Here is a 72,089-nt window from a genome sequence, read left to right on the forward strand (position 1 = left end):
CACGCCGCCCGGAGAGAACCCCCTTCTTCGTCAGGCGGCAGCCTTCCTCGACACCATCGATCCTCGCGAGTGCCTGGTCCTCGGCGGGGATTTCAACTGCACCCTCGAGGAGCGGGACCGCACGGGGACCGAGCATAGCCAGGCCGCTGCGGGCGTCCTCAGGGAGCTTCTCATCCATCGCTCCCTGGTGGACGTCTGGCGCAACCACCACTCGGACGACGATGCTGGTTTCACCTGTGTCCGAGTGGTGGGCCATAAATCTGTACACTCCCGGTTGGACCGCATTTACATCTCACGGCACCATCTCTCCCGGGCCCACGCCTCCAGCGTGCAGCCGGCCCCCTTCTCGGACCACCACCTGGTGGCCGTGAAGGCTTCCCTCTCGCTGGGGAAGCGGGGGTCGGCCTACTGGCACTTCAATAACAGCCTGCTGGAGGACGTGGGCTTCGTGGCGTCCTTCTGGGAGTTCTGGCTGGCCTGGCGCAAGCAACGGCGTGCCTTTCCCTCGGCACGGCGGTGGTGGGATCTGGGAAAGGTGCGCGCACGGCTCTTCTGCCGCGACTATACTCGGGGGGCCAGCCGGCGGCGGGATGCGCTGATAGGGCAGCTGGAACGGGAAGTTCTTGAGCTGGAGAGGCGTTTAGCCGCCAGCCCCAGCGATCTATCCCTCTGCGGCACGTACCAGGAGAAGAGGGATGAGCTCAGGGCCCTTGACGCCCTCCGGGCACAGGGGGCCTTGGTGAGGTCGCGAATCCAACTCCTCCGGGAGATGGACCGCGGCTCCCGCTTCTTCTACGCCCTGGAGAAAAAGAGGGGTGCCGAAAAACACATCCTCTGCCTTCTTGCGGAGGATGGCACCCCTCTTACGGATCCGGTGGAGATGCGCGAGAGGGCCCGCGCCTTCTACGCCACCCTTTTCTCCCCGGATCCGACCGACGCTGACGCCTGCAGGGTGCTCTGGGACCAACTGCCGTCGGTCAGCACGGGCGACCGGGACCGGCTAGAGCTCCCTCTCACTCTGGCCGAGCTCTCGGAAGCCCTCCGCCTCATGCCCACCAACAAATCCCCGGGCATGGACGGGCTGACTGTGGAGTTTTACCGCGTGTTTTGGGACGTCCTCGGCCCAGACCTGCTCAGCGTCTGGGCCGAGGCCTTGCAAAGCGGGGTCCTCCCCCTGTGATGCAGGCGTGCCGTCCTCACCCTGCTGCCCAAGAAGGGGGACCCCTGCGACCTCAGGAACTGGCGTCCCATCTCGCTCCTCAGCACGGACTACAAGATCATTGCTAAAGCCATCTCCCGTCGCTTGGGGTCCGTGCTGCAGGACGTGGTCCACCCCGACCAGACCTACACCGTCCCGGGCCGCACCATCCTCCATAATCTGTCCTTGGTCCGGGATCTCCTGGAGCTTGGGTGTAGGGACGGCCTGTCGTTCGCCCTCCTGTCCTTGGATCAGGAGAAGGCGTTCGACAGGGTGGACCACGGGTATCTCCTGGGTACCCTGCAGGCCTTCGGCTTCGGACCCCGCTTCGTCGGGTTTCTCCGGGTGCTGTACGCTGCCTCGGAGTGCATGGTCAAGCTGAACTGGACCCTGACCGCTCCGGTCAGCTTCGGACGGGGAGTACGACAAGGCTGCCCGCTCTCCGGACAGCTGTACGCTCTGGCCATCGAGCCCTTCCTCTGTCTCCTTCGTCGACGGTTGATGGGGTTGGTGCTTCCAGAGGCAGGGCTGCGGCTAGTCCTGTCGGCGTACGCCGACGACGTGCTCCTCGTGGTTCAGGACCCGGGAGACCTGGCGCGTCTGGAGGCTTGCCAAGCTATCTACTCGGCAGCCTCCTCCGCCCGGGTCAACTGGGTCAAGAGCTCTGGCCTGGTGGTCGGGACCGGATGGCAGACGAGCCGCCTCCCGCCCGCGCTTCAGGCCATCCGGTGGAGCGCGGGTCCGCTGCTCTATCTAGGCGTCTTTCTATCCGCCACGCATCCCTCTCCGCCGGAAAACTGGCAGGGTTTAGAGGGCAGGGTCGCTGAGCGGTTGCGGAGGTGGGCAGGGCTGCTCCAGTGTCTCTCCCTACGGGGGAGAGCACTGGTGCTGAACCAACTCGTCCTGTCCATGCTCTGGTACCGCCTCAGCACCCTGTCCCACCCCCGAAGTTCCTAGACCAGCTCCAGAGGTTAATCCTGGAGTTTTTCTAGCCCGGACTGCACTGGGTCCCTGCAGGGGTACTCCACCTTCCCCCGGAGGAAGGGGGACAGGGCCTGACTTGCATACACACTCAGGTCCATGTCTTCCGCCTCCGGGCCCCGCAGGGACTCCTCAATACCAACACCAACAGTGCAGATAGTCCGGCATGGAGTACGTTGGCGCACGCTTTCCTCCGCCGTTACCGAGGGCTCCGATACGACCGGCAGCTCCTTTATTTATCCTGGAGAGACTGTCCACGAGGCCTCTTGGAGCTGCCGGCCTTCTACCAGGACCTCCTCCGCACTTGGCGGCTGCTCACAGCCTCGAGGTCCTTAGGGGCCACAGCGGGGGAAGACCTCCTCGCGGAGCCCCTGCTACACAACCCCCACCTTTGTGTGCAGGCGGCGGAGTCTCCCGAGGTGCGCCGGAGGTTGGTCCTAGGTGGAATCACCAGGGTCGTAGACCTCCTGGACTACGACCGGGGGGAGTGGATGGAGGCCCCGGCGCTCGCCCAGCGCATGGGGCTCTCCAACCTACGCTCCCTATGTCGCGTACTCGAGGAAATGAAGGCCGGCCTGCCACCCACTGGTCATGTTTACCTCGGTCGGGTCCTGCGAGAGGGTGCACCCTGCCCCCTCTCACTCCTAGCCCTCTGGACCTCTCCATGGGCCCCCGGCTTCGCGATCCTGCCTGCTCCCCTCCCCACCACCACCTCAGCCTGCTGCATACCTTGCAGCCGGTCCCCTTCCGAACCGCGCCCAGACATCTTCTGTACGCGCTCGTACTTCACATGCTCCACTTCCCCACCTTCGTGTCCCGCCCCGACCACAAATGGTGGGACCTCTTGCCACCATCGGAGGGTGGGGAGTCCCGGTCGGCCAGCCTTTACTCCACCTTGGTTCTGCGACCCGCCGGGGATATCAGCTGGAGAATCCTCCATGGAGCGGTGAGCACGGGCGTGTACCTAGCGCGGTTCACCCCCATCCCAGACACCTGCACCTTCTGCGGCATGAGGGAGAACCTGGCGCACATCTACCTCGAGTGTGCCAGGCTGCAGCCCCTCTTCCGACTCCTCCAGAACCTCCTCTTGAGGTTCTGGATGCACTTTTCCCCGCACCTCCTCATCCTGTCACACCCAATCCGTGGCCCCACAAAGTCGCGGGACCTCCTCGTCAGCCTTCTCCTGGCCATGGCCAAAATGGCCATCTACAAAACCAGGGAGAGGAGGCTGGCAGAGGGGGCGGCCTGCGACTGTGGGGCCTACTTCCGTTCCTCCCTTCGCTCACGAATCTGAGCGGAGTTCCTCTGGGTGGAGCCCACCAACTCCCTGGACACCTTCGAGGAGCGATGGGTGCTGTCTGGGGTCCTCTGCTCGGTATCCCCTTCCGGCTCCCTTATTTTAAACCTTTGACCCTCACTCCCGTCCCTGTTTTTTTTTCCTTTGTTGTCCCCCGCATCTATTTGGTGACTGGGTGTTTTTAGTGTTCCCCCCCTTGCTGTTGGAGGGGCCTTTTATCCGTGGGCAGACTATGCCTGCCCACCTTCCCCCCCAGTATCTCCAATATGAGCAGGATGCCATACTGACTCACTACACAGTGAAACAGAAGGTGAAGTTGACCAATCTATTATTATTACTACTCTAAGAGTGTTACAGTAACATATAAACATGAAAGCTGGTCCCCAGAGATAGGAGATTATCTAAGAGTAGTGGCAATGAGTGGGCCAGATCCTTATCTCTTCCGAGGCACACCCCCTTACTCTAACAGCACAAGCTGACAAAACAACCGGGATTCCTTCAGCATGTGGGGAAGCCTAGCTGATGCAGAGTGGGTTGTGTTGGCTCTATACTGACCCCTCCTGGTATAGATGGTGCGATGGGAAGGGGCATGGCTGGATGCTCTGGGCTCTGTGGATCTTTTTTTTTTTTTGCCTGTCAGCCCCTTTCGAGCTGTTGACAATCAATGTAGGTTAGAGATGCTGTTCTAACATGCGCCGCGGAGTGAACTGACCTCAGATGAACTTATGATGTGGGGAGGATTAAGGTGGCTGTAAGCTACTTTCGTTTGCAAAGCTGGGGTCCTGGTGACACACAGAACAACCAGACCTGAGGAGGTGGTCTAGGTATCTCCATCTTCTTACTTCCTTTTCCTGGTCTGATGAAATTTTTCATGCCAGCCATTAGGTGTCATCAGCAGTCATACTAACACTGCATGGCATGAACATCTGTATTTTAGATGCTTTCATGAACAAATCTTGAGATGTTCATCCATCCATTGTTTGTTTGCCACTGCTGCCAAACTTCAGGGTAGCGGCATCTGTGCACCTGCTAACTGTCGAGCTGCTGCAAGCCCCTCTGTAAATGGGCTGTTACTCCCTAGAAGGGTTGAGCCTGGTAATCGCAGAACAGGCAGTTCTCACAGCCTTCCTCACATGTACAGGCAGCAGCAAATAGGCTTGGGGTTCTGCTGATGTGGGCAGGAAATGCAGACAGAGAGGCAGCTTTGGACAGGAGAAACTGCTTGGTAGGCAGTAGCAGAGAAGAGATGATGTTCACCAGTGTTTCCTGTAAACTGAGTTTTTGGGTGTCTGCCCAGGAGAGATTCAGCTGCTGCCAGCTGATTGGCAGAGCACCCACAGTCACAGCGGGCAACCTATGTTCCTATTGGTGGTGCACATCTGCACATGCCTTGGTGTATGTAACAAAATTTATTCCCCCCAAGGATTTAAAAAGTGAATATTGATGTTAACCAGATGCTGTAATTATAATGGGGAGGCCACTGAAAAAGATGAAGACGGTAGATGTATCTTTGGTAGAGTGAATTACTGTGTGTGCAGGTTTATCCTCCAGGACTGCATCCATCCCCGGATTCTTTCCATGAGACACCCTTAAAAAAAGTTCCAGGGGCAATAATTCTGAAAACTCTGTTTAACATTTCTCTCACCACAGTGAATAATAACAGCTTGCTTCTTCCTTTACCCCCAGCTGTGCTAACCCTTCACATCAGAGGCAAGCATGCCTTATTAAAATCCATGGCAAAACTGCCATTGACTTAAATAAGGCCAGGATTTCATATCTGGTGTCTTTGTACTTATGTCTTTTCCCTTCTCTGATTCATCCTGGTTTTGGATAATCATTACTGCAGTTTGTATTTCTTGGGTATTCTTGCCTGTCAAAGGTAGTTTTGAATCTCCTAGTCTTGCACTAGGTTAGCCATTTGTTTTGATGGAGAGTCTCACACAACACTTAATACTCCTCGTGATGTGTGAAAATGGATTTTCACTTAAGTTACAAAGATATAATTATACCTCTGCTGTAAAAATGCTAATTGGCTAGTGAAATAGCTCACTTTCCCTGACAAGTTAATTTCACATTTGTTTGCAGAGATGTTCTGCAGGTGAATGACTTACAGTTAATCTCCCTCCAACATACAACAAAGAGGTCCAGCAACTGGAATTCCTGACCTTTTGCTTCCCAATAAAAATAGGTGCAATTACATCAATTACCATTTTAAAATGGTGCTAAACTGCCAGACCTGCCAATTGATATAAACATGAGTTGGCAGGCGCCAATTAAATCAATTGTGTAATTAGAAATGCAGCTGTTATTGCTGTCAGTAATTGTATGCTAGGAACTATATGCATTGATGTGCACTCATTTCAATTTATCGAAATAATAATTCTGATTTAGATCACTTATTTAGCTTTAGTAACTTTTTTTATTTAGCTTTGTGGAATTCGCTTGCATTGTCATGGCCCTGCCATTCTAACTATAGACCATTAAACGTTAGATAGAACCTGGTAAGCTAAAGAACTTACTGCCTGTATGTGTTTTGGCTTGCAGGGAGATACATGAGCGTGCTGAATTTCCCATGGTGTTTGGTTGGTCTTGTTAGCAGGCAATACATAGACATGTATCCATGTGACACACTGAGAATTCTGAGAATGTTAGGTTGCCATGGTGTTCTATGTGGTATATGATGTGGTGTGGTACCGAGAGCCTTGAATGTACAATCTTTTTATTATTTAAAGTTAAATGCCTTCCACCCCAACTTCCATTCAAGTTAATGGGAAGACTTCCTTTGGCTTCTGTGAAAATGACCCTGAAATGATGCTCACAAGATGCCACAAGCATTCACCATGAAGGAGGAAGATGGCCTTGTGGTTAAGGTACTGATCTGGGGTTCTAGAAATCCATCTGTCAGCTTTTGCAGCCTACATCTCCTGGGTGCTAGCAGTCAGAGCATTGTGAGTACAGGACAGCTGGTGTCTTGGCACATCAATTTATGTATCCAGTACCGCTCATCCCTTTCCACCTTGGTTTGGGGTATGCCTAATGCAGGTGAACTCTTCTGGTAATTAAGCTGTTGAACTATAACAAGTTTCTATTAAGCATGTGCAAATAACTTGTCATATTTAGACAGATTTTCATGAGGCAGAAAAAAGGAATATGGAGTTCACAAATAATACCCGCAAAGACAAACTGTGGATCTTCAACACAAATGTGAAGAGCGTGCTCTTGTGTGGATGTGAGACATGGCATACTAAAAAGTCTTCAAATCACAAGGTACAGACATTCATAAAGAGATGCCTGAGGTACATCCTTCACATCAAATGGCAAGACTTTGTCACAAATGAGGAGATTTGGAACAGAGCAGAACAAGAACCAATTGACATGGAAAAAAGAGAAGTGGGGATAGCTAGGCCACACTCTCAGAAAAGCATCGTCCAGCGTAATCCATCAAGCTCTCACATGGAACCCACAAAGAAAACAAAAAGAGGAAGACCTTGGACAATGTCGAGAAGTCTACTGCTATTGAAGGATAACAACTGGGGTACTCCTGGAGCCAGCTAGAAATTTTGTCCCAAGGGAGAGTGAAGTGGAGGAGACTTGTAGATGGTGTACACTTAACGTAGAGTACAAGGATTAAGTAGTTGTAGTCGTAATAGTAGTAGTAGGGCAACTTGCTGCCAAATTTCAAGCCCCAGCTTCAGAAGATGGTGATGATGAAGCAGTTGTGCAATTTTTTTTTTAACTTGGGCAATGGCACAAAGGGAATTTGGGTGTCCAGCTGTCACTGGATGTGAAGTCAAAACAAAAAAGCAGTCAAGTAGCACTTTTAAGACTAACAAAATAATTTATTAGGTGAGCTTTTGTGGGACCGACCCACTTCTTCAGACCATGGCCATACCAGAACAGACTCAATGGTATGGCTAAGGTCTGAAGAAGTGGGTCTGTCCCACAAAAGCTCACCTAATAAATTATTTTGTTAGTCTTTAAAGTGCTACTTGACTGCTTTTTTGTTTTGATAGTATATGGATGTGAAATGAAGTTCTACCAAATTACCTCTCAGATCTCTTTTAACATGAGTTGAATGTCAAACTCTGTCATGCTTTGAAGACTCTCACAATTTATGACTAGTACGTGGGGAGATGAGGAGGCAGGCTCCTAAAGGGTTATCTTGTAGTGAGTTTCTGTCATTCTGTATGACACTTTGGGGTTTTAAAAAACATAGAAGTCAATATATGCACTGGGTCTATGATCATCTTCTAGCAAATTCTCTCAGTTAAGCCTAAACATGCAAGTTCAAGGAAAAACAAGCTGTGCATTGTTCAATAGCTGAAGCAGTAGGTACTCAGGGTTTGGATGCTGAGGTCTTTGATGAATTTGCTGGTGTATTGATCAAGACCCCGGCGATCACATATACCGTTCTTTGTGTGTGTCCACATGCACAATTTGCACGAGGTGGCGAGGAGCCTCACTTGGAAAAAGTGGGCTTATATCTGCTTGGGCAAAGAGACAACTAAAAAGTCTGCAGCTGAAAATTGCCATTGTGCACAAATCCACGTGAAGAAAAGAGTCCAGCGCAGAAATCCCACACTGTTCAGGAAGTTTTGTGGCTCCCCTCTGTCTGTGGAAGTAGCACATACATATCCTGACTTGAACATTTGAATATACCTCTACCAAGGACTTAAATGACTATGACCCATCAACTGCCAGAGTATAAGCAAAGTGCTGCCCCGTCACCACATTTTCCACAGTCACATGCTGTGTGAGGACAGGCTAAATGAAGTACAAGGTGGGGAGCACTGTGGTTGTGTTTTCTGAGGCTTCCCACGGACATTGGCATAATGATAGCCACGCGAATTTCAAAGTGCAGACTTTGAATTGCAGATTGTAAGTGCAGATGGGTCAGGGTAGATTAGATTGGAGTAAGGGAAATGTCGAACTGAGGCATTTATTTCTAAGCCTCCACCATCTTCACTGTAAATCTGCAACTCGAAGTCTGCACTTTGAAATTCGCGCAGCTGCCATTATGTTAATGAGGCGCTGAATATACACGTTAGTGCCTCATTAGCCTGCTTCGAATTGCCTCATTACCGTGCCACCTCCGACGGGATGTGGCATGTGTAGACGGAGCCTTCGGCTGCATCTACACTACAAAATAAATTCAAATTTATTTATCTTGATTTTCTAATTCTGGAATTTATAAGTTCAAATTCTCACTTCCCCCTGGCTGCCCACAAAGTCGAGTCATTGCTGCCACACACAAATTGGCTAACATTGACTGTTGCAGAAGTGCATTATGGGAAGCTATCCCACAGTTCCCTCATCCCCATAGCATTCTGGGTATGCTCACTGGTCTTGATGTCATCATCCCACATTACATTTTCCTCATTCCCCTCCTGATCCCTGAAAATAATGCAGAGACCCTCAAAATTAGAAGAAAGAGGATAGAAAAGTCTAGGAAAAAGGAATTTTTGTTCTCCCCCCACATTACATTGCCAGCACGGGTGTAGTAACTGTATTCTCAACTGGCTGTCCACTTGTCCCATGTCCCATCATTGCATTGCATGTGATCCCTGTAATGAATGCAGGGGCCTGGACTGCTTTTTAAAGTGAGAAGAAAGATGATAGAAAAGTATAGGAAAAAAAGAATTTTTCACCTTCCATGCCATTACATTGCCCACACAGGTGCAACAGCTGTATTCTCAACTGGCCATCCACCGAGTGTACCAACTCCCATCATTGCATGCATTTGATCCCTGAAAATAGTGCAGGGAGCCGGACTGTGTTTTAAAGTTAGAAGAAAGAGGATAGAAAAGTGCAGGAAAAAATAAGTTTTGCTTTTCCCCTGGCGGCAGCAAGCCCCAGTACGGGTGAAGTGTGTGTGTGGGGCGAGCGCAGTGGGAGGGCCAGTTGAAGTGGTCCTTCCCCATGGCAGCAGCCAAATCCCAAATTGCTTAGCTGCTGGGGGAGACAGCAAACCCCAGTATGGACCAAGGGGAGCGGATGGTCCAGTGAAGGGCCTGTTGAGGTGGTCCTTCCCTGGCGGCAGCAAACCCCTTACCCACTGGGGTAGACCTTTCCCTGGTGGCAGCGAGCCCTTTAGTTGCTAAGGGAGACTTTTCCCCAGCAGCAGCAAGCCCTGCTATGGGCCAAGGGAGGGGAGGTTCAGTGTAGGGACAGTTGAGGTGGTCCTTCCCTAGTGGCAGCAAGCCCCTTAGCTGTAGGGGCGATTTGCCCTCAGCAGCAGCAAAACCCCCATTATCTTACCCACTCAGGGAGGCTTCCCCATGGCAGCAGCAAAGCCCCCAGTATCTTAACCACCAGGGACTGACTTCCCCACAGCAGCAGCAAAGCCCATAATATCTTTCCCACCCTTGGAGCCCTAAACACACGACTGGCAGCATGGTCAGCACCGAAAGGCAGGTACAGCCTTTCATTGGGTTGAGTTGGGACCTACCCATGTGATGTGGCTGAGTGCGGAAAAGACCCAGACTGTGTGGCTTTTCTGGGGGAGGGAAGGGGGTTTGCACACAAATGTAAACTGCTTAGAAGTTTCTTGTTGTGTTATTCAAGAACAACCCCCAGCACAGCCTTGTTGACACATGGTATGGTGAGGCAGGGGCTGGCATGAGGCCGCACAGAAAAAAATTGCAAGTGTACGACAGAGCCACGAACTCCCTGCAGGGCCTATATGACTGGGGAGATGCACTCACAGAGCTAATAGCAAAGAAAGAAAGACAGACAGACAGACGGAGACAGACAGACAGACGGACATATCTCAGGCTGTTGTACTAACATGAGCCCACAGCTAAAGGCTCGTTGCTCCCACTTGGAAATTCAGCCTTGTCCTGTTACTGGGGAGCACAGGCCAGAGTGGAGCACTGAGAGGGGCATTGTGGGTTACATATTGGACACCTCTGGAGGCTAATAAATTCACTCTGAAGACGTGGCACTTCCACACTGGCCTTTAATTGAACTTCTGAATTCGAGCTCGTCGCTATGCCGTCAGGTAGCTGCAATTTTGTAATCGAGATTAGTGCACACAAAATTGAGCTAATGGTCTTTACAGTGAAGACAGTCACGTGGTAAAATCAAGCTTAACGGAATTAAATTCGATTTTTATCTCATGTAGACGCAGCCTTAGTATGGTAACCATCAACTGTTTAGAGCAGTAGCTGATTGGGGGCTGCTCCAGGAGAGCTGAGGTAAGGGGGCTGCTAGGACAGGGAGCCCGAAGCCAGAGGTGGATTTCTCACCTGTGTGTGGCTTCTGCTTGCTGCTGTTTCCTCTTCCTGGTCCATGTGGAGAGCAGCAAGTAGGAGGCCTGGGTCTGTCTGACATGTGCTGTGTGGATCAGATGGAATGGGTGTAGAGTGTGAAGTTACGCTACCTTTACGCTCCCTGAGCAGTGTTCCTGTAAGCTGAGCATTTGGGTGACCACGCAAGAGAGATTCAAGTGCTGCCCACCTGACTGGTAGAGCACCCACAAACCAGCAGCATGTGTTTGTAGTAGTGGTGCACATCCTCACGTGCCTTGGTGCACATAATAAACTGTATTTCACACACAGCTGGAAAAATCAGAGGGCACATTACCCTGACTAAGAAGGATGGAAGCACCCTAAAAGTGGGGGCACCACAGATACCTGAATTGTGGTCTCTCCTCTTGTGCCTCACTGTCCTCGTCTCTGTCCTTGTGCCCCTCTCCCTGAACAGCACCTTCACACTACCCCTTGCCCACTGAGACCCTATTCCCTGCTGAGCAGTACCCTTGTGAGCAGTAAAAAGGGGTGTAGCATGGCCCCCGATCATCATATTCTGCCTCTGTGACATGCGGGCCAGGAAGTGGCTGGTTTGGTCTTTGCATAAGTTAGAGTGGCTTTGGGGTTGTTCTGCAACTGGTAACAGCCTCAAGGGGCCAGAACAGCAACAAGGACTAGTTAGAGCACAGCCCTCTGTGCATACCCTGCCAGGACATGCTCCCTCTGTCCAGGGCTGCCATGGAGTCTGTTGCACAGGTAGGGCAGATTTACAGCCTTTTTGAATTGCCAAATTGTAGGCCAGACTAGACTCTGACTCACTTCATACAATCATATGCACAAACATCCTTTTTAAAAAGGCAGCTTGTTCCCTGCCCTTCAGATCTCAGACGTCTTGGCCAGGCAGGGCCTCCAGAGTGTTCTGGGGGATCTTTGATCTGGAAATTTTGGCCGTGGGCAGCCTAACTGATGTTTCAGTGTGTGGTCAACTTACACAGTAAAAGTAGAGATAAGCCAGAGGGAAAAGTTGTTTCCTGCTATTAAATTGGACATTAGCATGCTGTATTTCAGAAACTCTTTTTTCATTTATCTTCAGTTTTTAACTATTCTGTTAATGCTTTTGTTCACTGTCCTGGCCATCACGCACTGAGGTCTGTGAGCAAAGCAGAGTTTAAATGATTTACTTACCAACATCAAAGAGTAAAGAAAAAATATGCTTGGTGTTCTATTCCTGATTTTCGAATTCCGTGTCTGCACACTCCTGTCCTGAAAAGCCAGTCACGTGGCTGCCCTTTTGGAGGGAAGGCATTTCTGCATTAAACCGTGTATGGAGAAGACAGTTTATGGTAGAATTTCCTTACAAAAGCCAGTGAAATCCAGGATTTCCTAATACCAAAATCAAGGTTAACAAATTCCAGTTCTCCTGGTAACTTTTTACAAATGGTTTTCAAGGCACAAAGAAGCTTTTTGGCATTTACACTCTCCTCTAGCAACAATGCCCCAAAATAGGCCCTGGAGGTACTCTGTTGCACCCACTGGCCTTGACTGTGGGATGGAGCTGCACAATGATAAATAATGTGTGTCAATGCTTTATTGAGCTTTGATAATCTCTTAAGTAAGGCTGTAGACTCTCCACAGCAGAATCCATCTACGCATCCAGTACCAGCATATCTGAATTCCTGAGTCACTTTCCCTAGGGTATCTCCGTGCTGGTAACCATAGCTGAGGACTGGACTTTTGCCTGGACTCCTTGTGGATGTTGTGGAGCAGTCAGAGGAAAGGCAATGGACAGCAAAAGCATCCCCACTTTTAACCCCTGTGTGGCGGACAGCCATGTAGTGAGGTGCTCTGGCCTTCCCTTGACTTAGAGGCCGCTCCGAGACCCTGGTGGGTGGGCCCGGAGCCAGGACACCTGTGTCCCACCCCTCAGAGGGCGGTGCCTGGGGCCAGGGGCAGGGCTCGAGACTCATTAAAGGACTGGCCTCCAAGCAGGGCGGAGGGCTCTGACCAGGCTCCTGGGTGCCAGGACCGGAGGACCCACCACCGACCCGCTGGCTGGCGAGAGCTGCCCAGACCAGCCTAGGCAGCTGCAGCCCAGCCTGCTGTTGGGCCGGCACCCTGAATTCCCTGATCTACCGGGACCCTCGTGCCTGTGGCGGGCCCCCCTCCTCCAAGGCCCTGCCAGGGCCGGAGAGACTGTCTGTAGCCAGTTACCCTGAGGGCCCAGATGAACACAGTCCTGGAATCCTGCCTGATGCCTGCAGTGCTGGGGCCTACGACCGGCTGGAGCCCACGGTCCTGCCCCCATTGGACTACCTGAATGACATCGAGATGTCTGACTGGCCAGACCTACTGAGGGCTGCCTACCCACAAGAGACCCACCAGCCTGGACCTGCTGACCAAGCCAACTGGCACCCAGTGCTGATGGAGGTCGAGGTAGGAAGTGGCCTGGGAGATGCTTCGCCTGAGCCCATGGTGGTGTGTTGTGGCCTGGATCCCCACTAACAAGCTCAGGGTGCAAGTGATCATTAGGGCCCCAGGCCAGGATGCAGTGGAGTGGGAGGTCCTGCATCCCCCTAGCCTGCCTCCCTGGAGGGGCAGCCCCTAGCCTTTCCTGAGCCACCCCGTTTGGTGGCTAGCTGCTTACCTGCGGTCCTGCCCTGAACTGAGGGCTGGGCTTCCAAACTGTTTGTTTGTCTGCTGCCCTACCCTGAATGGAGGGCTCAGCCTCTAAACTGCTTGTCTGCCTGCTGGCCTGCCCTGAATTGAGGGCCGGGCTTCCTAACTGTGGGCTTGCCTCAAGCCGTCCCTTGAAGAGGATGAGGACCCAGGGGTGGACGGACGCAGAGGGGGCAAACTGTGGCAGCCCGCACCACCTAGAAGGAGTGACTGCTGCGGGCCGAGGTCACTACAAGCCATGATTGCCTGGGAGAGGGGAGACACCCCGAAAGGGATGGAGTGTATCAGTGAGGAGGGTGGGGGAGTATCCGTGGCCAACAGCACCTAACATTGGCGGAGCTTGTAACTTGCACCTGTAGTACAGAGAGGGAAAAGAGAAGGATGAGAGGGGATATGGTGGCAGCTTTCAAGTACCTAAAAGGGTGTTACAATGGGGATGGAGAAGAATTATTCTCCCTAGTCCCTGAAAATAGGACAAGAATCAATGGGGCTAAATTGCAGCAAGGGAGGATTAGATTGGACATTAGGAAAAATATCCTGTCAGGTGGTTAATTACTGGAATAAATGGCCAAGGGTGGTTGTAGAATTTCCGTCACTGGAGATATTTAAGAATAGTTTGGATAAATATCTAATAGGGATGACATAGGTGGTGCTGGGTGCTGCCGTGAGGGCAGGGTACTGGATCTGATAACCTCTTGAGGTCCCTTCCAGTTCTAGTATTCTGTGATTTCTTCCACACACTAAACTGCTGTGCATTTTGTCTGCGTGGACTCTACTGCCTCACACGAAAAGTTCAGAAGCATGATTTAATCTTTTCCTGTTTCAGGGTAGGGCAGATCAAAGTGCATTATGAAACTTTAGTGCACGGCAGGTTAGTGTGTGTAGATTCATAGCCAAGCTTGCTGCAAATCCTGTGTGTAGACAAGCTCTTAGAGCAGCTGCTGCGGCATGTAATTCTTGGATGGGATTTTCTCTGCATTGCAGCCCATTTGTGTTTTTTCCAGTACGGACCATGACTTTAAAGTCGCAATTGGTCTCTCCCATTGCATCAGTGTTTCCATTGAAAACTCCCATTTTGGGCGGTTATTGTAATTATAACAAGTTACATCTGTATGGTGGCTTTCATCCAGCAAGAGGCCAGTGGAGAAACAAAGGCAAAAAAGCAGGATCTTTGAGTTTTCTTTTGGGTCTTTGAAAAAATTGTAGTTAGAACTAACATAAAATTGTCACTGTCTCGTTTCATGGGGCTCCTCATATTGTTTCCCTTTAAATAGAATGAGCCACATAGAGATTGTGCAATAAGATTCAAATTTTGGAGATTGTCTTTAATTCAGGGATCATCCGAAAGATGGACAATTTGCATTCAGACACTTAGTATAGGTGATGCTAGTAGTGACACTACGCTGAAGAGTCCCTAACACTTGCCATTATAAGGCCCTGTGTCAGTTGTTTATAATTTTGCCAAACTTTGCCTCTTCAAGCTGGAATTTTCTGTGCCGGATGTCAGCCTTGTTTTTGGAAATTTTCAGCTAAATCTGTTTGGTTGCTCCCTAGAACAGGATTATAAACTGCTGGTGGGGGGAGGGTGGTCAAATGCAGATTTCATTTGCTGAGGAGAGGTTTGATATAGACTGCGTTATTTTCAGACTGTACCTGCAGTGAACACGCCCCACCCCCTGGAGCTCCTACATGTGATATCTCCATTCTGAGGCGAGCGGGACAACTCCTGGAACTGCAGTTGCCAGTGCTGGGAGGTAGTGTGATGCCAGACACCAGAACTTAGAGCAAGGGGTTTCACTAGTGCCCAGGCATCATGGAGAAGAAAGCTGCCTGATTTGAATGCAAAGGAGTGACTAGAGGGCAAGGGAGAGACTGGGGAGCGAACAGCTGGGAATACAGGGACAGAAGGGTCTCAAGCCATTAGGGAAAACTCTTCAGAACATGGAAGTGAACTCAGGATTCCAGAGTCTCAATATTCCTCTGAGGCTGGCAAATAGCTGGTGAGTTTTACATCTGTCATCTCCTTCATCCATGTTCCCTGTAAGCTGAGTGCTTGGGCCCAAGAGAGAGCCGGGTATCGCCCGGCTGGTTGGCAGAGCACCATCCACAGTGGGCAGCATGTGTTTCTGTGGGTGGTGCTCATCCGCACATGCCTTGGTGCACATAACAAAACTGAACTCAACTGTGGATGGAAAAAAATCAGAGGGAATGCTGGTCCTCATGGAGGATATCAGTCAACTACTATGAGACTTAGTCTGTTAACTGACTGGGTAGGGGCCTTCGCTATGGAACCGAAGGTTCCAACTGTGCGAGTTAATCATGTGAGGGTCTGCATGGCTATGAAGGCGGGGCGGTGCCAAGGGCTGACTGCGTTAGGCTTCACCCCTTCCATCCTTGGCCTTCCCCCTTCTGGATGTGGAGCCACGCTCTCCTTTCCCCATTCTTCCACCCCAGAGAAGGGCATTGAGTGATTTATCCACTTAAAAAGCAAATTAAGTCACACGCTTACAACATGCTTCACTTCAGCTGGTTGGACAGAAAGTTTTCTTTTTCTTGCACATTTTGCAGAATGCAATCTCCTTCTGCAGGTGCACTATCTGCGGTGTGGAAGGCGTGGAGCTGGCCTAAAGCACCTCAGAGCTTGGCCCAGAATCTTCACTGCCATTACATATGTGCACCAGCCCCAAACCTTCTCTGCTGAAATTCCTTTCAAAGGCAAGCAGCTATTTCTTTGTCTGTACAATGCCTGACAAATGTTTGCATTGCCAGGGCGCGCTGCCACTTTCTCAGAATTTTCTCTAACTTTCAGCCTTGGGACTGAAATTTTCTCAGCAAAATCTCTATTCAAAGGTGAATTGATTCATCGTGTAACATTTTTTTAATTTAAGTTTTTTCTCCAAACCCACATATGAATAAAATACACAAGAGGAACATTTTGTGACGTATACAGTGAAAGTTGCACTTTAATTTTAAGGGGTCACTTTTTCAGTGTTTCAGTATTTTACATGTAAGGTTGAAATTTGGCAGGCTCCATCACACTCCAGGACAGGCAGTGCTAGAAAACCTAGAGCAAAACTGGTTCGGCCATTTTTGAAAATGGTGCATAAAATAGTTTTCTTGCTGTGGAAAACAAAACACAACTTTTGTTTAGTGGTTATCGTGCCTCAGCAGTTTGAAGTAGAAACTTGGAATTTTCCAGAGAGATGTTCCTTTGACAGAAGAACCACTTTTCCGAGTCCTGAAGAGAATAGATTGTGTTTTGTTAAATATGCAAGAGTTTAAAAAGAAACCTTTGGCTGCTCACTGAGGTTTGTATTGGGATCTCTTAATGGTCTGTCAGTAATTTTGTCCTGTGTCCTTCTGTTGGGTTATTGTGGGTGAATAGAGAGGCACCAGGAACCCTCACTTGGTCAGTCAGTCTCCCTTGGTTTGTGTGGGTTGTTTTCACAGCAGTTGATTTAAAAAGAGGAGCATTGATAAAACCACAGACATTGTTGGGGGCAGGGGACCTAGGGGCAGTGCCCGAAGGCTTGGCTCTGAACACAACACATCAGCAAACCCTGGGCAGCTAGGGTAGCAGAGCCCTCGTGGTGATTGCCTGCTGCAGGCTGGGAAGGTGTCATTGCCAGGAGTGCCCTCATAATGGCACACTCATCTCCCAGAGATGACAACTCTTGGGTCACCTCAAGAGTAAAGTTTCCTGATAGCCCGAGAGAGCAAATTAAATGAGTGGCACACCCAGCTCCTGGCTGAAGCAGGATGGACGTGAAGTGCCTTGGGTTAGGATAGCACCAGAGAGGAAGCCGTGCTAGTCTATATACTATCAAAACAAAAAAGCAGTAAAGTAGCACTTTAAAGACTAACAGAATAATATATTAGGTGAGCTTTCATGGGACAGACCCTCTTCTTCAGACCATAGTTCTAGTCTAGCTATGGTCTGAAGAAGTGGGTCTGTCCCATGAAAGCTCACCTACTAAATTATAACAAAGAGGAAGCCGTGCTTAAATATTGAGTCTGTTCTGGTCTGCCTATGGTCTGAAGAAGTGGGTCTGTCCTACGAAAGCTCACCTAATAAACTATTTTGCTAGTCTTTAAAGTGCTACTTGACTGCTACTAAATTATTTTATTAGTCTTTAAAGTGCTACTTTACTGCTTTTTTGTTTAGGTTATGATGTTTCTGAAGCTGTTTTGCTCCTCAGTTACTGCCTGCCCGGACTCCTGCTCTTTTGTAGAGAGGGACAAAGCAAACTGCCCATGGGGTGAGAGAACTTCATACACTGCTGGGTCCCCCTCTGGCGGCACGTGTTGGCACTACTCAGCTTTGCTTCTGTGCGTCACGCAGAGCTGGCAGCCAAATGAGGCACCGAGCCAGCCAAGTCAGTGCTTTGGGGTCATGTGGCTGTCATGGTGTCTGGCTATGCATGGAGGAAGGAGAATCGAGGGGATTTAGGTGATAGGGACAATGATGCAGCCATGTTAAACTGTCCCAGCTTTGCTGGCTTCAGAGAGACTACAATCACCTCTGCAGGCTGAGGACCTGCCTGCAGGAAGGGACGTGTGGGGTCAGACAGACTACTCAAGCTCCCAGTCCAGGTGATATTTGTAGAGCAGTTGTCCGAGGTATAGTCAGAGAGTTTATATTGCAGCACGCTAGGGTCCTACACAGGTGAGGCTGACCTGTCTTGATTTACGCTTGTGTAGGAGTGGAGCAGCCAGAGGGACTAGTGTACGAGGCAACTGGCAGCTTGTTGGGCCTTTTTGAGGCCTGGGTAGGAGGCAGGTCATTGGCTGGCAGATGTGCAGGGGGCACAAATGGCTGTTGGGGTGTGGGATGGTGACTTGTTCTAGGAAAGCTAAAAGAAATACACTTTAAAAATCTACATTCAGTAAAAATGACTGGCCCTAATTTTCCATTGCCATATCCCCTGTGCCATTTGTACCAGCGCAAAAAATGCTTCAAACAGGGGAGGAACAGCCAGGGCAACAGTCAGCAAAGATAAAGAACAGGGAGTGGCAGGGGGCAGACTGACCCCCTCCTCCTTCTCCCCTTTACAACCACCCCAGCCCCCTAACCCAGCTTCTCCCCTGAGTCCCACGCACAATGCAGCCCACCCAAGCTGCCCTGAGCCCCACTCACCCAGCAGCCCCCAGCACCGCACACCCAGCTTCTCCCCCAAGCTCCACCAACACCCCTATAAACCCAGCTCCTCTCTCATGCCCCACTCACCCGGCCGCCCCCCGACACCTCCACAAACCCAGCTCCTTCTCCAAGCCCCACTGACCCAGCAGCCGCCCCGACACCCCTACAATCCCAGCTGGTGAGTTCCCAGGCTGCAAGCACCTGCAGCAGCTGCAACCAGGGCAGGGTCACCTTAGGGGGTGCAGTTAGCCAGCTTGGCAGCTCTGTGCAAGCTGCATATAGGTTTTTGAAATCCATTTGCAGCTCATTATGCTACCGGCTGCTACTGTTGCTGCTATTGCTGCTGCAGACAAAGGCAGCATTAGCTGGTGGCCCCGTTCAAACTCTCCCGCAGCCTCCTGCCCAGCTGGAGCTGCAGCCGCCTTTGTTTCTGCAGCAGCAGCAGCTGCTGACAGCATAACAAGCTCAAATGGCTCTTAAAAAGCCACATGCTGCTCTGACGGAGCTGCCCAGGTGTCTAACTGTGCCCCCTGATGTGTGCCTCCATTGTTATGGCTTGTAATAGGATGGGATTTCTGGGCACAGCTAGAGAAATCAATCCAGGGTACCCTTGCTTAAAATGTGGGCTACTTACAGCCCCAGGCTGGGATTTCCTTCTGACTAAGGTAAATCCAACCAGCCGCAACAGCACCTCTGCTAACCCTGGCCAGCCAGAAGCCACACAAGTAAACCTATAGACTTCTCAGCCTCTATACCATCCCAGACCAACAACCCCCAAATCCAGGTTAGGGGGCTCTTAAGCCTGTTTCACCCAACACCACACAGATTCTGCTGGGCCCAAGAAGGTCCAGCCCCAGTTCCTGGTTAATATAGACTTGGATCTTACACAAAACAACACACTCACCAGTCCTTTAGATCTAAATATCTAAAGATTCATTAATAAAAAGTCTGTTTTGGTCACATAGTTTCAGTTACTGGAGCATTGTAGATCTGGCTTGCTGGGGTCCACATGCTCGGACATGGATCCTTGGAGGCAAGCACAGGTACCAAAAGAAAAACATTCCAAGATGGACACTACTAAGTCCACATCTTCCTTTCTGTTGAGGGACCAAGCTCTTTCACAGAATCACAGAATCACAGGGCTGGAAGGGACCTCAGGAGGTCATCTAGTCCAGCCCCCTGCTTCAAGCAGGATCAACCCCCACTAAGTCATCCCAGCCAGGACTTTGTCCAGCCAGGACTTAAAAACCTCAAGGGATGGAGAATCCACCACCTCTCTAGGCAGCGCATTCCAATGCTTCACCACCTGCCTGGTGAAGTAGTTTTTCCTAATATCTAATCTACACCTTTGCCTCTTCAACTTCTGACCATTACTCCTTGTTCTGCCATCTGACACCTCTGAGAACAGTTTCTCACCCTTCTTTTTAGAGCTCCCCTTCAGGAAGTTGAAGGCTGCTATTAAATCACCTCTAAGTCTTCTCTTCTGTAAACTAAACAAGCCCAAATCCCTCAGCCTACCCTCATAGGTCTTGTGCTCCAGACCCTTAATCATTTTTGTTGCCCTTCGCTGAACCTGCTCCAGCAAATCCACATCCTTTTTATACTGGGGGCCCAAAACTGGGCTCAATATTCCAGATGTGGCCTCACCAGTGCAGAATAAAGAGGAATAACTACTTCTCTAGATCTGCTCGAAATGCTGCTCCTAATGCACCCTAGTATGCCGTTAGCCTTCTTGGCTACAAGGGCACACTGTTTACTCATATCCAGCCTTTCATCCACCATAACCCTGAGGTCCCTTTCCATCATACTGCTGCTGAGCCAGTCAGTCCCCAGCGTGTAACAATGTTTGGGATTCTTCCGCCCCAGCTGCAGCACTCTACACTTCTCCTTATTGAACCGCATCAGATTTCTTTTGGCCCAGTCCTCCAATTTATCCAGGTCCCTCTGGATTCTCTCTGTACCCTCCAACGTATCTACTTCTCCCCCTAGTTTTGTGTCATCTGCATACTTGCTGAGGGTGCAACCCAGTCCCTCATCCAGGCCATTAATAAAGATGTTGAATAACAGCGGCCCCAGAACCGAGCCTTGTGGCACTCCGCTTGAAACAGACTGCCATCCAGATAGTGAGCCATTGCCCACTACCTGTTGGGCCCGACCATCAAGCCAGCTTTCTATCCATCTTATAGTCCAAGGATCCAATCCATATTTCCTTAACTTATGGACAAGAATGTTGTGGGAGACCGTATCAAAAGCCTTGCTGAAGTCAAGGTATATCACATCCACTGACTTCCCCATGTCCACAGAACTTGTTACCTCATCATAGAAGCTAATCAGATTGGTCAGGCAGGACTTGCCCCTGGTGAATCCATGTTGGCTACTTTTGATCACTTTCCCCTCTTCCAAGTGCTCCAAAATGGATTCCTTGAGGATTCCCTCCATTATTTTCCCAGGGACTGAGGTAAGGCTGACGGGTCTATAGTTCCCTGGATTGTCCTTCTTTCCTTTTTTAAAGATGGGCACTATGTTTGCCTTCTTCCAGTCATCAGGTATCTCCCCTGATCTCCAAGAGTCTTCAAGCATAATGGCCAACGGTTCAGCAATGACCTCTGCCAATTCCCTCAGTACCCTGGGGTGCATTAAATCCAGACTCATGGACTTGTGCACATCTAGTTTTTCTAGATAGCTCAGAACTTGTTACTTCACCACAGATGGCTGCCCTCCACCTTCCCATACTGCATTGTCTTGGACCGTCGTGGGGAAGTTGACTTTGTCCGTGAAGACTGAGGCAAAAAAAGCATTGAGCACTGCAGCTTTTCCTGCATCAGCTGTTACTCCCTCATCCAGTAATGGCCCCACACCTTCTCTGATAACCTGTTGATTGTTCACATGTCTGTAGAAACCCTTCTTGTTACTCCTCACATCCCTTGCCAGCTGCAGTTCCAATTGTGCTTTCGCTTTCCTGATTACTGCCTGGCATTTTCCAGCCATATGTTTATACTCCTTAGTCAACTGTCCACGTTTCCATTTCTTATATGCATCCTTTTTGAATTTAAGCTGACTAAGGATTTCCCTGTTAAGCCAAGCTGGTTGCCTACCATGTTTGCATTTCTTGTTACGCAGCAGGATTGTTTGTTCCTGTGCCTTTAGGAAGGCTTCTTTAAAATACTTCCAGTTCTCTTCAACTCTTTTCCCCTTCGTCTTTGTTTCCCAAGGGATCCTGCTCATCTGGTCTCTTAGGGAGTCAAAGTCTGCTCTTCTGAAATCAAGGGTCTGTATGTTACTGCTCACCCTTCTTCCTTTCATCCGGATCCTGAAATCTACGATCTCATGGTCGCTGCAGCCCAGGTTCCCTCCCACTTCTATTTCTTCTACCAGTTCTTCCCTGTTTGTGAGCAGCAGGTCAAGTTGTGCACAGCCCCTGGTCAGTTCCTTCAGCACTTGTACCAAGAAGTTATCCCCAACATTCTCCAAAAACTTCCTGGATTGTCTGTGTGCTGATGTATTGGTCTCCCAACAAATGTCCGGATGATTAAAGTCTCCCATGAGAACCAGGGCCTGTGATTTGGAAGCTTCACTAAGCTGCCTGAAGAAAGCCTCATCTATCTCCTCTCCCTGATCTGGCGGTCTATAACAGACACCAACTACAACATCACCTCTGTTACTTCCACCTCTAAGCTTAATCCAAAGACACTCAACTGGATTTTCTCTTTCCTCATACTGGAGCTCTGAGCAATCATACTGCTCCCTCACATGGAGCGCAACTCCTCCTCCTTTTCTCCCCCGTCTGTCCTTCCTAAACAATCTCCCTTTCTTCTCTCCATTGTCCCTTGAGGGTCAAAAGTCACCTGACCCAGGTGAACCACCGTGGCAAACTGCCATTGGATGAATCCCAGGAGACAGTCTCAAATTCTAAAATGTGTATTGTGCTTTGTCTCAGTCAAGTACCCTGGCTGGGGTGGCCATCACGCCTCCCAATGTGTACATCACGCCTCCCAATGTGTACTCACGCCTCCTGAGGCCCCTTCCAGCCCTATGATTCTATGATTATTTTAATTCTTGGCTTTTAGTATCTGACAAATTTTCGTTACAGGAAAAAGTGAATATTGTAAATAAAACTGGATGAAAGTTTTCATTTGAAAAATATGATTTTGGTGAAAACAAGTGAAGCGGGTCTTTGCCCACAAAAGCTTATGCTCCAAAGTATCTATTAGTCTATAAGGTGCCACAGGACTTCCTGGTGTTCTAGAAGATCATGGGTTTTCTTGCATCTCTGAAGGTAGATTTTACACCAAAATTAAAATATTAATCTGTTTCATTTTGAATTAAAATGATCACTTTTTAAGGCTATAATGGTCAAAATTTTAATGACTCAGGTCCCCTTCCCTTTTAGGCCTGGAATGCAATAAAATCATGTCCAGGGATTGTTTGCTTTTTCCACTGCAATATTTCTTAAATTGGAGAAGTTCTGAAAACCTAGAGCAGTGGGGTCCAAAAGAAATTTCAAAATCTCAACACCCCCCCCCAGGCGCTGACCCCCTCCTCCTGAGATTACTCACCAGAACCACACTGCACTGCATGAGCTGCAGCTGGAGTTGTCTGTGCGTGAGAGCAAGCCACATAGCACACGCGACACAGACATAGGAGCCCATGGCTCAGAGCCACAGGAGGAGCTGCCTTCGCTGCTGCTGTCACATGCTTGATCCACCAATAAGTGCACAGAGCGGGGACCTAGAGTGTCAGAAGGGAAAAAGAAAGTGCCAACCTTCCCATTAGTCATTGTCTACACTACAGCCTCAGAAGGAAAGGGTCTGAGGTCACACTTGATCACAAACTAAATGACTCAACAGCATAATACTGCTGCAACTTCCCCCCACCCCCAAAAACACAGCAAGTAATTTATCCACTCTACGCTACTTATGAGGCCTCAGCTGGAGTGTTGTCCAGTTCTGGACTTCATGTTTCAGCGAAGATATGAAGAAATTGGAGAAAGAACATAGAGAATGAAAAATGAGTAAAAGTCTAGAAAAAGTGACCTATGAGGGAAAATTGAAAATATTGGGTTTTTTCTTCTGGAAAAGGGAAGTCTGAGATGGGACATGAAAGGTAGTTACAAGAGAGAGGGAGAAAGATTCTTCCCCTAATCTTTGAGGATGGGAAAAGAAAGTAATGGGCTTAATTTGCAGCAAAGGCAGTTTGGATTCAACACATAGAAGAAACAGCCTAACTGCCAGGGTGGGTAAGCAGTAGTTAATTTACATTGCCCAGGGAGGTTGTGGAATCTCCATCACTGGAGATTTTTAAGAGCAGTTGAGACAAACTTCTGTTGAGGAAGGTCTTCCTGTACTTGGTTCCACCAAGAGTGCAAGGGACTAGACTTGATAACCTCTGAAAGTCCCATCCAGTCCTATGATTCTGTGATAACGTCGGTCACCCAGGGAACGAATAAATCACCCTCCTGAACTATATAAGTTAGACTAACATAAGCACATGTGTAGATAGAGCTATTTAAGTGGGAGAAAACAGATGTATGTGCGGGAAGAATCAGGCCTATTGAACTTAATCATTTTGAGGCTTTACAGTTATTAACAGCATTTCTGTTGTTAGGCATTGTAGTAAGTACAGGCCTAGTGTGACGCCTTAGGCCTGAACTAAAGTAATGGTCAAGACTTTGCTAACAGAAAGCAAAGTGCAGCTGTGAGCTAAAGGAATGCATTGCTCACAGAAGTTGGCAAGAAGAGGGTTGCATATATGTTGCATAAACATATCTACCTAGCATATTGAAGTATGAACATGGTACCAGAACACCCTACCCTGGAACATTCCACAGGTAAGAAAGAACAGGCCGACCCATCCCAATGACAGGGGCAAAAAGGTAATATGATGGATAGAGTTGTTTTGTTCGAACCAACATGTACAAGGTGAGAGGCGACACCTGACTACGTAGAAGGATTGTACCTCAATACGTCAGGAGTGATGTGTAAATTGTTTGTACCTGTGTATAAGAATGTACCCCTGGGATGGGGTATGGGTCCGGCCGAGGGGGCAGTGGAAAGTCCTGCCACTGACTGAGCTGAGTCCATTGATCCTGGGTGCATATTTGTAGTATGCCCTGACTTAGACTAAGAAGTCTACAGGGAACTACTATTGTGTCCAATACGGCAATAAACCTGGCCGATGTGCCTTCACACCTTACTAGACTCTGTGGTCATTGGGGGTTCTGTTCGGGTCTGCTGTGTTGGCTATCTGCAGAGCTGGGGCAGTGCACAGAGGGAACACACACGCAGCTGAGTGATACCAACATTGGAGACAGCAGAGCACCATGCCGGTAGCATCTGACAACAGGCATGTCTCTCTGTAACCAGGCACCGCAGATGCTCACAAAGGAAAATAGCAAAGTTGAACTTTCCTGATTCTTGGGAAAAGCATAGGGTTTGTGTGGTGCAAGGAATGGGTGAAGGTTTAAGCTGATATATAGTTCATCTGACTGAGTTCATTCAACCCTACCCTAAAGCCAAGTTTGACCCCTGTACCTTGCAATGTAAAACACTGGAGGGTGTATTAGTGCAGGCTGGAAGAAATACCTGGTGAGATAAATGTCAGTGTTTGAGCACTGGCTGGCTGAATATACCACACTTAGGTTGCACATCTACATTAGCACATGAATGTGTCTAAGTATAACAGCCCCCAGCTCTGTGGGCACTATTCCAAGTCTCAGTTTGCCTGCTGAGATGCTATACACATCAGGACTGATCATTTTCTGATTCCCATCTGTGCTGTGCATGGCACAATGGCATCGATCCATTGGTGTAGAGAACACTCCTAGATATTTGTATAAGAAATACAGAGTGCATGTAGCCATTTTGCTTTGTTTATACATAGATCACCTTCAGTGATAACTTCTGTTTGTCTTCTGGTTATGAAATGTCATATTCTCAGCTGGGGACCACATGGAGCGTTGTGCGTGATCTGGTTTCAAGAATGGATTTGCTGGCCTGTAACTTATTGCCTGAAGAGTTTACTTTGTTTAATAGTCATTTCAGTTCCTTTTTGCAGGAGAGGCATTATTTGCCTGCTCTGCTCAGGAATACTGATCAAGAATTATCTCTTTGTCCCTTCTTAACACACACAGGACAAGTCAAATGCCTGGAAAGGTCCCACATCAAATTAGCATAGTATTTTACATTTCTACAGAATGTGATTGGTACTTGTGATAAAACATGGGCCTGGTGCAAATATAAATGGGTGATAATTGCTCTGTTAAACCTGATTTTTGGCTTTTGGGATTTGGATATCATTAGAGTTGTCAGTCTCTTTGGGTATTCAGGATCCTTCTTATCTCAGGTTTTCAAAGTTAGGGGCAAAATTAATGTCTTCTGTGTGTGTTGCTGATTTCTTCATCTGCCAAGTGGATCTCTGTTACCTTGTCTGCTCTTGTTCCGCTGACAGAGTGGAAACTCCTCTCTAGGGAATGAGTACAAAATTGTTAGCGTTTTGTCATAAACTATGTTTGCTTTCATTAAAAGATAAAAACAGATCATTTCCTGCCTCCTTCTCAACAATAAAACAATTTCTTCTGAGGCTGAACAGCAACTCATACCCTGTGTCTACACGTGCCCCTTCCTTTCCAAAGGGGCATGTTAATGAGCCTGTTTGAAGGATACTAATGAGGCACTGCAATGAATATGCAGCGCCTCATTAGCACAATGGCGACTGCGGCGATTCGAAAGTGCAGCTTTTCAAATTGTGCGCCACCTGTGGAGAAGGGACCTTCCAAAAGGATCCCCCCCCAGTTTTTGAAAGCCCTTCTTCTGATCACCAGACAGGAAGAAGGGCTTTCGAAAACTGGGGGGTGTCCTTTCAGAAGGTCCCGTCTCCATGGGTGGTGCACAATTCGAAAAGCCGCACTTTCGAATCGCTGCGGCTGCCATTATGCTAATGAGGCACTGCATATTCATTGCAGTGCCTCATTAGCATCTTTTGAACAGGCTCATTAACATGCCCCTTTTGAAAAGAAGGGGCACGTGTAGACCCAGCCATACTGAATGCCCAGGGACTTCCTGCTTGCACAATGCTTTATGGCAGTGGATCTCAACATCTTCTCTTCCGTGACTCCATGTAACAAGAAGGGGTTCTGGGATTCTTTCTCCCCCATTTATCTATAAGAAAACCAAAGATATACATGACCCCCAAGCTTCATGGTGGGTGAAGAAATCCAGGAGCATCCCAACCTCAATCCTTTTTTTATAGTTAGATGGGAGCAGAAAGGTTAGAGACATTTTCCTCTAAGGCTATGTCTACACGTGCACCCAACTTCGAAATAGCTTATTTCGATGTTGCGACATCGAAATAGTCTATTTCGATGAATAACGTCTACACGTCCTCCAGGGCTGGCAACGTCGATGTTCAACTTCGACGTTGCTCAGCCCAACATCGAAATAGGCACAGCGAGGGAACGTCTACACGGCAAAGTAGCACACATCGAAATAAGGGAGCCAGGCACAGCTGCAGACAGGGTCACGGGGCGGACTCAACAGCAAGTCGCTCCCTTAAAGGGCCCCTCCCAGACACACTTTCATTAAACAGTGCAAGATACACAGAGCCAACAACTAGTTGCAGACCCTGTATATGCAGCACGGACCCCCAGCTGCAGCAGCAGCAGCCAGAAGCCCTGGGCTAAGGGCTGCTGCCCACGGTGACCACAGAGCCCCGCAAGGGCTGGAGAGAGAGTATCTCTCAACCCCCCAGCTGATGGCCGCCATGGAGGACCCCGCTATTTCGATGTTGCGGGACGCGGATCGTCTACACGTCCCTACTTCGATGTTGAACGTCGAAGTAGGGCGCTATTCCCATCCCCTCATGGGGTTAGCGACTTCGACGTCTCGCCGCCTAACGTCGATTTCAACTTCGAAATAGCGCCCAACACGTGTAGACATGACGGGCGCTATTTCGAAGTTACTGCCGCTACTTCGAAGTAGCGTGCACGTGTAGACGCAGCCTAAGAGAAGACAATGGTATTGAAGAGGCTGAGAACCATTCCACTGCTCTAATGCACATGTATCATAGAATATATTTAAAAGGCCCTTTGTGGGTTGAGGGACCAGAATACCCTGTGTGGTTCCACTGATGCAGAAGATGACATGCTGCAGTGGCCCTCTAGTCTTGCATTTCTGGAGCTGTTTTGGTATGGTTCTTGGCCAAGTTTACAAACAGAAATTAGTCTGGTTTCCTCCTAGGCTCTAATAAGCATCCGTCTGTCTACACCACAGTCTTTGATTCTGGGAGATGCTGGTAGCCAGACTAACTCTGAGCTATGGAAAACTAATTGTGTTGATCTTGAGTAGCCTTCTCCATCACCATGTGTAACACGCTAGACATGTCATGTCTCCGGCCTAACCATTAGCGAGGGAATAAGAATCCACTAGTTGACTGATTTACTACTTTTGTGCAAGTAGTGGAGGTCTGTGCTTTGTTGCTGGAATCCCCAGAGGCAATACCTGCTGACAAATTGTGGGTAGGGGATTATTACCCAGACATACAACTTATGTCATTTAACTGCCTCCTGCACAAGAGAGCACTGGAATTAAAGCCGAGTGTCTGGATTTGTTTTATACAGGAAATTTTTTGCAGCATTCTAGAGAAAAGCAAAAAAATTTTGAGGACTAAATAAGATGGTCCAGTGGCTATAGAAGAGCAACTTTGAAAATTAAGGACATTTACTCTATTGTTTTTCAACCCATGTGTTATGAGATGGCATATGTGTACATACCCATGTTCCCTTTAAGCTGAGCTCTTGGGTGGCCAACCAGGAGAGATTCAAGTCTCACCCAGCTGCTTAGCAGAGCGCCCACAGTCACCCATAGTGAGCAGCATGTGTTTGTATTGGTGGTGCACATCCAGACATGCCTTGGTGCACACAGAATTGATTCTGGCATGGATGAAAGATATTAAGGGGAATACACACACACACACACACTGAAAGAATGATAAAAATCACAAAGTCAAGCACCCAAAAGAAGTGCCAGAACTAAGGTTGCCCATGCAATCTTAATTCACCCCCTTGTGTCTCTGCATTATGACTGTTGTTAATTGCATGATCATGTATTTTTTCCATTATTTTTGAAGCCTTCATGATCTTTTAATGTAGGTTTCAAATGTTGTAGGCCTCTGTCATAGTAACAATGCTCATGTTTCTTCTACTTTTAAGACTTCCATGGTTGCATCCAAATGCTCCCTTAGTTTAATTTTTCACAATCTCCTCATTGTTGGCTCAATCTAATTCTTGACCTTCCCCCCCCCCACCCCTCCACTCTCTGATTTGCTCACCTTGATTACCTTTTTCTGATTTGTCCTCCTTGCTTACTGTTTTTGGTTCTCTGTGCCTTAAATATTGAGCTGTTCTGGTCTGGCTACGGTCTGAAGAAGTGGGTCTGTCCCACGAAAGCTCACCTAATAAACTATTTTGCTAGTCTTTAAAGTGCTACTCGACTGCTTTTTGTTTCAAAAGTTTCAGTGTTTAGTGAGTATTGTGCAGCTACATGTTTCCATGAATATTCATGCGAGAAGTGTTTTCTGTAATCATTTTGAAAGCTGACAGGCTGAGATTAATCCAATCAGGCAGAAGTGGTAGAATCAGGTAATATATATGACCTGTTGGAAATAGCACCTTATGAAAAGTTAATGCTTAAAGCAAGAGCTCCAGTTGCAGTAAATCGTGAGGGTTGCAGCCCAGTCATTCAGTAAGTTCAAATAAATATTCATGAAGGATTTGTCTATTTGTGGATAAATTCCTGAACAGGAAATGGGATCATTGGCAGTCTAATTGTTCACTGGCCCTGCTCTGTCAACCCTATCTTGTTTCTATGCATTAGTGAGAAACTCTTGTGCATTAAACACTTCAATTCCCAGTTGAATGTCCAACTAAACAGCCTTGTAGGTTGATGGATGACAGGAGTACATCCAAGCATCCCACTGAAATCAACAGAACACCAAAGTGTTACTTGGTAGCATGTGGCTTTGTAGCAAGATTTAAGGAGTTACTCGTGCTGTAGGTTAACAGATAATTTTTTAAAAATGTGGCTACCAAAAGAGCAGGTCTTAGAACTCAACGCTGTAGTTCAGAAGCGAGAGAAGACAAAAGTTCAACCATTGTTAAGAGTTTGTTTACCTGGCAAGCAAACACATGAAGGCTGCGTCTACACGTGCACGCTACTTCGAAGTAGCGGCACCAACTTCGAAATAGCGCCCGTCGCGTCTACACGCGTCGGGCGCTATTTCGAAGTTAACTTCGACGTTAGGCGGCGAGACGTCGAAGTCGCTAACCTCATGAGGAGATAGGAATAGCGCCCTACTTCGACGTTCAACGTCGAAGTAGGGACTGTGTAGACGATCCGCGTCCCGCAACGTCGAAATTGCTGGGTCCTCCATGGCGGCCATCAGCTGGGGGGTTGAGAGATGCTCTCTCTCCAGCCCCTGCGGGGCTCTATGGTCACCGTGGGCAGCAGCCCTTAGCCCAGGGCTTCTGGCTGCTTCTGCGGCAGCTGGGGATCTATGCTGCAGGCACAGGGTCTGCAACCAGTTGTCAGCTCTGTGTATCTTGTGTTGTTTAGTGCAACTGTGTCTGGGAGGGGCCCTTTAACGGAGCGGCTGGCTGTTGAGTCCGCCCTGTGACCCTGTCTGCAGCTGTGCCTGGCATCCCTATTTTGATGTGTGCTACTTTGACGTGTAGACGTTCCCTCGCTGCGCCTATTTCGATGTTGGGCTGAGCAACGTCGAAGTTGAACATCGACGTTGCCGGCCCTGGAGGACGTGTAGACGTTATTCATCGAAATAGACTATTTCGATGTCGCAACATTGAAATAAGCTATTTCGATGTTGGCTGCACGTGTAGACGTAGCCGAAGAGTCATAATTGCCGTTAGATAACTATTTTGGAATGGTGGAGAAGAAAGTGGATGTTTATTTGGCCAATGGATCTAATTTGTCAAGGGCCAATGGATCAAAATGGAGATATTCTGGAGATTCCTCTGTGACTTATAAGTTGGCAGGGGGAATCTAGTCCTGCCTCTTCCAGAGGCCCCTCCCTTCTGGGGGTCTGGAGCCAATCCCCCCACATTTTCCAGAGCCCAATGAAGTCTGTTGCCAGTCCTGGGCATGTGGTTTGTGAAAGAGAGAAAGTTGCTTCACTATTAGCAGACAGGCAACATTAATTCCCTGCAGAACTAATATAACATTATGGAGCATCAGTGAAAGATTGTCCCACGCACCTGTATGCTTCAGACTGCAGAGGAGTTGGAGAATTTCATTCATTAGCCTCAGAGGGCTTGCAAGAACAGTTGCAATTTGGACAGAGCTTTTGGAGACTTGGACATTGTCTACTGGAAACTAGAATCAGCCCTCTCTCCTGACTGCTTCACATAGATTACCAAGTAGTAGCAGACTCTTCATATCCACTTGGACTGCTCTGGAGGTAAGCAGATTCTATCACTTTCCAAGTAAGATTAGTGCCCTGTGCTTTTTCACTTCATCTTCGTGCTTAGTAACATTCTAAGTTAAACACCATCTTTTTTGCTTGGAATCAGTTCTTTCTAGCAGAGTTGAATCATTCACCTGGGATATCACCCAGAAGATTACTCACAAAACTGCTAGTACCTATGGCTTTTTCGATGATCTCCTTAGTACTTATGACACCAAGAAAGGGCAAAAATTCTTTTGCAGTGGGGATTTTACCACAAAAAGTCTTAGGCAACTGTTACAAAACTTTGCCTCTGAACGCAAGTGCAGCTTGGATGTTTGATCGTTTTTTGAATTATGTGTCATCCCTTCCCTCCCTCTTCCTGTGCAAAGATGACAGAACATAAAGTTAGTTCTAGCTCAGTGGGAATCTATATTTAATGCCATCCTGTATTGACGGGCTGAAGTATATTCAAAATGTATAGGTTAATACAGATTAGCTTGAGTGTTCCAGGCACTGATGTTCATAACGAGGCAAATCTAATTCAGCTAGCACAGTGCAGTTCTATTAGTGCAACTAGTCAAGCATTAAATAACTGCCAGCCCCAGCTTGCGGCTAAAATACGTCTAGAAACCAAGCAGAGATTCAAAACGTACAAAACCAGCATTAACTTCATCTCACCTGTTCCTCTCTCTTCTGTTACATGCATCTGCAGGTCACATGAGAAAATGCAACACACCTCCAACTCTCAATATGTAAAACTAAGGTCTGAGGGAGCTTTACATCTAGTATGGGGAATATTTAGGGCTACCCGCCCACCCCCCCATTGAAATCACCAGGACTGTGCGTCTAAATCATAAATGCTCCTCTTAAATTGGAGAATTAAAATAGTGCAGATTTGTTCATATTAGTGCCACATTGCACCCTCTGGTGCCATTCAATGCTCTGAGCATGCTTGCAGACCAGTGAGGCTTTAATAGATATCACAGCAAAGTAATTTGTATATTAACACTTGACCAACTGCACAGGGAGCATGCGGCAAAGATTTCTATCTCAGACTCTGTTCAGATTATGGTATGGGCCTTGTAGGATGGTTAGTGAATTAGATAGCTAGATCCTGAACTCTTTATAGTGGACAAAATCACATTGCAATGTGATGGGTAGGACCAGGAAAGAAGAGGAGCCCCTGATAGCCGGCAACCAGACAGCAATTGAGACTTAAGCAGTTCTAAAGTTGTGCCATGTGTCTTCTATATTTCAGATGTCCCCTGTCCTCATATGAGAAAGTTCCCAGAGATGTGCTTTCAGGATCTGTTCTTTTGCCTCCATGGAGGGCACCTCAGTCTCTTATTTGATAGTAACACAGAGTAAGCCGTGCTAGTCTATACACTATCAAAACAAAAAGCAGTCAAGTAGCACTTTAAAGACTAGCAAAATAGTTTATTAGGTGAGCTTTCGTGGGACAGACCCTCTTCTTCAGACCATAGCCAGACCAGAACAGACTCAATATTTAAGACACAGAGAACCAAAAACAGTAAGCAAGGAGGGCAAATCAGAAAAAGATAATCAAGGTGAGCAAATCAGAGAGTGGAGGGGTGGGGGGGGAAGATCAAGAATTAGACTGAGTCAAGTATGTAGACGAGCCCCTATAGTGACTCAGAAAGTTCCCATCACAATTTAAATCATGTGTTAATGTTCTGAATTTGAATATAAATGTCAGTTCGTCCACCTCTCTTTCTAAAAAGGAGCGATAATTTCTCTTCAGTAACACACATACCTTGAGGTCATTGACAGAATGCCCCATTCCATTAAAATGTTGACTAACTGGTTTGTGGATCTGGAGTGTTTTGATGTCTGTTTTGTGCCCATTGACCCTTTGTGTAAGGGAGTTAGAAGTCTGTCCAATATACAAAGCATCTGGGCATTGTTGGCACATGATGGCATATATGACGTTGGTAGAGAAGCATGAGAAAGTGCCCGTGATTCTGTGAGTAACCTGATTAGGTCCAGTGATGGTATTTCCAGAGAAGATATGTGGACAAAGCTGGCAGCGGGCTTTGTTGCAGGGAAAGGTTCCAGGACTGGTGTTCCTGGGGTATAGGCTGTGGCTGTTAGTGAGGATTCTCATGAGGTTGGGAAGTTGTCTGTAGGAGAGAACAGGCATGTCACCCAGGGCCTTCTGGAGTGCAGCATCCTGATTAAGAATAGGTTGTAGGTCTTTAATAATTCGTTGCAGTGGTCTGAGTTGGGGGCCGTAGGTGATGACCAGTGGTGTTCTGTTCTTGGCTTTTTTGGGCCGATCTTGGAGTAGCCGGTTTCTGGGTATGCGTCTGGCCCCATCGATTTGTTCTTTTACTTCTCCTGGTGGGTAATTCAGGTTTATGAATATTTGGTAAAGTTCTTGTAGTTTTTGGTGTCTGTCAGTTGGATCAGAGTAAATGCGATTGTACCTAAGAGCTTGACTGTAAACAATGGATCTAGTCACGTGTGCAGGATGGAAGCTAGAAGGGTGTAGATAAGTATAGCGATCAGTAGGTTTTCGGTACAGTGTGGTACTGATCAGGCCATCCTTGATCAGTACTGTAGTGTCCAGGAAATGTATCTCTTGCATGTTGTAATCGAGGCATAAGTTGATGGTGGGGTGTAGATTGTTAAAGTCTCTGTGGAATTCTTCTAGAGCCTCTGTACCATGGGTCCAAATCATAAAGATGTCATCAATGTATCTTAAGTAGAGGAGTGGTAATAGGGGACGAGAGCTGAGGAATCGTTGTTCCAGGTCAGCCATAAATATATTAGCATATTGTGGGGCCATGGGGGTGCCCATAGCAGTTCCACTAATCTGGAGGTATAAATTGTCCCCAGAACGGAAATGATTGTGTGTGAGAACAAAGTTACAGAGGTCAGACACCAGATTGGCTGTGGTGGCATCAGGGATGGTGTTCCTGATTGCTTGTAATCTGTCTTTATGTGGAATATTAGTGTACAGAGCCTCTACATCCATTGTGGCAAGGATGGCATTATCAGGAACTTTTCTGATGTTTTGTAATTTCCTCAGGAAGTCGGTGGTATCTTGGATATAGCTGGGAGCGTTGGTGGCATAGGGTTTGAGGAGGGAGTCCACGTAACTGGATAGTCCAGTGGTAAGGGTGCCAATAAATTTTCTTCATTACTTCATTCCTCAGGATACTTCAACCGCAATAACAGTAGCTTGACCATCAACACTGTTAACCTTTCAAACTACCAACTCAGCCCAGCAGAGGAGTCTCTCTTATCCCGGGGTCTTTCCTTCTGCCCTACTTCCCCCATGAACTTAATACAATTCTGTGGTGACCTTGAAGCCTTCTTTCACTGCCTCCGTCTAAAGGAATTTTTCTAGCACTCCTATGAACAACAGTCTGACTCTCTCGACTCCCCCCCACCAACAACAAAAGAAGAAGAACTCTATGTGGACTCCCCCTGAGGGTCGTAGTGAAAGTCTGGACTTCTACGTACAGTGCTTCCGCAACCGTGCTCAGTCTGACATTATACACAAACAATGCCAAATGAGACACAATCTCAACTATGCTGAACACTATGCTGTCCAGAGTCTCAAAAATAACCAAGACATCATAATCAAACCAGCTGACAAAGGGGTGCTGTTGTCATCATGAATAAGCCAGACTATGAACAGGAGGCAGCCAGACAACTCTCCAACACCACATTTTACGGACCTCTCTCTGCTGATCCCACTTTGGAATTCCAAAGGAAATTACAACAACTACTGAAGGAACTCCCTGCTGCTACTCGGAACCTCATTAACTCAGACACACCATCTGAGCTGCAGCCTGGATTATTCTATTTACTTCCCAAAATCCACACATGTGAAAACCCTGGACGCCCTATCATTTCAGGTATTGGCACCCTTACCACCGGACTATCCAGTTACGTGGACTCCCTCCTCAAACCCTATGCCACCAACGCTCCCATCTATATCCGAGAAACCACCGACTTCCTGAGGAAATTACAAAACATCAGAAAAATTCCTAACAATGCCATCCTTGCCACAATGGATGTAGAGGCTCTGTACACTAATATTCCACATAAAGACGGATTACAAGCAATCAGAAACACCATCCCTGATGCCACCACAGCCAATCTGGTGTCTGACCTCTGTAACTTTGTTCTCACATACAATCATTTCCGTTCTGGGGACAATTTATACCTCCAGATTAGTGGAACTGCTATGGGCACCGCCATGGCCCCACAATATGTTAATATATTTATGGCTGACCTGGAACAACAATTGCTCAGCTCTCGTCCCCTATTACCACTCCTCTACTTAAGATACATTGATGACATCTTTATGATTTGGACCCATGGTACAGAGGCTCTAGAAGAATTCCACAGAGACTTTAACAATCTACACCCCACCATCAACTTATGCCTCGATTACAACATGCAAGAGATACATTTCCTGGACACTACAGTACTAATCAAGGATGGCCTGATCAGTACCACACTGTACCGAAAACCTACTGATCGCTATACTTATCTACACCCTTCTAGTTTCCATCCTGCACATGTGACTAGATCCATTGTTTACAGTCAAGCTCTTAGGTACAATCGCATTTGCTCTGATCCAACTGACAGAGACCAAAAACTACAAGAACTTTACCAAATATTCATAAACCTGAATTACCCACCAGGAGAAGTAAAAACAAATCGATGGGGCCAGACGCATACCCAGAAACCGGCTACTCCAAGATCGGCCCAAAAAAGCCAAGAACAGAACACCACTGGTCATCACCTACGGCCCCCAACTCAGACCACTGCAACGAATTATTAAAGACCTACAACCTATTCTTAATCAGGATGCTGCACTCCAGAAGGCCCTGGGTGACATGCCTGTTCTCTCCTACCGACAACCTCCCAACCTCATGAGGATCCTTACTAACAGCCACAGCCTACACCCCAGGAACACCAGTCCTGGAACCTTTCCCTGCAACAAAGCCCGCTGCCAGCTTTGTCCACATATCTTCTCTGGAAATACCATCACTGGACCTAACCAGGTTACTCACAGAATCACGGGCACTTTCTCATGCTTCTCTACCAATGTCATATATGCCATCATGTGCCAACAATGCCCAGATGCTTTGTATATTGGACAGACTTCTAACTCCCTTACACAAAGGGTCAATGGGCACAAAACAGACATCAAAACACTCCAGATCCACAAACCAATTAGTCAACATTTTAATGGAATGGGGCATTCTGTCAATGACCTCAAGGTATGTGTGTTACTGAAGAGAAATTATCGCTCCTTTTTAGAAAGAGAGGTGGATGAATTGACATTTATATTCAAATTCAGAACATTAACACATGGTTTAAATCATGATGGGAACTTTCTGAGTCACTATAGGGGCTCGTCTACATACTTGACTCAATCTAATTCTTGATCTTTCCCCCCACCCCTCCACTCTCTGATTTGCTCACCTTGATTATCTTTTTCTGATTTGCCCTCCTTGCTTACTGTTTTTGGTTCTCTGTGTCTTAAATATTGAGTCTGTTCTGGTCTGGCTATGGTCTGAAGAAGGGGGTCTGTCCCACAAAAGCTCACCTAATAAACTATTTTGCTAGTCTTTAAAGTGCTACTTGACTGCTTTTTGTTTTCTTATTTCATATTTTACCCTTCCAAGCTGGAACCTATTGTTTCCTCTCCTCTGGGTGGCTTATTCCTATATGGGGTAGTCATTGTGAAAATTGAGCCTACCAATTTTCCCTAATGGCGAGTTTAACTGTGAAAAGGGAAGGAAAGTTCATAAAATGTCACTGTGGCCAATATTAAGTGTAGATATTGAAGTACAGTATGGAAAAATTCCCTTAGAATCTACAACCACTTCCATGGAAGTTGTGGGAAAAGATCTGCCAAGAAATGCTGGTTATGTTAGACCTCAGTGCTGTGGAGGAATCCTCTAGTGCAGTATTTCTCACACTGGGGATCCCAACCCAAAAGGGTATGTCAAGGTGAGTGTAGGAGGGTTGCTTGTAGGATCACCATAAGTTTGGGTTTTCCTGGCCATAACCTCTTCTTCAGTCCTCTGATCTCCTTGGAAATAAGAAAACACAGTCAGCACTGGTGCTGATCCTATACTTGTTTTGGTTATAATAATGATGATAATTAGACCGAACTGGACATTTCCCAGAAGTAAGTTGTATAAGAAGGGCCTACTACAAAGGTTAACCCTATATCAAGTTATTTAGCAGCTTCCTTGGTTATGTCTGGAATGGATTTCAGGCCAGCCAGTGAAGCAAAAGGTTCTGGAGTTTAGACATCTGTATGAGGCATTTAATTGTACACCAAGAAAATGAATGTATATAATTCTTTATTTTTTATTTTTATTTGTTTTTACTGTCAATTAACTTAAATTTCAAAACAACGTGTCAAATCCAAAAAATCAGAATGCTTTGATCTAGAAAAATGCTGAAAGTGTCTGTGTGGATGGCTTTTATGAATTTTGAAAAAAAAAATTGTTTAAGCAGGAAATTTGTCACAACCATTCTTCTGCCAACAGACTGTTTCAGTTTCAGCATATCAGCCTTTTTCAATGAGAAAACCTTTAATTAAGAAAAGCGCCCTTGGCTCTGGACCCCAGGGTTAGCACTTAGAGGCTGGGACGCTCCAACTGGTGCGGACACAGAGGCTGCAGAGGCTAGCAAGTTCTTTCAAAGGATTTTTTGAAAGAAGGGGGCTCTTTTGAAAGAGCCCATGGAGTGTCTACATACGAAGAGTGTTATTTCGAAAGTAAATCAAAAGAATGTGGTGGTCCTTTTGAAATCACTCTTTGTTTCCCATTTCAGGAAGAGCACCCCCTTTCGAAAGCTTCTTTAGAAAGAAAACATGTAGGTGCTCTGCAGGGCCCTTCTTTTGAAAGAAAAGTCTTCATTTTCAATCCCTGGACTGTTTTTTTGAAAGTGTGGGGGCTGTATGGATGCTTTCTTTCCAAAGAGCAGATCACTCTTTTGATCTGCTGTTTTGTGTGTGGATGCGCTCTTTCAAAATAAGCTCTTTTAGATGTAGCCAGACACTGTCAGCTCAGCTGTGATCTCCAAGGTCACCTGTGGCCACTTGCTTACTACAATCCAATTCAAAGGCCAGAACACTCACTTCAGACACTGCCAATCTCTCCTCTTGGAGCTGCTCCACTTTGTATAAATGTTCAGTGAGACAGAAACAAAAATTGACTCCATCACCTGGTGAGTAGGAGCCTCAGGCACTGATTGGTTCAGTTCAAGGACATGAGCTGGGATCTCTCGCTTTCGAAAGGACTGTCCCAGCTACTGGTTATTCTAGGGTCTCCGTCTCCCTTGTCTTTTTTCCCATTTCAAAAGGCCTCCTTTTCCTTCTGCACTGGAATGAAAACAAAGTTCAAAATTTAGCAACATTTTGCAAAACAGATTTGTAGTTTTCCAGCCAGATGCAGTGACTGTCCCTCATGCACTTTGTGGATCATGGAATAAAACAAATCTGTAGTCTTTGGCGGCCATTTCCGATGCCTCTTTTCCTTGTGGGCCATAGATTACCATGAAAGAATGGATAGCAGCTAGCAAGGGGCACCCTGCCCTCTCACAGCACGATTCTTTCTGGGTGAAATCACAAAATACTTTTTTTAATCCAACAGGAAGCATCGGGTGACGATACATCCTGTTTTGATCAGGACCAATGTTCCTTGGAAGCTGTGTGTTTGTGCAATTGCTCAGGAGCACCCACATCAAGCGTTTTTTGTTTCTGCTGATGGTGCCCATTCCTACATGTTTCAGTGAACATAAAAAATGTTATTCTGCACATGGATGGAAAAGATTAGAGGGAACATTGGCCAGGACACTCTCTTTTTAAAGTCCTCTCCTGGCTGTCCTGAATTTTTTGGCCCATCTCCTCTTGCCAACTTGCTGAAAAAGTGAGGTGTGGGGGAAATGCTGTGGCCAGCCCTTGCAAGATCAGCCCTCTGCAGGTGTGGAGGTGGGCTTGGGTGGATGGCCATCAGGACTCTGGAGAGCAGCGATGCTAGTCCCTGCAGCGGGGCTTGGGCTAATGGCTCACACCAGCCCCGCTCCATCAGCAGGGCTTGGTCCAGCCCCAAACAAGGGAACTATAGTCACCGTAAAGGGCTGAAGCACCTCAGCAGGGCGAAAGGAAACAAGTTAGGTAAAGATTCAATAAGAATGGACTAAAATGTTTAAAACGCACAACAAAGACTATCAGGTAAGAGTAACAGAGGCTGCTGTTGCCTTCTGGCTGTGCTGCATCACCCTTCAGGTAAATGTTTGTCTGCTCAGGGTTATGTCCCCACCACAGGCACTTCAATGGCCCAGGAGAGGCAGTGGTGTGGTCCTAGTTTCAAGAACAGCTTAGGCATTGGGCCCAGACCGTCAAAGGTATTTAGGGAGCCTGGCTCCTGTTGAATTAAAGGCCTAAATACCTTTGAGGATCTGGGGCTTTGAAGCCTAATTCTGGTGGGACCTAAACTCCTAAATGCCAGAGTCACTTTGAAAAATGAGATTTAGTTCATGTCTACGCTAGACATTAAAGTTGATTATAGACACATGATTCTATCTATGATAATTGTGTAGCTAGAATTGTCTTATCCACAGTTCACTTACTGGGCCATCTATACCAGTGGTTCCCAACCTTTTCAGTAACACAGCACACTTCAATGAGACACACAATTCCACGGCACACCCACTTTGTTCAGATGAACTGATTGCTCATAAATGTCACATGTACTGAGGTTTACTATGGTTACAGTCTTACTAGAGAGGTTTGCAGCACAGTTGTGCATACAACAAGCTAAATATTGGTGTTTCGAATTCACAGAATCCGCCATCTTAGGCAGTGAGCACAGACATTTTCAAGATCTGTTCAATGCCATGCTAGGGATGTTGAGTAACTGAGTAATCAGTGAAAGCAGCTCCCCTCCCCACCAGCCTGTTGGAGCCAGGACACATCATTTAAACTGCCTCCCAGCTCCAAGAGGCTGCTGTCCTCCTTCCTTCTTTCTTGCCCCAGCATGGAGCTGGGGCAGGCTTTCTGCTAGCTCTTTCAGGCAGGGAAACAGAATTTCTGCTGCCTTCCAATGCAAACAAAGGCCTTTGGGGTCAGCATTTCCCCTCACGGTGGCTCTGCAAAGAGCTGTCATGGAGGGGTAGGGAAATTGATGAACTCCGTGTAAGCTGGGACTCAGGTAGCTTTACTGTTTGAGCCCCAGCTGGTGCGGGATCATCAGTTCCTGCCCCCCAAGTGACTCTTCAAAGAGCCACAGCAAGGGGAAATTGACAAAATTTCATACCACACTGGGACAGTTCTCATGGCAAGCTAGCGTGCCATGGCACAGTGGTTGAAAACCTCTGGTCTGCACTGAGGGAGGCTGATGCAAGGAAATTTTCCCATTGATCTCCCTTACTCCTTGTGATATTGAGGTGTACAGGGGTCAACTGCTGACCCGAGATAGTTAGATGTTATGCATTCCTACAAGGCATGTGAAACTGAACTCCAGAAGGTCGAGCGTGACTAGGTCAATCTTCTGCATGGTGTAGACATACCCTTAGCCTCCAAAATGATTTCAGCTCTTTTTACAGCATTGTCAGCTCTAAAAGACAATTCCTTATTGCTCCCTTTGATACTGTCTGAAAGAAGTGTCGAACAAGGGGATCTTTTCCTCTAATAATCTCTCAAGCAAAAGGGAAAGGGAACAGGGAAGATGTTAAAATGAAAGCTTTATGTAATACTTCAACTGCATCAACTCTGTTCCCTCCTTTTCTGTATTTTTACTAAAAGGCTAAAAGGATTTTTAATGATGTGTTTGTCATGATACTAAGCAGACTAAGGTCTTTCTATAGCAAATTCCAAATCTTGTTTGTTGGACAGTAACTGGATTATGTTCCTGTCTGGACCATGTGTGCCCTCTAAATGAGCACACCAGTCAATAGGGCTGAGAGCTATTTGAGTCCTGCGTAGATTGAGCTTTGCATGAAGCTTCAATGACTTCATCAGAACTTTGTGGAGGAAGAAGATACTGTTAGCAAGGATGTTGTTCAGGGGTCGGAATCCTTGGCTCTCTGGTCACTTGTGGAGATATGAGTTATCGGAGCATCCTGCAGATTTTCCTTTGAATTTTTCTGCAGACATTAGTTGGGTATAAAAACAAAGTGAATGCAACTGCATATCTGGCTTTTGTTGTTCTTCCACTAAAGAAAGGACTAATTGATTTGACTTTATAAATAAAATTTGACAAACATTGAGAGACAAATTCTACCTGTGGATACAGGCATGTAGCTTCAAATCAAGTCAGCCACATGCATGCCTCTGATTGCACAATTTTCCCTTTAGGGATTTTGTCTATACATGTTCACAGAATCACAGAATACTAGAACTGGGAGGGACCTCGAGAGGTCATCGAGTCCAGTCCCCTGCTCTCATGGAAGGAACAAGCATCATCTAAACCATCCCTGAGAGATTTGGAAAAATCAACCCTTGTGGAGGCATGCAAAAGAACTGAAGGGGATTTTTTCCAGGAGAACAGGGATATATCCTCCTGTTGTCAGTAGTGGAGGGTGAAAAGAGGTGGTGAGTTTCACAATCCAGAATTACCGTGTCAGCTACTGCATTTTCCTCTAGCAGTGAAAGTAAATGGCTGTAATTTCCTCTAAACAGGAGCTGTGACTTGTGCAGCGCTGTTGGCAAGTGAACACTGGCTGTAGGAGATTTACATGTTCATACTTCTGTTAGCACAATTTGAACTGGAATGATCAAAACTATGAAATAGCATCTGTCCAGTTTAAATATATTATTCAAAATCTCGTTGAGTTGATTATGAATTTGCATAGATTTATTTCTATTGCTTGTTTTCCCAGCTTAGGCTAAAATATGTCTGTGCACAATTTTCTTTGGAAATTCTTGGGGGTAGGTCAGGACTGTGAAACAACATCCTCAAAACCTTTTATTTTGGTTTGGTGTGATCTCACTAGTTAACATATCACACTTAAGCCGTGTCTACACGTGCACACTACTTCGAAGTAGCGGCACTAACTTCGAAATAGCGCCCGTCACGGCTACACGCGCCGGGCGCTATTTTGAAGTTAACTTCGACATTAGGCGGCGAGATGTCGAAGTCGCTAACCCCATGAAGGGATAGGAATAGCGCCCTACTTCGACGTTCAACTTCGAAGTAGGGACCGTGTAGTCGTTGTGCGTCCCGCAACGTCGAAATTGCCGGGTCCTCCATGGTGGCCATCAGCTGAGGGGTTGAGAGACGCTCTCTCCAGCCCCTCAGCTCAATGGTGGCCGCATGGAGCGGCCCCTTAAAGGTCCCCTCCCTCTCCCTTCCTGTGCAGAAAGCTGAGGGAACATGCAGGCGGCAGCCCACACACGCGGCCAGCCTACACATCCCTCAGCCACCCACCCAGCTGCGATGGCTGCCCGGCAGCACCCCCAGCGCCCCCAGGGGACCCCCCCCAAGGGAAGCCAGGGCAGCCAGCCCAGCCAGAAGGGCAGCCAGGCTGGCAAGCGGCAGCGGGGCCCCTCCTGGACGGAGGCCGAGCTGCGGGACCTGCTGGGGCTCTGGAGCGAGGAGGAGGTGCTCCAGGTAATGGGGAGCAAGAGGCGGAACGCGGATGCGTTCGCTCGGCTGGCCAACGGCCTGGCTGCCTGGGGTCACCCTGCCCGCACTCCTGATCACGTCAGGAGTAAGGTGAAGGAGCTGCGGCAGGGTTACTCCTGGGCTCGGGATGCTGCCAGACGATCTGGGGCCGCCCCCGTCACTTGCCCCTTTTACAGGGAGCTCAGGGACATCCTGAGCCCCCGGCACACCTCCTCCCCTCCGGCCAGCCTTGACACCTCGGCCGACGAGCCCCAGCAGGCCCTGCAGCCGGAGTCCGCCCCGGAGCCCACCCCCGGGCCATCGCGGCAGGAGGAGGAGGAGGGGTCTCCTCCTCCGCAGAATCCGGGCTGCAGATCCTCCTCCTGCCATCCCGGAGCAGCAGCCTGGCCTCCGCCCCCCGGGGATCTCTGGACCATGGGAGCGGACCGACAGGTAGGTACCCCCCTCTGGTGTACACCCCTGGGCTTGAGGGGCGGGGGGTAATAGATATGTGTCCAGGGCCCCCCACATGCTCACATGGCCATGGCCCCAAAGACAGCAGGGCCATGGCCCTCACAGCACTGCATCAGCCCCTGCCCCCCCCCCCCCGACCCCGCACGACAGTGCCATGCCCTATCCCCGGGGCAGGGGGGAGCGGAACCTCGAGGGGCCCCCGGGAGGAGGGGGTGGGACACCCCGCAGCAGCAGCATGTGATGGAGTGGGGGGAGTGCAAAAGGGAGACTCAGGCTACATACGATCCACAAGAGCCGAATAGCTCCCAGGGGCAAAGGATGATCGTGGGGCTACAGCTGGCAGGTGACACCTCTGCCCTGAACAAAGAGGAGGGAGGAGCCAAACTGGCTTGGAATTGGGGGGCGAGGGCGGGGGCCACAGGTAGAGGCTAGGGGAAGGGAGATCTGGAAGGCAGCCAGCCTGAGGAGGGGGAAAGCTGCATCCCAGAGGGGCCCCCCTTGGGGTCTTCTCCCCAGGACGGGTTGGAAGGACTGTCTCTTCCGACAGCTGGTGCTGTCACTCCTGGGAGAAACTGGGCATCTGTGGCCTAAGAAACCTCTCCTGCTGTCAGACCCTGCGGGGTGAAGTGAGAGTCGCTCCCACCAGGGGACGGGGTGCAGGGCAGGGGGACCCCTGAACCCCATCCATCACAGCAGCATCTCCTGGGGACGGGGATGGGGAACCTGCAGCACAGGGCTGGGGGGACAAAGGCCACGGCTCGGAGCCCACACTAACGCCTGTCTCCATTCTTCTTCCCCCCCTCCTCTCCTGTGTCCCGCACCTGCACCATCAGAAGGACCGGAAGAGAGTGCCGGCAAGGCCTCAGTGGTCCAGGAGAGCCCTCCGGGATCATCGCTCCAGGCCAGCCCCTCGGCCGAGGACCGACCGGCCCCACGGCGGGCTAGACGATGGACCCCGCACCACCACCACCCGACGGCGACGGACCCCCAGCTGCTGGCCATCCACCGACGGCAGCTGGAGGTCATGGAGCAGCAGCTGCAGCTGCAGGAGCGGGCGCTGGCCTGGCGCCAGGAGGCATGAGGGGCCTACATGGAGACTTTTAACTGCCTGGTGGACTACCTGGCCCCCCATGCCGCGCCGGCCGCCGCAGCGCCCGCCCTGCCTGCTCCACCAGCCCCCCCACCAGCTGCTCCGCCCGTCGCCATCCCGTCCGCCATCGCCCCACCACCCACCGCCGAGGGACCCCTGGAGCCACCTGAGACTCACTGGGCATCATATCTTCCGGTCCGGCCCACCCCCCAGCCAGCCCCGGACAGGGCTGCGACCGCGGCGGGGCTCCCGGCCGACCACGCCCAGTGCCGGGCTATAGGGGCGAGGGGCCCGGGACGTGGCCCCCGCCCTTGTATATAGTTTAAAGTTATTATTTGGTGCCCCCCGTTTGCCCCGTCCCCCCCATGTAAATAGTTCTCCCCTTTATCCTCCCTGGTTTTCTTTTTATTCATGAGGACACTTGCTTCTTAGTATTGTTTTATTTTTGTACATATTAGTTTGTTTCCACATGTTTGTATATAGTTTGTTCTTGTTTCATATATTTACAGTTAAAAAAAAAAGTTCTGAAAGAAAAAGAAGTTTAAGTTCAGCCACAAGTTCGTGCTGTCATTTGTCCAGGAAAAGTGGGAGCGGGGTGCGGTGGGGTGCTCCATGGTGTGGGCGTTGGGGCAGGAGGGTGGTGGAGGAAGGGGCGGGCAGTGGGGGCCTGGGAAGAGTTCACCCCGCGGCCTCATCATTGAAGTGAGCCCGCAGGGCATCCCGGACCCGGGTCCCTTCGGGGTCCACCTGCCGACTGGGGGCAGCAGGTGGCTGGACGTCTGCCCTGCTGGCCTCCGCAGCCCAGTCCTGGAAAAAGGTCTCCCCCTTGCTCTCGACCAAATTGTGCAGGGCGCAGCAGGCACCCACAATCTGGGGGATGTTGTTGGGGCCCGCATCCAGGCGGGTCAGGAGACATCTCCAGCGTCCCTTCAGGCGGCCAAATGAGCGCTCCACCACCTGGCGCGCGTGGTTCAGGTGCTCGTTGAAGCGCTCCTGGCTAGCGGAGAGATGGCCCGTGTACGGGTGCATGAGCCACGGCCGGAGGGGGTATGCCGCATCTGCGATGACACAGAAGGGCATGGTGGTGTCCCCCAGAGGGATCCTGAAAGAAAAAGAAGTTTAAGTTCAGCCACAAGTTCGTGCTGTCATTTGTCCAGGAAAAGTGGGAGCGGGGTGCGGTGGGGTGCTCCATGGTGTGGGCGTTGGGGCAGGAGGGTGGTGGAGGAAGGGGCGGGCAGTGGGGGCCTGGGAAGAGTTCACCCCGCGGCCTCATCATTGAAGTGAGCCCGCAGGGCATCCCGGACCCGGGTCCCTTCGGGGTCCACCTGCCGACTGGGGGCAGCAGGTGGCTGGACGTCTGCCCTGCTGGCCTCCGCAGCCCAGTCCTGGAAAAAGGTCTCCCCCTTGCTCTCGACCAAATTGTGCAGGGCGCAGCAGGCACCCACAATCTGGGGGATGTTGTTGGGGCCCGCATCCAGGCGGGTCAGGAGACATCTCCAGCGTCCCTTCAGGCGGCCAAATGAGCGCTCCACCACCTGGCGCGCGTGGTTCAGGTGCTCGTTGAAGCGCTCCTGGCTAGCGGAGAGATGGCCCGTGTACGGGTGCATGAGCCACGGCCGGAGGGGGTATGCCGCATCTGCGATGACACAGAAGGGCATGGTGGTGTCCCCCAGAGGGATCCTCCGCTGGGGGATGTAGGTCCCCGCCTCCAGCCGGCGGCACAGGCCTGAGTTCCAGAAAACCTGGGCGTCGTGGGTGCTGCCAGGCCAGCCCACATAAATGTCCTGGAAATGTCCCCGGCTGTCCACCAAGGCCTGGAGGACGACAGAATGGTAGCCCTTGCGATTCAGGTATCGTCCTCCACTGTGATGCGGGGAGTGGATGGGGATGTGAGTCCCATCCAGAGCCCCGAAGCAGTTGGGGAAGCCCAGGGTGGCAAAGGCCGCGATGGTGGCATCTGGGTCCCCCAGCCTCACGAGCCTGTGCAGGAGCATGGCGTTGATGGCACGCACAATCTGCAGAGAAAGCACATGGGACAGCACCAATGAGGGGTGAGCAGGGTGTGCGTGGCCCTGCCCTGCCCTCCCCTGCCCTCCCCCGCCCTGGCCTCCCCTCCCCTGCCCTGCCCTCCTCTGCCCTCCCCCGCCCTGGCCTCCCCTCCCCTGCCCTGCCCTCCTCTGCCCGGGCCCCCCTCCCCTCCCTTGCCCTCCTCTGCCCTCCCCTGCCCTGGCCTCCCCTCCCCTCCCCTGCCCTCCTCTGCGCGGGCCCCCCTCCCCTGCCCTGCCTTCCCCCCGTGGGTTCTCTTACCTCCATGAGGACAGCCCCGACGGTGGCCTTGCCGACACCAAACTGCTGGCCCACGGATCGGTAGCTGTCGGGAGTGGCCAGCTTCCAGACAGCGATGCTGACCCGTTTCTGCACTGTGAGGGCACGCCGCATGGCCGTGTCCTGGTGCCTGAGTGCGGGTGTGAGCCACTGGCACAGCTCCATAAACGTCTGCCGGCTCATCCTGAAGTTCCTGAGCCAGCGGTCGTCGTCCCACTCCCCAAGCACCAGCCGCTCCCACCAGTCGGTGCTGGTGGGGTAGCTCCACAGCCGCCGGCGTGTGAGGCGGGGGTGGGGGCGGGGTGCTGCAGGGTTAGGGGTTGAGCCCTGCTGCCCTGGGGGCAGCTCCTCCTCCGGTGTAGCAAGGAGGTGCTCAGCTGCCTCCCGCATGGCATGGAGCAGGGCTTGCCCTGCTCCTGCCTGGAGGGCTGGGTGGACCTCTGGCTGCTGCTGCTGCTGCTGGGGGTCCATGACTGCGGCGCCCGGGGTCTGTGTGCCTATGGCTCCTCAGACCTCGTGCTGTGCAGGCTGAGTGTGTCTGGGAGGGGCCCTTTAAGGGAGCGGCTAGCTGTTGCCCCGGAAGCGCTAGTCCGCCCTGTGACCCTGTCTGCAGCTGTGCCTGGCATCCCTATTTCGATGTGTGCTACTTTGGCATGTAGACGTTCCCTCGCTGCGCCTATTTTGTTGTTGGGCTGCGCAACGTCGAAGTTGAACATCGACGTTGCCGGCCCTGGAGGACGCGTAGACGCTATTCATCGAAATAGCCTATTTTGATGTTGCTACATCAAAATTAGCTATTTCGATGTAGCGTGCACGTGTAGATGTAGCCTTACTGGACTACCCACTGTGTCTGAAATCTTCCATCTTTCACCTAGGTCTTTGAGGCTGCGTCTACACGTGCACGCTACTTCGAAGTAGCGGCAGTAACTTCGAAATAGCGCCCGTCACGTCTACACGTGTTGGGCGCTATTTCGAAGTTGAAATCGACGTTAGGCGGCGAGACGTCGAAGTCGCTAACCCCATGAGCGGATGGGAATAGCGCCCTACTTCGACGTTCAACATCGAAGTAGGGACGTGTAGACGATCCGCGTCCCGCAACATCGAAATAGCGGGGTCCTCCATGGCGGCCATCAGCTGGGGGGTTGAGAGATACTCTCTCTCCAGCCCTTGCGGGGCTCTGTGGTCACCGTGGGCAGCAGCCCTTAGCCCAGGGCTTCTGGCTGCTGCTGCTGCAGCTGGGGGTCCGTGCTGCATATACAGGGTCTGCAACTAGTTGTTGGCTCTGTGTATCTTGCACTGTTTAATGAAAGTGTGTCTGGGAGGGGCCCTTTAAGGGAGCGACTTGCTGTTGAGTCCGCCCCGTGACCCTGTCTGCAGCTGTGCCTGGCTCCCTTATTTCGATGTGTGCTACTTTGGCGTGTAGACGTTCCCTCGCTGTGCCTATTTCGATGTTGGGCTGAGCAACGTCGAAGTTGAACATCGACGTTGCCAGCCCTGGAGGACGTGTAGACGTTATTCATCGAAATAGCCTATTTCGATGTCGCAACATCGAAATAAGCTATTTCGAAGTTGGGTGCACGTGTAGACGTAGCCTGAGAGTCCAGTTGGCTTCCATCTCTTCAGGGCATCCCTCAGTGGATGTTTTTTTCTGCTGTCTTTTTACTACCAGTCATAGGTGCTAGAACTAGAGGTGCTTAACCATGTGAAGTGGTCTTCCTTATATTTGGGGTGTTACAGTGTCCCTTAATGGCTCTCAGCACCCTCCACTAGAACAGCACACCCACTGCTGGTCTCAACATTTCTAAAGGTCCTTATTAATGTCTACCCTTCTGTATCTGATCTGAGACATCCATAGCTCTAAGTCAGAGGTGGACAATAAGCACCCCATGGACTGGATGTAGTTCATCAGGGTTAGCCCTTCTTGGGCCTACACATGCTTTCTTTACCTGCATGTCTGCATGTAAGGCTGCTTGTAGCTCCTGTTGACTGCAGATCACTGTTCCTAGTCAATGAGAGCCAAGGGAAACAGCATGGACTGGGACACCATTTTCCACAGCTCCCCTTGGCTGGGAATGGCAATCTGCAGCCAGTGGGAGCTGTGAGAAGCCATATCTGCAGATGAGCAGGTAAATAAAGTGTGTGGTGGCCCACCAGGAGCTAACCCTGGAAAACCGTATCTGGCCCATAGAGCGCTTATTGCCCACCCCAATCTAAGCCTTACCCTATCCTGGTTAATGGGTTATCCCTTAGAATCAGTGGCAACAACTTCTCTGGCAGTACTAACTGGGACTACTGAATTCTTAGTCATAGGCACTTCTTCAAGGAAAATTTCTTGGTTTCAGGATCTTCTAATGGAACCTCCTTTTATAATCTATATAAAGACGCAGTTTCTCTCAGAAAATACCCTAAATTTATGCCAAAAACACTGTCAGCTTTCCAGCTGAATTAAACCATCAAACCTATAACTATCCCAAAGCCCCACCCTTCCAAACCTGAAAAGAGCTCCACACCGTAGAGCAGCAGTTCCCAAACTTTTTCCAGTTGTAGAACACTTGGACATTACAGTGCTCTCTGTGGAACACTCTTATCTTTTTTACATCATCATACTGACTATGAGGAACATTATTAACAGAAAATATATTTCATAATAATATAAATTGAATTATTGCATGGTAAACACAACTCAACAAATAATAATGAAACCAGACATTAACAAAACAAATATAGCTTACTGCTGGTCTAAGGCTTCTAAGCTATTACAAGACACAAGTGATGACCTAACAAAATAAGCTCTTGCTGCCTGTTAACAAACACCAATGTTAAGAAAAATTGGTTACTGTATGGTCAGTTCAAGGAAACTGTAAAATCAAGAACAATCCATCCCAAAATTTATTTTTTCCCTGAGAATGGGCAAGAGACCACTATTACTCAATTTCAATGGCAGAACACTTTGCCATAGCTCTCAGAACACCAGTGTTCTGCCAGAACATAGTCTGGGAACTGCTTCCTTAGATATTTGCAGTTACCTGGACTCTATGAAGTCCTTCAGAGGCTCTTCAAGACTCATTGTTGCCTATACCAAGAGAACAAAAAGTCAGCCACCCACAGCTCAGCACAATTCATATTGGATTTTTGACTGCATTAAGCTATGCCATGACATGGCTAAAGTCTCTCCTCCACCAAGGATAACAACTCACTCCATCAGGGTTCAGTGCGCTTCATGAGCTTTCCTGAGCCAAAGGTCCTGTAGGGGTTATCTGCAAAGCATCAATGTACCTGTCTCACCTTACTGTTTATGAATATTACACCATTACTCAAGCCTCCTGAGATGATGCCAACTTTGGCAAGTCAGTGTTAGTCTTTTTTGAAATCACCTAAAGCCCTACCTGCAAGGAGTCTGCTGGTGAGTCACCTTCTGTGGAATGTGTGTGTGACTGAACACTTGAAGTAGAAAAAAATGGTTTCTTGCCTGTACAATGACTGTTGTTCATTGAGATGTGTTATGCACATGTACGTTCCATGAGCCCTTCCTCCTTCCCTACTACTTTGGGCATTTAGGTTGACATTGGTGAGAAGGAACCAAAAGGCAGGCAATAGCTCATTGCTTGTATGCCCTTGGATTGGTGCACAAGGAGATCTGGGGCAAATATACTGTCCCAGATCTCCTTGTGCACCAAACTTTTGCTGGTACTTCTGACAAAAGTCTCTGACGTGAGGGCAGTGGAACCATATGTACCTATAGTGGCATGTGTGCACGCGCAGCATGAGACACCTGGAATGTCTATGTACAAAGGGCAAGTGGAAAACAAAGTGGCAACCTCACTTCTGAGACACCATGATTTTTCTTAGCATTAGGCTCTCAACTCAAACCATCTTAATGAAGTCTTTTTTCTTTAGCCTTTAATAATTCTCCACCTTCATGTCTTGGAGTCAGTAGCACTCTTGTAATAAAGTAAATTGAGAGAAAGAATGAGAAAAGAGCCAATTGATTTCTCAGATGTCAGGCTAAATCCCTCCTGTGTTTAATTATTCCTCTGACAATAAAACTGCCACCGTCTTTTTCTTTTAATTTTCTTTGACTGAAGACAGCTTTATTGAGATGTTTCAGACAAATCTTGTCCCCAGTCCTGAATTTACCTTGGAGACTTGGTTTATCACTGGAGAATTCCAGCTGCTTGTGCAGCAAATGGAAAGCTTTAAGCTGATTAGAGAGAGTGCAGAAAATTAATGTTCTTTTAAAGTTCGGAATCAAGATAAGGGCATCCTGAAGATATGCTGTGATGTGATGTTCTTTTCTGGCCTTATCAAGCTGATGCTGTATCTGCCCCTTCTGAACTGAACCCTGATGTAATCATGCCCCTCTTGGAATGAAATTTGAGCTGTTGACTCAGCTTTACGTAAAATTCTTTAGTATTTATTTCCTGTAACAGTGTTCATTTCAAGCAATCAAGAAAAAAGAAGGGTGGGAGCCAGTTGACCAGATTTGAGTAGTCCTCTGTTATTCCCACGCAAAAGGGTTTGTTAAATTGAAGTTAAGCACATTAATATGTATCAGTAAGTGAAGGGCTTTTAAGGTCTGGCTGTTTAGACTTTAGAAAGTATTAGAATTCGTCAGCTGGTCCCTTTAGTAAACTTACTCTTTACATTACAGTACTACTTAAGGCTAGGTCTACAGCCCTCTGCCCTGTGGACTTTAGGAATGTGACTTGCAGAGTAGACTGCAGGACTACATTAACACAAACTAGCTATCTCTTAATTTACACCAGCAGTGTCCTTGTGGGGCAGGTGCACTCTGAATTACCACCCTCCTCAATCTGCACTGCAGGACAGTGGAGGCAAGCCCACAGGGACCAACCAGATGGACGAGATGCCATTGCGGCAATGGTGTCTGGCCTGGAAGAGTTGCTAACCCCAAAAGCGGTCCTAGTGGCTGTGCTGTACTAAGTGCTGCACAGAGATTTAGACAGGTCTTGCTCACAGAGCATGCAAGATACATGGACAAAATGAAGGTTTTGGGGTGGGGGGAACCTAAAGCAAAGCAACTTGGACCAAGTCTCAGAAGGTGAGTGGCAAACTGGGAACGAAGCAGGTCAACTGAGCTGTAGTCCCCTGCCCTGTCCCCTAGAGCATGCCCTGTTTGTCTGCCTGTTTCATGTTATGTTTGAAGTCATTTTACTGACGGGGACTGGGAGAACACAGAATTCTGTCCTCCAACAAGACAGAAAAATGCAAGTTGTCACTGTTAAATCATGTGACATTGAGGGCAGGTCTACGCTGTAGCGGTGGTTTGAATTACAATACTGTACACATTTTCAGCTATGTTAATTACAAAGCTAAAGTCAACATACCTTAATTCAGGCTTCTGTGCCATCCCCACAAAGGAAGGTGGAGGAGGCAGGAGTACAATGGTCGATGAGGGCGCCCCGTCAATTTGATTTAGTGGGTCCCCACAGCAATGCTAATACAAACTCCAGATGATCGACTATGGCAGGGTCGATCTTCCCTGTAGTGTAGATGTACCCTAAGAGAGAACTGATCTGGCTGAAGGGCAGTCTATTCTTCCTTGCACTGTGCTATAGCGTTGATTGCTCAGGCAGTTAAGGAGAGCTAGGATTGCACTGGGTGTCAGTTAGGTCCGTTAATCTTATTGGCTGTAACTGCAGGAGAGCCAGGGCTCAGTGAAGTCTGATGGAAGATTAAATTCATCTGGGATGCTGTATAAAGGGATGAAGCTGAGGACAGCTAGGGGCTGCAATGGAAGTGGACTGTCCTTCCTCCCTGAGACAAGGGAGGCTTGTTTGAGTCTGCAGAATGTAGTGACAGGTAGTCACAGCTCCTTCCCGAGAAGAGAGAGTTGGGGCTGGTAAACCTGGGTGGGCTACAGAAGGGAAGTAGGAATAGTTCAGGGAAATAGCAACAGTATATCAGAGCAAGCAGACCATAGCTGCTGGACAGAGGCTTCCTTTGCTGGACCCTGGTGCAGGGAGCCTGGGTTCACCTGCCAGCCACTGGGCATGTAGCACAGGTCTGGCCTGAGAGCAGAGGACTGTCTGGAACAGCATGTGGACTACTGATCATGTGGGACTTTGGTACTGTAGGAGGGGAGGACTACACCATGACTCAGTTGGAGAGCAAAGTCAGGAAAAGGGAGCTTTGCGAGTCCTGGAGGGTGAGAGGGGGCTGTCATGTGAACAGCTATGGAGAGGAGCATTAGAACTGGAAGGAGGCACCCCAAAAGTGAGTGAACCTTCTTACAAGGATTAAACTAAAGTAAGAATTTTATGGACCAGCCAGCTGTAATGTAATGAGCAGTTGCTAACAGTTCCTTTGAGGGACCTTCCATTGCATCCTGTTTACAAAATAAGGGTCAACTCGATTAAAAATCAGAAACAACAGTGGGGCCTGGGAAGCACTGGAACAAGTATTTGACATCAGAAAATTTAGGTAATCTTCAGCTATAGCAAATCTAAAGAAGCCTGTAGGGATCCCCACTTTGAATGAAGTTTTAATAATGGCTATAATTACGTACAGAAATGCACAAGGCTCTAAACTTGTGAGGTTTGGTTTAGAGGAACTAGGAACAATTGTGGATGGTGAGCATGTAATCTTTTCACTCAAAATCCCTTTATTCATGGTGGAAACAGGTTTTTTTCCTTTCAGACCTTCTTCTTCCCTGTAAACTCCAGCTGTCTGTGACGCTTGGCATGATGTCCATTACTACTCATTTCCATGATGCCTGCTGCTGTAGTGATTCCTAGAATCCTAGGCTTGGAAGGGACCTCAGGTAGTCATTGAGTTCAGCCCCCTGCCCAAAGCAGAATCAATCCCAACTAAATCATCTTGGTCAGGACTCAAAAACCCCTAGGGATGGAGATTTCACCACCTCTCTGGGTAACGCATTACAGAGCTTCATCACTCTCCTAGGCTACGTCTACACTAGCCCCAAACTTCGAAATGGCCACGCAAATGGCCATTTTGAAGTTTACTAATGAAGCGCTGAAATGCATATTCAGCGCTTCATTAGCATGCGGGCGGCTGCAGCACTTCCAAATTGACGCGGCTCGCCGCAGCGCGGCTCATCACGACAGGGCTCCTTTTCGAAAGGACCCCGCCTACTTCGAAGTCCCCTTATTCCCATGAGCAGATGGGAATAAGGGGACTTCGAAGTAGGCGGGGTCCTTTCGAAAAGGAGCCCCATTGGGACGAGCCGCGCGGCAGCGAGCTGCGTCAATTTCGCAGTGCCGCGGCCGCCCGCATGCTAACAAGGTGCTGAATATGCATTTCAGTGCTTCATTAGTAAACTTCGAAATGGCCATTTGCGTGGCCATTTCGAAGTTTGGGGCTAGTGTAGACACGGCCCTAGTGAAATAAGGAGGCAGTCCACAGCTAGCAGAGAAAGGTTTTGATCTGTCAAATGCTGGGTTATGGGCCCAGCATACTTCCACTGCACCACTCTGCTCAGCTTAATTTCTTTATGACCTGCTCTTCCTCTGGCTGTCTCTGATCAGCTAGTGCACCTTTTTTCCATTCTCCTTGGAAAGTTTGATATTCATAAGATTGGACAGTCTGATAGCATACAACCCCTAACCTATCCTTGTCTTCCCCAGTACTATTTAAAGCAGTGCTTTGTCCTGAAAAGTGTCCACTTTGGAAACCCACCCTTTCCCGCCACTGACCAATAACAGAATTCTTAATCTTCGCAGGCTGGCTTCTGAGCAGAGGAAACAGCAGTGAGGGGGGGTGTGGGTATGTTTCTGAATTCTTTTCACATGCGTGCCTCAGTCTTGGAACAGGTAGTAGTAGCATCCTTCAGTCTACGTAGACTATGGATCGTGCCCTTCGTAGTTCCATTTGGCATCCTCATTTGCAGTGTCGGCTGTGACTGTGAAGACCCACACGAGAGTGACAGTCCTTGCTGCATCTGTTGCATATGTAATGGGTGTCTGGCAGGTCCTTGCTGTGCTTTTTGTGGGCTCGCTTCTCTTTTGCTAGCTGTCTGATCCTCAGCTCACCCTTCTGAAGGCCCTTGTATAGTTCCTGCCTCCATCTGCCGCGATTGTCTGCCAGCTCCTCCCAGCTGTCTGGCTTGATGTCTACTTCCCTGAGGTCTCTCTTGCAAACATCTTTGTAGTGCAGCTGGGGGCGTCTGGGAGGTCTTTTGCCAGAGGCTAGCTCACCATACAGGATGTCTTTTGGGATCCTTCCATCATTCATCCTGGGGACGTGGCCAAGCCAGTGGAGCCGCTGCTGCCTGAAGAGGGTGTGCATAGTTGGGATTCCAGCTTGCTCAAGGACGGTAGTGTTGGACACTCTGTCCTTCCACGACATTCCAAGGATGCGCCTGAGGCAGCGCAAGTGGAAGACGTTCAGCCTCTTTTCCTGGTGGGCGTACAGGGTCCAAGTCTCGCTGCCGTAAAGGAGGGCGCTGAGGATACAGGCTCTGTAGACTTGCATTTTGGTGTGAGTGTACAGCTTGTTGCTATTCTGCACTATCTCGCTGAGTCTGGACAGAGTTGTGGCTGTTTTACCGATCCTCCTATTTAGCTCAGTCTCCAAGGACAGGGTGTCAGTGATGGCAGACCCAAGGTAAGCGAACTCGTGGACGACCTCTAACGTATAGTTGTCAATGCTGATTGATGGAGAAACAGCAACATCCTGAGCAAGTGCATTTGTCTTCTTTAGGCTGATGGAGAGCCCAAAGTCCTTGCGTGCTTTGGAGAACCGATCCAGCAGCTTCTGAAGCTGGTCTTCTGTGTGTGACATGACAGCAGCGTCATCTGCGAACAGCATATCTCTGATGAGGACTTCCCGCACCTTAGATTTAGCTTTCAGCCTTGCAAGATTAAACAGTTTCCCATCAGATCTTGTGTGCAAAAAGATGCCCTCTGTTGAAGATCCAAAGGCGTGTTTAAGGAGGAGTGCGAAGAAGATCCCAAACAGTGTCAGAGCAAGGACGCATCCTTGTTTGACGCCGCTCCTGATGCTGAAAGCATCCGATAATGTGCCATCGTATTGGACGGTTCCTCTCATGTCTTCGTGGAAAGAATGGATCATCTTGAGTAATCGTGGCGGACATCCTATCTTGTGGAGCAGTTTGAACAGTCCATCCCTGCTGACCAAGTCGAAGGCCTTGGTTAGGTCGATGAAGGCGATATAGAGTGGCTTCCTCTGCTCCCTGCATTTCTCTTGCAGCTGCCTCAGAGAGAAGATCATGTCAACGGTAGATCTCTCGTACATTCCCCTGAGGTTACTGAAGTCAGCACTGGTCTGGATGCTTCTGCATAGCTCGAGCCAGTAGTTGTTGGCACAGCGCTTGGCCATCTGCTGTACTGTTTTTCTGGCTGCTCTGAGCACTTGCAGGGTATTCTGGCTCGGTGAACGTTTGTACTTCAGGAGCACAGCGCGCTTTTTTTCGATGGCTGGAATCATTTCATCGGCGTTAGCTTTGAACCAGTCATTTGTGTTTCTAGCTCTTCTTCCAAACACCAACCCGTATTGTACATTGTATCCCTCAGATGCTGCCATCTGGATGTCACATCGGCACCCCCAGGGTTGCTGCGCAGATTCTCCTCGAGGGTCGCTCTGATCTTTTCAGCTCTGTCTGAGTTAGCTGTCTTTCTAGCATTGATGCGGGGCCTTCCAGTTGGTTTAGAGCGGTGCAGCTTCTTGGGAATCACCTTGAGTTTGGAGCAAACTAATGAGTGATCTGTATTGCAGTCAGCACTATGATAGCTGCATGTCAGAAGGATGTTTTTGAGGTTATCACGTCTAGCGATGACCACGTCTAGTTGATGCCAGTGTTTTGAGTGTGGGTGTCTCCATGACACTCTGTGCTGTGGCTTGGTTTGGAAAAATGTGTTTGTGATGCACAGATTGTGGGACGTGCAAAGTTCGAGAAGATGCTGACCATTTTCATTCATTTTTCCCACACCAGAGTGGCCTAAGCAGGAAGGCCACGAGTCACGATCGGCTCCAACTCTTGCATTGAAGTCACCCAGAATGTACAGTTGTTCGCGAGCAGGTATTTGCGCTATGGCAGCACTAAGCACGTCATAAAACCTGTCTTTTACTTCTGGTGCGGTGTACAGGGTTGGGGCGTAAGTGCTGATCAGGTGGACAGGACCGGCGCGAGTTTGAAGTATGACCTGAAGGAGTCTTTCTGATCCACCCATGACTAATTCCACCATTTGTAGAAGGGTGTTTCTGATGGCGAAGCCAACACCATGCTCCCTGGGTTCTTCTCGGGCTTTACCCTGCCAGAAAAAGGTGTAGTCCTTTTCCTTTAGAGATCCCGAATCTGCGAGACGTGTCTCTTGCAGAGCAGCAATGTCAACTTGGAGCATCTTCAGTTCCTCATTGATGACAGTGGTCTTTCGGGTGTCGCTGATGTCCTGAAGATCTTCAGTCAGACCTGTCAGCATGGTCTGCACATTCCAGCAAGCAAGCTTAAAGCTTCGATGGTTTCCTTTTCTTGTTGATTTTCTTATTGCTTTGCCTGGTGCTCAGCTTCCAGGTCACTTGTCAGGTTTGGGAACCTTAAGCCTCATGCACCCAGTGAGGCAGGTGAACTGTGGTGGGAGAGTACCCTATTGGCTGGGGGCTGCCCAGCTTGAGGTGGGCGGTGACTGTCCAGTGAGATGCGGCGATCTCTCCCACCGTCGGAGGCAACCCCTGGCGCTCGTTCTCTACGCCAAATGAGCAAGAGCTTATAGCCGGTATCTGTTACCTCCCATGTTGGTTCAACGCTGTTAGCGATGCTGGAGTACCTCTCCAGGTGCGAGCTTGGGCGATTATTGGGACCCTGGGCTGCCCAGATGCCAGTGTTCCCCTCTTGGCTTTACTGATATAGTCCAAAGGAGAGGATAACCTCCACGTCTCGTACCAGCTCAGCTGCAGGAGTTGCCGGGTCAATGCCAGAAGTTGGCACAGAACCGCCTTAGGACTCCCCTCCAGATTTTCTGTCAGGGTTTACTCCCTTAGCCTTGCTCCTTTCCAGGATAACCCACAAGGCAGTGGGGCATGGAGAACGTGGGTATGGTCCCACTACCTCTTGCACCTCCCTGGCGCCACATATCCCCAGAGCTCCCCGGGACGACCACCTTGCGTCCCCAGGACCCTCCTCCCCACCCCTCTGCCTCTCATTGGCTACCATCACCCCCCAGATCCTCCCTCCCTGTCCCCTTTTCCCCCATCCACTCCCATGTCTCCTGACTGCACCACACTGCCCCCTATCAGTTCTCGTTGCCCCCAGGTCCCCCTTCCCCTGGCTTCTCTGCACCTGGCCACACACTGCTGCAGCCCCACTTCCTCCAGGAAGGCGCAAATCTTGCAGCCCAGCCGCACCCTGGGTCCCAGCCAAAGCCACCAACTCTTCATCTGGCTATGGCTGTCCCTGGAGCCCCACAGATCTGGTGCGGCGCATGCATGCAGGGAGCGCAGGACTGGGCCTGGAAGCCATGCAATCTGGGCCAGCATGCCACAAGCAGCCTCCGTGGCTGCTGCCACCCTCACAGCCATACCAGATGCCCCCAAACCACTTGCCCACCACTGACATCCCTCGATCTCGCCACCCCCCCACCCAGCTCCTCATGCTGCAGCGGGTCCCTCAGCTCCAGCCAGCAGTTGGGGATGATGCTGCTTGGAACAGAAGTGGTAAAACAACATGGAGGCAAGTCTTTATTTCAGAAACTTCCATCCAACACCAGTTCCCAGTTCCCAGAAAACTGCCTGCCTGAAAAATGGGCTCTACTGTGGTTTCAGATGAGACAACAAACTTGGGCTGCCTACACAGCCATCTCTCTAGGGACTGCTACTACTATACAGCAGTCTGCATAGCACGTCTTCTAAAGGTTGACCCTTTTGTTCACATACTAAGGAGAGACCATGGAAGGCTCAGTTGTGACAACACCACCATCCGTAATAGCTCAGGCAAATGACACAGCTGTAGGACTTCCATCTCCTATGGTGGCTTACATTTTTTCAAATCACCTCAGAACCTATGCCAAAGCCAGTGCACTGCCACAGAGATGGCTGTATCCACAGCTGCAGCTGAGGTGTCAAAGCTACTTTTCAAAGCAGCCTAAGTGGTAACAGCTCTTTACAGTGCTAAGTAAGCAGGGGATTGGTTAGGAGAGTAGAAGGCCTACAAAGGGGATAATAGGAAAAGGAAGGTATTTCTTCTTGACACACATGCCTGCTGGAATTTCTGCAGGAGTCTTGAAATCTGGATTTGTGTGGTCTGGCTGTGGCAGGCTGTTGCACTCTTCAGCACAAGGGTGATGGAAGGCATTCTCTTGGCATTCATTTCAAATCCAGCTCCCGATGTACCACATGGAAAGCTGGGAAGTTCATCACAGCCTTTCATGCTACACACGCATTTTGTTAGAGCTACTTTGGCAGCCATACTGCGGCTGTTAACAATCCAGTAGGCCAATGAGATGTCTTGTAATTAAAATCATATGTCAATTGAAGGTAGCCCTTTATCTTGTAAGAGCCTGAACTCCCACTGAATGTAGCACACCTTACAGTACTCAACCTCAGGTACCTGTAGAGCACATTCCTGGTGGATTTACCAACCCATAGGGTACTGGTTCCCAATCTTTTCAGTATCATGGCACACTTCAATGAGACGGACAGTTCCACACACCATTGACTTTTTTCAGCTGAACCAGTTGCTCATAAATATCACATTTATTACAGTTACTATGGTTAGAGTCTTCCTGGAGAGGTTTTCAGCATAGTCATGCATACAAACTAAACAAGGATTAAATGCATCAGTGTTTCAAATCTACCACAGAACACACCATCTTAGACAGCGAGCACAGACATCTTTAAAATCTGCTCAGTGCCATGCTAGGGATGTTGAGTAACTGAGTAACCCGTGAAGGCAGCTCCCCTCTCCGCCAGCCTGTTAGAGCCAGGACACATCATTTAAACACCTTCCAGCTCCAATAGGCTCCTGTCCTCCCTCCTCCCCCCTTGCCCCAGCAGGGAGTTGGAGTGGGCTCCCTGCTAGCTTGTTTGGGCCAGGAAGCAGCATTTCTGCTGTCTTCCATTGCAAACAGAGTCTTTTGGGGGTGAGCATTTCCCCTCATGGTGGCTCTGCAAAGAGCTACCATGGAGGGGACAGGAAATAGATGAACTCTGTGTGAGCTGGGACTCAGGCAGCTTTACTGCTTGAGCCCCAGCTGGTGCAGGGTCATCAATTTCCCCCTTTAGTGACTCTGCAAGGAGCCACAACAAGGGGTAATTGACACATTTTTTGGCACTCTTGGACAGTTCTCACAGCACACCAGTGTGCCACAGCACAGTGGTTGAAACCCACTGGTCTAGGGGATATGGCAGCCATGACCTATGAGCTATTTTGCAAGTGGGCTGGCCTGGCAAGCTGAAGAATTACTTGTTCCCAGGCATGGTCACACTAACTGAATGTGACTACATGTGTGATTGGGCCCACATGATGTATTAGCCTGTTGTTTCCCTTTCTAGTCCCTTCCTCTGGGACTCGTTTTCACCTCTCCAGACTTTAACACTGCTGGACACAGGACATGTGCTTACATTTATAGTCCTCTATTGTCCTCTCAATTACTTACAGTGGTGTGACAAGCTACATATCAGCTCTCAGCAGCCCTGGCAGACCTGGTGCTTGCCAGATTCGGAACTTCTCCTAGAACTGTGATGCACCTGAACACTTATTCCTTGTGTGAGGCTTTCCCTGAAGGGTAAAGTCAAGCAACTTGAGGCTGAACTGGGCACCAAAAATTCATCATGTGCCAGCATAGGTGCTAGAACTAGGTGTGAAAGACCTGCCTAACTTCATAGCGACCTGCACCGTAATGCAGCACCCACTGGCTGTAAGTGATTTCCACTATATATGGGGTTTCTGGTTTGGTTCAAGAGCTCTCAGCACTCCCCACTCTCAGAATTGTTCCAGCATTCCTGTTTGCCAGCACATGTGAGATTGCTGGTAAGAGGTACAAGGAGTCCCACCTAAGGTGTGGTTTTAATTACTGGCCCCCACATTCTAAAATACATATATTGAGTGAATTCATTTGATAAATTATCATCAAGTCTGCACTTGATTCAGGATTACAGTCTGTCTTAATACACATGCTTACTGATAAACTGATGTGGAATAGCCCCCTCTAAGGCCAGCAATAGACCATAAAACAATCAGACAGCAAGGTTAGCCATGGGGATCTCCCCTCCATGAGGGGCTGCCTTTTAAAATCACCTTTTCCTATTTACTAGTCCAGTGACAATTGAACTGGAAGCAATTCTAAAAAGTACCGATTTTTGTTCTCTTATTCTTTAGGGCAGTGCTCCTCAACCAGTGTGCCATGGCACACTAGTGTGCCACAAAGCAGCACATGGTGTGCCTCAGAATCATGCGCTGGATGTGCCATCCACCCCTCTGTGCATATGCCCCACTGCTTGATGGGAGAAATGGTGGCAGCAGCAGCTCTGGGCAGGTGGCTCTGGGATGGCAGCAGTGGTGTCAGCAGCACTAGTGAGTCTCCGGCACTGAAAGTGTTAGTTTCCCCTCCAGTTCAATATACTTTCTTTCCAGTTTAGAGCTGCTTGCTTAGAAGATTGGTTTGTGCAGTTACAGGATTCCTGTGCAGCATCTTTTAGTTCATGCTATGTAGCACACTTGCAATAGGAGGCATTCGCAGGACTTTATGGAACAGTAACAGCAGAGAAATGAGGGGTATTTTCATCACTGTATTTAAGGGGCAAACAGGACAAAACACTAGTTTTCCAGCTTTCAGCCAGAGCAAGAGAAATGAACCTATGTAGCCCTGATGTTTAATAACTTACATATTTGTTAATTACAATTGTCGACCTCACAGCCATGACGAGGATTAATTAATCTTTGTGAAGTGCTTTGCAAATGTAAAGTGCTGTAACATGGATAGGTAATATTAGTTCTTTAAGAATGCCTGCAATTGAATTATGTGTAACAGATTTTATCTTTGAGACAAATGGCTGCTCTGAAGCTGCTGTTGACTGCAGGGCTTACTTCTGTTTCTCTTAAAAAAACAAGCAGTCCTGTTGCGCCGTAAGGACTAACAAATTTATTTATTAGGTAACGAGCTTTCTTGGGCAAGACCCACATCTTCAGATTTGCAGATTGGAGTCGATAATAAGAATCCAGGGTTTATATAGTGGTGGGAAGGGTTAGGAGGAGGGAGAAAAGCTGGGAGAGGGGCTCACCTGTCATTAATAGCACTGGAGGAAGAAATAAATTAAGTGGGATGGCTGCCATTCCTGCGAATACCAAAGGTAAGGGAATTGCCCTTGTAATGCGTAAGATAATTGAGATTTCTGTATGAGTTCCAGATCTGATGGCTGGCTCTGTAATCTTGTGGTAAAATCCTTTTGTAAAAGAATGGCTACTTTTAATCCATTATTGCATGTCCAGGGAGGTTAAGGTATAGAAACGCAGGACTTAATTCAGCCATAGAGGTCTAAGCTCCATTGACTCAGGAATTAGCAAAAGGGACTAGTGGTCCCGAGTTGAAGGCCATGTCTACATTACACAGATCAGCCTGCTTACGGCTGATCTTCTTGGGGTTCGATTTTGCACACTTGGTAGGGACGCACAAAATTGACCTATCAGGGCTCGGCAGTCGACCCCTGTACTCCTTGCTATCGTGAGGACTAAGGAAGGTCAATGGGAGAAACTCTTCTATTCACCTGCCTCAATGAGGACAGCCAGGTAAGTTGATTGCAGATAAGTCCATTCTAGCTATGCAAACGCCGTAATTAGAACTGCATATCTGCAATCAACTTAAATGCCTAGTGTAGACCAAGCCCAAGAGAAATATTATGAATAGACTTTGCTCTGGTTTAGAAAATAGTTCCTGCTTCAATAGCGAGATGGACTGTTGCTGCAAAATTTGAATTTCATTCATCTTTGCCTTCTCAGGCAGTGTGAGTTAAGGTCACTAAAAGAAACTTATCCTACTTTGAAATTGCCATTTGTCACCCTCCGTCCCATCCTCTTGCTAGCATTGTGGAACCTTACCGGTAAGTTAAGAGATGTAACTTCAGCCGCCAGCTCTGTCTAAAGATGGATTGTAACTAAATTTCAGCAGTTCATAGTGTTGGTTTGAAGGTCCCAACCTGCTCGTATTGGTGTCCATTGCATGTCTGGATCTGCTAATCAATAAGGTTCCCTCTGTGCCTGCACTAACCCATCCTGATGCAGAACAGGGGGCTTTGTGTAAGCAAAATAGATTACTATATGGTGACTGCAGTTTAAAGAACATAAGACTATGTAGATAGGGATCTCAAATGTTTGCTTAGCTCAGGTGACAGGGGTTGGTGTCTTTGGAATTGGAGGAGGAAGGTGCTGGCAAAACAGAGCTGCCATTGAGCTAATTGAACTGGTCATTTGTAGTGCTGTGTATATAGCTGCTTTGTTTAAATGGGGCAGTAAATGCAGAAGTAGCAAATCTGGCCTTGAGTTTCAACAACCAGTTAAGTTGCTAAGTGAGGAAATTAGAGTTTATCCAGAGAAGACAATCACCACACCTCCCTGGGGGAGGGAGACACCCAAGAGATTTGAGATTTGATTTTGTTTGTCATGAATCCAGATTTCTCAATGTTTGTGGCAAGGATCCTGATCCTGTAGCTGATTATGAAGCAGTGGACAGCAGGGCCTTTGTGGAGCCCCCTAACTTGTCTGTGCCTTCATGGACCTCTGGGAATGCTGTGCTTTGCCTGCCTGTATTTTGACAGTGGCGGGATCAGGGCCAAACCCTTTCATTAGCTAAAACCCCAGATTGCTTAAAAGACTCAGATGAACTCACCTCTTATAAACAAGATTCTCTGCAGGATACAGTGGACTTCATAAGAAAACTCCAAAAAGCCAAACACTGCAATCACTATGCAGTACACACTCCTACCTCCCAATAAAACATTTCTTTAAGAAGTAAAGCATTAAACATATTTACCATAATAAAGCATCAATTGCTAGAATAATGAAGCTTGAAGGGGTTCTATTTTGCTGGTTATGAGCTTTCTGCTTCTGAAAAGATAACAGCTCTTTGCTGAGCAGAATTAACTGAATGTTAATGTTTACATTCCTGGTATCAGTGGATCATTATGCCTGGCGGCAATAGACTAAACAGGGTGCTCAGAAATCAATGTCATAAACAAAATGTGCCTCTTATTTACACATTTGATGAACAGAGCAGATAAAACTGCATTAAGCTACAATCCCCATTTCCCCCCCAAGCATCAGTTATTTTGCTTTTAGTTTTTGACTTCACAACTGGTTTGAAATGTCAGAGGACTCACTGTTGCAAGATTAAAGCAAAGTTTGTAATGATTAAATTGGATGCTGATTGGCACTTAGCCTGCACTATATTTTTCTCAACAATCTTTCCACTAACAGCTTTGCTGGTTTGCTTTATTCTTATCCTATATAAGCCCTTTGCTATTCTGGTCTGGGACTTCTCTGTCCAAAATGAATCCAGCAAGTATGAGAAACTGAACAATTTGCTTTTACTTGTGATTAAAGCCAGAATTTGAACCTTGGCCTGCACAGACAAAATGCATTTGTACTCTTTAGGGCAGGGCTGTCCTTTCATTCTGTATTTGTGCATTGTGAGGTCCTGGACCATGACTGAAGGTTGCTGGGTGCGACAGTAGTATAACCAGTTGATCATATTATTATCCCACAGCTCCAGGAAGGTCACTGTTCTTGTGACTTTCAGAGATGTTTCTGGTGGTTTCTGGGTTGCTGACTGGATAACTGGCCTACAGTGTCTAGACTGGTAGTTCACACCCAAGCCTGATGGGCTCTAACCTGAAGTGACTAAAAGTGCTGCTGCTGGTGAAACTGGTGATCTTCGTTCCATTGGGTGGGACCTGTTCTCTGACAGTACTTGATGGTCACAGTAGCAAGGTCAAGGATTCCGGGGAGAAGGTTCTTCTATGCATTTCAGCACACAAGTAGATCTCAGCTGGGACCTTTACACCAGTTTATGGGTGAACTAATACAGTTTTGGTTTTGTCCTTTGAAGCATTCCCAGTGGCTGTCAGTCTTGGTGAAGACTGGGGTTGTTGATACTTATGTTGAATGCTAGTTATGTTTCACAACATCACAGTAAGGTTTATACCACTCTGTCCTACCTGCATCTCCCTAAAGGTCAATCAGTTAAAATTGGGTTTTGTTGACAAAATAAAATAGCAACGGGGACTATGTAGGAAGAGAGGTTCTTTTTTCCCCTCCCAAATTACATGTAAAGTGTTTAAACATAGAAGAATGCTGTTTGAATGGCTGTTTCTGATGTCTTTATGTTGCCAGAATCTACTGCATACTCTTCTGAGAGTGTAGACAAGAGGAAATGGGAATTGCAAACACATGGAGAGGAACTTTATAATAAAACAAATATTTGCCAAGGTCATGCAGACCTCTGGTAATCTGCATGTATGCCAGTTATCTCAGTAACAGCTGTTTGGGGGCATCTGAGATTGCTTTGATAAGTGTTCATGTAGCTCATACCAACTGGGCCGGTCAGTTTGGTGTGATTCTCTGTGGATACTTCAGTGTTGATCACACATTTTTTTCACTCACTTGTCATCACAAGAAAGTTGTATTTGGTATGACTTAAATCTCCTTTTAAAGTGATATGGAGCAAGAGATGTTCAAACAACCTTTGGGCTCCGGTTTAACAAGAAGAGTGGTTATTTTCCTTTATCTGAACCTGTTCTTAATAGACAAGGTACACTGAATTCTGTTATAATCCCAGAGGAGGTACTGTCTTCAGCATCACTTCCAATCAATTTAAAAGCACCAATTTTCCCTAACTTACTGCTCTGCACCCTATCAGGTGTGTTGGGCACATTTGTTTTTACACACTTGGTGGCCAATTTTGCTCTCAGTTATACCCACTCCAGTCAGCATAGGTAGGTGTAATGGAGGGCAGAACAAATTCATTTACTCATGATAAGTATGTATGAGAAATTAACAACCCTGCTCAACTATGAACTACACAGACAAGGACTGGGAAGCGCTTGAGATATTTGCTGTGATCTGATGGTGTCTTTGCAGAGAGACCCACAAACCAGACAAGACATCAGAGATGGCTGAGGAGGTGGTTAAGCAGAGCTGGAGGACAGGGACCTCTACACTGACTTCTTTCTTCTTTAAACCCTTGTACTTGGGGTGGAGCATAGGTCATCTACAAGTCTTCACTCTATCTCGGGACAAGACTTCTAGCTGACATCAAGAGTACTCCAGTTTGTTGTCCTTCGATCTCAGTAAATCTTCTCCACATCGTCTGAGGTCTTCCTTTTTCCTTGTGGGTTTCTTGTACTTTATTCTGAAGTGGGCCAATAGGGGCTGAGTCTGCAGGGCTGGAGGCTTGGGGAAGAATTGTTTTTGGTGCTTATGAATGTAATCATTAGTGCTCATAATAGTGTAACCCTTACTTCTGTTAACGCCAGATGCCTGCCAGAAGGGCCGGGTTCAACTCTTGTGGGGTTTTCCGCCCACCGTCATCTACCGCCGCTCCTAACCCCACTGCTTGGGACTGCCCTAAGGCAGAACCTAGTGATTTCAGCTCTGTGTGGCCTCAGCTACCACTCTGTGATTTCAGCTCTTGGTATCTCTAGTGCGGGGTTTCACAAACACCCTAGTATCCAGCTCTATCTTTTAACAGGTGGGGAGGGTTAGTCAAGCCAGGCTTATAGCTATATGGCCAAGGCATAGGCAGGGCCAAGGCACTCAGCAAGCTGGCTCAACCAGTGCCCCTCCCCTGTCTCTCACAATGCTTTAAACCAGGGAGCCCTGTGTAATCAATGTCTTACACAGCTAAGGCGACTGCCCTGTCCCCCACAACAACCCAGAGCATTGGTGAGATCTCACAACTCCCGCATTAAGTGTCAGCTTAAATTGTGATTTTACAACTACATGTTTACAATAGACCAAATCTCATGGCTTACTTGCTACCCATTAGGCTTTGCCTGAAAAGGTATCACGCATGCACACCTTTTGCATTCTCATGCAGATGACCTCTGGGAGACTCATTCCTCCCAGCCTTCAGCAGCACTGCATTCCTTCTGCCACATTCCCTACAATAGGAAAGACATAATCTCACCTGATGGCAGTTACCCTCTATCCTCCTGCGCCACCACCCTCCAGTGAACAATTGGTAGTGTCCACCCGGTCCCCTTCATTGCACTTTCACTTATTTCACTGAGGGTTCCCTACTGACTCTCCAAAAAGAAGAAAGGAGACGTTTGGTGCTCCCGAGGGGTGGAGGAAGTTTTTCATGCTGCTGTCAATATAGATGAGAAATAAAGTTCAGGTTTCACAGTGAAGGTAACAAGTTATTGGGATAGCTACTTAAGAACAGGTTGAATTCTCCATCACTCAGGATTTAAGTCAAGATAGGATGTGTTTCTCGAAGATCTGCTGTAGCTCAACTAAGTTATAGGCTTGATGCTTGAATTGCTTGCTCTATTGTGCAGGTGGGCGGATTAAATTATCATAATCATCCCTTCTAGCCCTAAAATCCATTGGCCTGTGCATTAGGGTGAACATAAGAACATAAGAACATAAGAATGGCCATACTGGGTCAGACCAAAGGTCCATCAAGCCCAGCATCCCATCTGCCGACGGTGGCCAATGCCAGGTGCCCCAGAGAAGGAGAACAGAAGACAAGTGATTTATCTCCTGCCATCCATCTCTTGCCCTTGTTATGAAGGCTAGGGCACCATACTTTATCCCTGGCTAATAGCCATTTATGGACCTGACCTGCAAAAATTTATCAAGCTCTTTTTTAAACCCTAATAGGGTGAGTGTCTGAAGCTCAAAGAAGCACCTGAGCTAGCCTAAACTGGAGCAAACATCTGAGCTATTACAACCTACAGAGCTGGTTGCTGCTTCTGAGCTGTGCCATGGTCACAGGCTCAAGGAAGCCCTTGAGCAATACTGAAAATCTGAATTGGAGTGCACTCCTCTGAGTTCTGATAATAACCTACTGAGGTACCTATGCTCCCTCCACCAACTTGGAAATGGACATGTCCTACAGATGCTCTGGGCTCTCCAAGGTACTAAAAGCATTCAGATACCTCAAGGTATTGTGAATGAATGGCTTAAGAAGAATGCATCCACAAGGTTGGCTTCCATTCTTTCTTTTTCCCCTTTGAAATTCCCAGTAGAATTCAAATAGAGAACATTAGCTCATAACTATTTCACTAGCCTACACTTGAGGCTTTCTCATGGGGTGATGGTCTTCTCTATCACATATGGGGCTGTGTCTACACGTGCCCCAAACTTCGAAATGGCCATGCAAATGACCATTTCGAAGTTTGGGGCACGTGTAGACGTAGCCCATGGTGAAGCTCGAGATATAACATTGTCCCTATATGGCACTGTTGGTCATCTGCTTTATGAGTCTTTTGTCTTGTTCCAGCTCTGACACAAAACCTCATATCATGGCTTTTTGGGTGGTTGTGAGGGATAGCGGCAGTGAAGTGATGCTTAGAGCATCTTGTGGAAGGTGCTTTGTAAGTGCAGAACATGGAAAGAATAGAAAGAATAACTTAGGCTATGTCTACACTAGCATTCCTCTTTTTTTTTTAAGGAAAAAGGCTTCTTTCGAAGATGGGGTTTACTTTTGAAAGAGCTGCATCTACACTGCTTTTCTTCTTTTGAAAGAAGCTTGTTCAAAAGAAGAATAAGCAAATGAGGTGCCTGATACGTAAATCTGTGCCTCATTTGCATTTTCAATTTCCCTCATTTGCATACTTTTGAAAGAGGATTGCTCGTATAGACACAGCCTTAGAGTTTTGGGGTGTGTTACTTTGAGGCAACACCAAACATGAAATAGGAAAACAGAGAATGGAAGGTCAGTGGTCTGGACAGCAAAGGCAGGGATCTCTGTTCCAGTGTAATTGTGGTACGTTGAAGGGAACTGCAGGTTTGTTTCTGGCGTGTGCTGAACAGGTGGCTGTGCGGCTAGGTTTCTGGTACCATCCTGAATTTCTAAGCATGATGAAATGATTTTGAAGTATGTCAAAGTTGTCTCTACACTTTTTGCTTGCACACTTAATACTTGGCTGATGTCAAAACATTGACATCTGTTTCCAACTGGGAGTGCGCAGACCTGTTTGGGTAAAAATGCCTTGCTCTGCTTCTCCTCAGCTTATCCAGTCACCTTGACACAGCACAGCTGAAAAATTGCACTGATCATCCTAAGCCCACTCAGGAGGCTATGGGGTTTCTACATGGGACGGTCTCTGGGTCTCCCCACTCTCCAGGATGGTCTGTGCCTTTGCCAAATGAGGTTGGTAAGCTGTGAGTAGCAGCTTCATTCTGCTCAATGGCAGGCGTCCACAAGCCATGAGCATCCCTTCCAGAACAAACCACTTTGCATGTGTACAAGGGGAGCACCAAAATGTAGGACTTAAAAGAGGATTAGGGAAGCTGGTGTCCTTTCATCAATGTGATTAAACCCAAAGAGCAAGAGGAGGACTACAGAATTTTAGTTTAACATTTGGGTATGTGCCTGTAGAGTGCCTGTCACACTGGGCCTTGATCCATGCTCTCTTGAATTTTTTTCATCCATGTATGGAATAAATTTTATGTGTACTGAGACATGTGCAGCTGTGCACCACCAGGAGACACACATGCTGCCAGCTGCAGGGGCTCCACTAATCAGCTGGGCGGCACTTGAATCTCTCATGGGGGACACCCAAGTGCTTAGCTTACAGGGAACTGATCAGTGTACCCGCTAACGTTTTCCATCGGTGTGTGAAGTACATTTTGTCATGTGCACCAATGCACATGCAGATGTGCACTACCATAGAAGCACATGCAGCCAGATGTGGGCGGCTGTGGGTGCTCTGCTAATCAGCTGGGCAGCACCTGAATTTCTCCTGAGTGGCAGCCCAAGCCCTCAGCTTACAGGCAATGCTGGTCCTGAGCCTAGATTAGGGTTCCTAAATGCAACCATTAATTAAATACATGCTGCAAAGAAATATGACCTTTCTGGCCTCAAACTCCCTGGGCTTCATGGGCTCCTCGAAATCTCATAAGCAACATTTTCACCATGGTTTCCCTGAGCTCTGTCTTCCACTGGATCCAAGAGCGCTCTGCAAAGGACTTTAATTAAATAAGGTGAAATCTCGTTCTCTCTTGTTGAGCCCAGTGCACCAGAACAGCTGGATTTCCCCCAGGCATAATGGCTCCTCGAATGCGTATAAGCTATTGTAGAGGCCACTACTACTCTACTCACTCTCCCATCTTGCCACTGCAGGTCATGTGGCCAAAGAAAAGACTTGCTTGAGTGTTCCAGTACTAGCTAATCTACACTGCTGGAGGTGGCCAGTGGATTGCTGTTATGCTGGGGGCTGGTCCAGTGGCTGAAGGGTCCCAGGATTAGGGAAGGTGACAATGGTTTAAAGCCCTCTTCACTGTCTCCTTGTGCAGTGTGGTTGATCAATGAATCCAGCCCATCCTGCTGCAAAGTTTGAGATCAAAGGAGCTTTATGGAGGGTACAAGTGAGATAAGCCTCCTGTTAGTCACTTATTTTCTCTAGCATGTATAACCAAAGCTCAGTAAAGAATGGCAGGCTGAGAAAATATGCTCACTTCTCACTAGGGGCATAGCTTCCTAGTACCATCCTAGGATCAAAGCTTTAAGGGATTAAAATGAACTTGGAGTAAGTTCCACTCACGTCAGCATCAGCTCAGCCCATATTTGAAATGTCTGGATGCCAGCTGACAGCAAAGTGAACCAGGCCTTGGGCATGGTGTGCAGGATTTTTTTTTTATGTACTACATACATGTCTAACATAGACCTGCCGGCCAGAGGGCTATCTGTCAGAGGCCATTAAAAACCTAATTTTGGTGGGTATGTTCCTTTAAAATAAAAGTAATATGAGTAAAGTGCATGACATTGAGACTAGTACTGTGCATATTTGAGGAGTCTGGGCTTTCAGAGGCGCAGAACAGAAGTGTTTTTGCTGTTGCAATACATTAATATTTTGTTCTTAACATCTACCATTTAAAATTCTCCATTCGCCTTGGAAACTGATTAACTGAAGAGCTGCTGTCAGGTTAATTTGGGCTCAAAATTAAATAGATACATCAAGGACAAGAACAATTCCTCATAAAATTTATTTTGGTTGAAAAGATGATTTCTCTGGGTGGCAAATCCTCATACAGAGAGAGCACAAATAAAATTAGCAATAAACACAGTCAGCTGGTGGTTAGCAGCATGATGTTGATCACTGGAATCCAAACATATTTCCAAACATCTAGAACTTTGCAGCACTTAACTCTCTTATGATAGCTTTGGGAACAGTCTGGGAACTTGAACCTGGGGCTCTTACCCGTGTCTTGAATCCCAGTGCACTCAAGATATGTTAAAAATACGTAGCACCCACAACTGGGCATCTTCCAGGCAGACCAGAGAAGTAGAGCCCCTGCACTAAGCCTAGTCTGCTGTTGAGCTTTCAACACCCTCAAGAAGCTCTGAACCTCTCTTGTGTTCCCAGCTGCTGGAAAAGTCCTTGGCTGGCTGGAGCCCCACTCCCCCCAGCTGCACTGTGCCTCACCTCCTGAGATCTCAAGTTGCCCCATGGGAAACACATGTCTCTTCTGAGCGTCTACTATGTGTCAGGCAGGCACTGGGGTGCATCAGTAATCTTGTGTCAGCAATGCGAGCAGCCCTCACTGGAGTGGGTTTTATTTGTCTGCAGGAGAGCTCTCTGCTGCTGACCGATTGCAGGTAGATGGTGTGCCTTAAGGGGCTAGGCTGGAGCAGCACAGCTGTGCTATTGTGAGAGTGCAGACCAGTGGTGTAGCCTGGGTGGGACAAGTGGGTGGGCCCTGACTTCATGGGGTGGTTAGGCCTGCTGATGGAGGGGGGCAAAGGGGTCAGCTGTTTGGCTTGATGCCCTGGGCCCCTTTGAAACGCCGCAGAGTGCGGTGTTGCCACTCTGCATGCAGTTCGGGGGGCAGGGCTGGCTGTCCTGAGCTTCACCCCTTCCTGCCCTTGGCCCCACCCCTTGCGAGGTGCAGAGCTGCCCCCCCCAACCTGGCACCAGGGCCCACAGCAGCTGTCAACACTGGTGTAGGCAGGCAATGATGCGGGTCACCTCTTCCCCTCACTCCAGCTGGCCATGGGGAAGGGATGGATAGACACACTGCCCAGAGGCCCTTTAAATATGCGGGGCCTAGAAATATGTCTGCCTCACACTCCTCACCTGCCCACTCATGGCTTACCCTGCTCAGCCCTGGGGGCGCTCCTGCTGGGGAGAAGGATTGGCAGCTTGCTCTGCTCTACCCATCTGGCCCAGTGCTCCCAGAATGGAGCAGAGTCTGGAATCGGGGGCTTGCCCTGTTCTGGAGGCAGGGCATGGGCAGAGTGCTGGGGCTTGCCCTGCCTCTAGTGCTCCAGCTGCAAAGCTGGATCAGTGGCTTGGCCTGTTTCCCTCTGCCTACCCGATGCTCCTGCCGGGGAGGGAGCTCAGGGCACAGGGTCTTACAAGCCCACCAACTCAGCTCCCTGGAAGGAATGCCAGGTGAATGAAGCCTCTGAGTCCTCTCACCAGTGTCTGCAAGCTGGG

This window comes from Carettochelys insculpta, chromosome 10, assembly GCF_033958435.1.
Source record: "Carettochelys insculpta isolate YL-2023 chromosome 10, ASM3395843v1, whole genome shotgun sequence".
Classification (NCBI taxonomy): domain Eukaryota; kingdom Metazoa; phylum Chordata; order Testudines; family Carettochelyidae; genus Carettochelys; species Carettochelys insculpta.